Source organism: Melopsittacus undulatus, chromosome 4, assembly GCF_012275295.1.
Source record: "Melopsittacus undulatus isolate bMelUnd1 chromosome 4, bMelUnd1.mat.Z, whole genome shotgun sequence".
Classification (NCBI taxonomy): Eukaryota; Metazoa; Chordata; class Aves; order Psittaciformes; family Psittaculidae; genus Melopsittacus; species Melopsittacus undulatus.
In genome coordinates, this window is record NC_047530.1 from 21,228,938 (window position 1) to 21,300,724 (window position 71,787).

The window sequence follows — 71,787 nt, forward strand, 5'->3', positions numbered from 1 at the left end:
CTCGTTGTTTATGGTCCTGACAACCTCCTATTTCAGAGCAATCCCATCTCTCTTTAACATAAGCTGTGAGCCTACAAAAAATGACCATCACAACTCTTAAATGCACAGAATGCTCATAAAATCACAGCTGGAATTCGTAAATTGGCCGTAGGTGGCCCCCAAACTGTTGCAATGTGCTGGTCTGTCTGCCTTCATGAATGTGCTCCCTAACCCTTTCTCTCCCTTGACCAAATGCTGGCCAGGCAATCAGTTCTTTCACACACAATGCAGTCCTTACACTGAGATTTTTTTTTTTTCATTCTGGTAAGCTCACTTGCTTCTCTCTCTGGCATAGAATATGAGATTACCCTGAAGAATAAAAAAAAAAGGAATTAATTGACATTTTAATTAATTACAACTTTTAATTAATATTCACCAGGGTGACATGTGTTCTGGAATGCAAAACAGGAGTAATTCCTGAGGAGAAAAGGGAAAGGCTCTGCAGTCTGTGTTCAGGTTAAATGAAGAGCTTGTAGCTGAATGTATGATTATATCAGGTATCTGCTGATTCTATTCAATGCCTAAAACTTTTGCTCAGTTTGAAACAGCGTAGACAGTTTTTTGTTAAACATATCAGGGCCTGTGTGCAGGGCTCAGAGGCAGAGTACATGACTGAGTAAAAAGTATGGTCCGTAACCTGGACAACTCAATATCTAAAAGGATGGATATGACAAGAGCCATCTCCTTCTCCTGCTGTTTGCAGCCTGCTTTCTCCATGTGCTGAAGAAACCTATGGAGGATCTGCAGCCTGTTGATAGCTCTGCGGGAACCGAAGAACTCTCCATAGCCACCCACACCCCATTCATGCAATAAAATACTGAGCAAGGCTGTGATGAATTGTTACATTTCTGTGTCGTATTTTATCTGCATGCTGGAGGTCCCTTGCCTGAATTGTTATAAAAACTGTCCTGTAACTTCTCACAGGCGTGAACTGTGGCTCTTTGACATGCCTGTGAAAGATGGGTTGCTTTTATTCACTGATTTACAGGGAGGACAAATTCTCCCTGTATCTAATTGAGTATTAGCTTTATAATGAAGTTTACATGTTAGTAATACTTCACTGATTGCAAGGAATAGCTGGTATTTACAGCTATGTGATTCTGAAGGAAGGGGCAGGGCTGAAATACAGGTCGGATCATGTGTTTGGTAAAAGAAAGAAACCATTATTATTATTTTCTCTGAGTTTAAACACTTGTTTGTAGAAAAAGATGAACTAACAGCAGCAGAGATTTCTTTGGGCTGCAAATGACCTGTTGGAACACTAGAGTCTGGCAGAGTCTGAACCTGCTCCTTTGGAGACCATTGTTCAGCTTTGCTCTTTTATTGATGGTGGTGATAGTTTCCAAGCTGCCCATGACTTGTACTAATCCTTTGGTGACCTCTTGGTGGTACAAGTCTTTTTTGACAAGAGTTAGACCTACACTCATGTGCTTTGGAAGTGGTTTGAAAAAAGCTGGAGACCCTTCTTGAGCCTCTCTGCTGATACTGGTTGTATGATGTTACCACAGTAAAGGAAGAATAGATGAAGTTGGACTTATCTGTCGGCTAAGCATGACATGTCAGGTCATGCCCTGAGGCACAGAAGACTTGTTGGCTCCTACACCAGGTGGAAAATATGAAGCTGAAATCACTTTGGAGGTGAATGGGTCAAACAGTCACCAGACTGATCCTGTGGCCAATCTACCACTTCAGAAATCAATAAACCCAACTGACTTCAAGATGAAAATACAGACACCTCTGTCCATTAGCTATGCAAAATCTTACCCTAAATAACAAAATAATTTACTGCAATCCCATCTTTGCCAATTTAGTGTCTTCTGCTTCAAAATCAAAGAAAAAATCAATGTTAATTTAAAAATATTGCTGGCATTTATCGCAGTAATTATTTTAGCCATGTAAAACTCCAGATGCCATAAATAGTGTTGATACTATACATTAAATACTCTCAAGGTACACGTTACTGATCCTGCAAAACACACATGCAGGCAAGGCTGCTCTCTGAGCTCAGCATTTGTTGGGCTCATGTAAAAGTGTCTTAGCACACAATTGCCTTATCAGATTTCTGAAAATGACTGATGTTCCTTGTCAAAAGCAATCCATCTTTATCAGTGACTGTAGTTTGGAGGAACTAACTTGGGCAAACACGCTCACAAGTTGTAATGTGAAAACATGCCTCATTACAATTACGTTTTTTGATTAGTAACTTTTAAAGGTGGGAAAAGTTTACCTCAGGGATTTTGGATTTTGCGGGACTGAGAATTTGGAGATTGAAGACCATGGAAATTCAATCTCTTTGAGCTCTCAAAGATATTGTAGGTATATAACTCATAAACAAATCATTCTGAATTACTTATAATCTTAGAAAATGTTCATCTTAATCTATCGCTGTGGACATCTGCACCCAAAAGCAATGAAAGGTGTTCGTGTATGTAGGAAAAAAGTCTTTATCAGACACCCTTCGCTAGTATGGCCAGGCTTGTACAGACAGGTATGGAAAGGTGGATAGGGCAAGTATTTAGGGACATCAGAAATAAGCTAGAAATTGGTGAGACAGCAAACTGAGATAATGAAATCAGAAACTACATATTGTCCAAGGTTACACAAGTGAAGTGTGACCATTAATGTAATTATCTGATACCAGTATAATCTGTAATACTACTGATTATACACACACCTGAGTGGGGTGCACCTCTGTGAACATTAGTAAAGGTAATGTCTCCAAAGAAGGTAAGGAGATTTCTGTTTAGATTTGGCTCTGGTGTCTCCTTGCAGACAGCCTTTTCTGTCACCTGGACAATGCAGCTGAGGAAATATTCCCTGGCCTTGTGCTTTCTGTAGGATTGCCTGTTTATAGGAAGAGGCTGTATAGAGCCTGCATGCAGCAGGAGGTGGCTGCATCGTTGGAAGCAGCAATATACATATATAGTGATGTGTATTGCATAAAATAGACATTTATCACTCCATTGCTTTTTATTAATAGGAGGAAAGATACTGAAAAATAACTCAAAACAAAGACACAGAATGGAAATAAAGTTGTTTTATAACATCTCAAAGCATGTGGAAAGAATGTTGCATAGCTGGAACTTATTTGGCACTAGGGAAACTATTTGGTGAGCTGCCAGTAAAACCGTAGAAGAGGAGATACTTTAAAGAATACATCCAAACAAGCACTAAGCTTCCTCCCCATGAAAATCAAGGCCAAATAGAGCACTTGAAATCATTAGGAACATGTGAAAAATGAGCCCATATTGTCACTGTGAATGATTCAGACAACAGATGGAAATAAAGCATGTTTATAGGGACCTAGTAGCTTCCTACCTCCCAGAGAACTGCTCAGAATTTATTTCTTGAGAATACTGACTGGCATAGCTTGGGAAGAGTTCCCAAAATTCAGCTTGTGTAGCCTGAAGGGTGTGATCTGTCTGTAATATCATTGTTCTTCCTCATGTTTAACCCAAGAGAAGATTTCATTGTTCATTAACTTCCATTCAGGAGACATGGCTATATGCTCTGACACAACCTTGGTAAGCTTCTGCAATGCAGTGCTTTGAAAAGCCATATGGCTAACCTGACTTCTTAAAAGGGTACATATTTTGCTGCATAAAACTGCTTCAATTTGCTTTCACATGGAAGCATTAGATTAATGTTAATATTTTGCGTCCTGTTACCATAGTGTCATTGTCCTAAGTATAGGTACAAATGTTGTTGCTTAGAATCTTTATATAGAAAATACTCTGCGGCAGTAAGAATGACAGACAACCAGCACACTAAAAGGTTTATTGCTGTAGACTTTTTTTTTATTTTCACTGAAGCTACTGGCTTTTTCCAGATGATGAACTGACTTTAGAAACAGAAATTAAAAAAATGCATATTTTTACATTATTGAAAACCTTCTTTTACTTTATATTGCATTTCACACCAGAGAAAGAAGGGTATTTTTGTTTTCAAAAGTGAAAAATGTCAATATACATTCTGCTCTGTTTCCATTTGCTGTAACTAAGAGTCTTTGGTGATCATCTTTTGCAGCCAGTGTTGTTTAAGAACTTGTGGTCATTATGGAAGATAAATGACAGTCCTTGGAGCCCATGGCTGAAGCACACATTAGTCACTAGTAAATGATGTATAAAAAATATTCAGCTTGCAAAAAGATAATGGTGGTTCCTATTTGAAAATGCAGGAAAACGCACATATCTGAAGCAGAAGAATATCTCATCAATATCTCTGCGGGTAGCAAACTAGCCTGTCAAGAAGAAAATGTTGAAGAGATAGAGATATTTATGCACTCACAGTACTGATCATAATGATGTAAAGGACTATTAAAGCAAACTTAAAATATTAGACACAACAAGTATACCACTTAATTGTTTTTTCCATGCAACCTAAGGATGCTCGAAAAAAATTCAGCAAGGATTGCTCATTCCAGTTCCTTGACTCCAGTGATCCTGCCTTTCCCCATTTCACTGTTTCCATAAATTTAATAGTCATTCTTGTTCTGATCTTTTACTAATGGGAAAGTAAGTCCTTCACTTCCTCCAGTGCTGGAGTTAAGGACTGGGACTTGCAGGAGGGAAGCCCAGAGGACAGGAGTCTGTCTTGGTGATTCTGGCATTATCAGGACTGTAGCACTATCTGCAAGGTGGAATGCGGTCACTTTGTGGCTGCACAATTCTCTGTCCCTCTTCTCCCAGATGGTTGACTCCCAGATGAGACATCACCCCTGAATTACACAGAGAATCTCATTGCTGTCCCAGAAGATGGAAATTCTGCTGTTTCTTTGGTGTGGATATTAGGCGCAGTTATCCTCTTTCAGGGCTTCAGCCTCCAGGCTCTGAATAGCACCAGACTTTGCAGAGTGAGTCACATTGCAAGACCAGTCTGTTGGGGTGTGATGGTTGAAGACCTGTGGTGCAGAAGGCAGCTGACTGCCAAGACAATGGCATAAATTTCTAGACAGTAGCTTAGATCATTATGGGCCCATTTTCCTTGCTTTTCATTCCTGGCTCCTTTAGCCTAGCTAACAAAGGACCTTTTCTGTATGGATTGTCAATAGGGCTGAACTGACTTGCTGCTGCTGGCAGAGCCAGTCCTACTCCCCTTACTCCTAGGCTTAGTGTTGTGGCCTTGCCTCCTGCCTTATGCTAGATCTAGTGTTTCTCTGACTCTCTACCAAGCCAATTCAACTTGCTCATGTAGAGTGAATTATAAAGATATAAAGATTTCATATATACATAGATATGTAAATTAACTGGCTTTTTAACCTCCTTAATTTTTGCCGGTTATGTAAGATCAGCAAGAGATCCTCTGAGGATCAGAGCAAGTGAAAGGAAACAGCAGGAGAATGGAAAGGAGAATGTGGGAAAGAAGTGATAGGTTTGAGAGAGCAGGACCACCCCTTCAAAAGGCAGTGAACCATTAAAAGGGCACAGCTGTGCTTTTGAACAGTCATTTAAGTGTACAGGTACAACACAGGGAAACATAGCATGAATCTGGGAGAGCCAGCAGGAGGGCAAACAGATTTTGCTGTTGCTGTAAAGGGCAATTCACTACATACCTGGATGGTTGGAATTTAGACCTAGAGGGCAAAATCAATAAATTTGGGTAATTTTAATTTTGTTTTTCATTAGTAGCTACAAATTCTGCTGGAAAGAAGAAAAGTAGCAGTGACATCTAGTGAGTATTACGGATGTCAGAGAAAGAGTCTTGTATTTATTCCCTACCAACACAGAGACAATATAAACCTCTCCACAGGAGACATTTCTTCATGTGCAATACTCTCTGTGTCACTGCACAGCTCCTGAATGATCTCACAGGTAAAAATGTACCTTTAGTTCCTTCCTGGTACTCTTTGCTTTGGAGAGGGTGGTATGACACCACAACCTAAAGAGTTATATATTCCTTGTTTTTTTCAGGAAAAACCTGTAAGATGAAAAAGGAAGAATTGATCTATAGATATGGACACAGTAAATGATATGTGTTGGTCAGTCAGATGCTGCCCACCTACTTGAAACAGGACCTGGGGTCTCCAGCTGCTCTCAGGTACACTTGAACAGTCTGTTGAAGTTGTCGTGTTATAGCAGAGGTAACTGTCTCTGGGTGTTTTTTATTCATCCTTGAAAGAGACAGTGTTAGAGATTTGAAATTTTGTTACTTGGTCATTTCTTGAACCAATATAGTCCATGAAAATAGGGAAATACTTAGCAGAAATGGAAGCCTGGAGAATTTCCCTGCCTTCTGCCTTATCCCATGTGGTCTGCACTTGTGGAGATAGAGGGTTAGTTTAATTCCCTCAGCATAACAGAAAACTGGCACTCGTACACTGAAGCAACAAATTGAACCTGCTCACCCTCTGACCTCTTCAGCTCTTCTATAATGAAAAGCAGTCAAATTCAGCATGTTGCAACTTTATTATTAGAAAAGAGAGAGAAATCTCTTTAGCAACACTTTATTTACTTCGGAAGTAACCTTGAGTTGTCAGCTGGAGGGGAATATGTTCTCCCCCTGTGTCCACTTCACATTTCCCTTGCTTCCAAGGTTCAAATTTGAGGCAGTTTCTGCTGCTGCGGGAGAAACAATAGTGTGTTGCTGAATGCTTGGTTAAGATATTTATAGGTACACATTTAGAGCCAAAGGCTTTTGCATCCTACAAACGCTGTAGCATTATGTTTTCTAGACACAAAGAACAGTTACATGTTTTCAGTTTGAAATGTTTTTTTTTTATTTGAAAAGGAGACAGTGCCATAGAAAGTACAAAATCAAACTCACCCAGAGGCAGCTTGCTGAGCGTTCTCCATATGAACCCTGCTGCAGGAACAATGAGAACAAAACTGCTGCTTTTCTATGGGTATAAGAAGGGAATTTAGTAAGTCAGTCCCACACTGGGAAATGTAGTTACCTCACAGTGCGTATTAGAGCAGGTTGGGAAAGGGTACTCTCTCTCATTCTATTCTGAAACAGTGTGTAACCAAAGTCTCTGAAGTTTGCATTGAAAACAACGAAGATGAGGGAGATTCTGGAAATGCAAAGCTCTTGTTCGTATATCTTCCTCTGTCTCCTGGATGAGAGGATTTACTGCCACACTGATGGGGAATCTGGGTTGAAACAAGCTTTGAGGCTCTTTCTTTGAGTGAAAGCTTTTTGTATTTGTGCTCTGCATCCTATATAAATAGAAAGAGAATATAAAAAATGTCAAATAGAGCAACAATAAAATAGACTGTAACTCTTTATCATGGAAAACAGATGACTGACTGATGTATACCTACCTGGGTTACCCTATATAAAACAAAAAAAGTTATGTCAACTTGGAAATATTTTTCATTGTATATGTCATTGTGGCTTGAGTAATGTGGTCTCTTCCACAGACAGTTGACTAAAGAGATTAAAAAACTTATTCAACATAAAGCTTAGCCAAGAAAATTTAATGCTGAATTTGTTTTAAACGTTCTATATGTGGAGGTGAAGTCCAGCTGTGTACTGTTATGGGGAGAATAGAAACACACAGGCAGGATGATAAGAGAAAGGGAACACCAATAAGTTTTTAAAGTTTGCTTCTATGGCCAATATGATTTTATGAGGCGAATTATCTATTGCACATCTCCACAAGTTGGCCCTTAGCCATTCAGAGCCCTTTTAGTTTATATATTTTCCATCCTTCCCCTTTCTTCTCCTTTTATGGAAGAGAAAAACCAAAAAACTCTGAAAAGTTTGGTTAAGGAGACAGCATACAGGATGCTGGAAGACAGTCCTGTGATGGAGTAGATTTAGTGGTCAAGGAAGCACTCTGCAAAGAGATGTTTTACTGAGGTTTCTGGCCCTTTCCAGTCACAATGAATCTCTGCTGGGGTGGTTGGAAGAGAAGAAAAAACTCTTCTCTAAAGGATCCTGTCTAAGCTTCACTAAATACACTGGGGAAAAGACAAAGTTTATGAACTTAGGCAAATGGATTCGCCTATAATCATTGGATGGAAATTCAAAAGTTATAAGGGAGACAGTGGCTTTTGGAAGTGGAGGCTAATTAGAGTTACACTTCCCTTTGGAAATGGGTCATTTATACTTTTGCTCTAGAACTAAAACCAAGGCTAACTTTGGCTTTTGGTGGATGTTTGCCAACAGTGATGAATAGGTTATATATTTGTTTTAAAACATTTCCAGGATTACATCTTAGAAATAGCAGTGGAGGAAAGAGGCAGGCTTTACTGGAATAAATAAACTGCTGAAGTCCAATTTGTCATTTGAATGAATTATATCAATTAACCAATGTTTTGGAATTTTGCATGCTTTGTTTTGACAGTTTTGGCCTCCAAATTATATCCTACACTGGAGGAGTCATCACTAGATTGAAGATCCTGAGTTACATCAGCAAAGCAACACTACTCACAACACGTTTTTGTTAACAACTTCTGTTGCAAAGTCAAACAAAGCAATACAGTTGCAGCCTGACAGGGGAAAGAAAAGCAATGCAAACAGTGTCTGCAGTACACAGGCTATCCATTAAGCACAAACCCAGTCTTCTCCCAGTGGTCAGGAATTAACATCACAGCAACAAAATGCTTTCTTTTAATTCATTCAGATGGCCTCTCACTCAAAGCTCTTAGACTTCAGGAATCCCATTCCTGCCTGCTTGATTATCCCCTGGCACTGAGCATCTGGAATATTGTGTCCAGTTCTGGACCCCTTTGTTCAAGGACAGGGAATTGCTTGAAAGAGTCCAGAGCAGAGCCACAAAGATGATGAAGGGAGTGGAACACCTCCCTTATGAGAAGAGGCTGAGGGAGCTGGGTCTCTAGCTTGGAGGAGACTGAGGGGTGACCTCATCAGTGTTTACAAATATGTCAAGGGTGGGTGTCAGGATGATGGAGCTAGGCTTTTTTCAGTGATATCCAGCGGTAGGACAAGGAGCAATGGGTGTAAACTGGAGCATAGGAGGTTCCACGTTAACATCAGGAAGAACTTCTTTACTGTAAGAGTGACAGAGCACTGAAACAGGTTGTCCAGGGGGGTTGTGGAGTCTCTTACATTGGAGATATTCAAGGCCCACCTGGACAAGTTCCTGTGTGATGTACTCTAGGTTACCCTGCTCTTGCAGGGGGGTTGGACTAGATGATCTTTTGAGGTCCCTTCCAAGCCTTGGGATTCTGTGATTCAGTGATTCTGTCGAGTAGGTAATCCCACTGCTGTCTGGGCATCTAACAGCTCCCTCCCTTGCAATGCCTGGGTCACTAGGGAACTACTCCTTTATAACTAGTTCCTTCCCTTGGTTTATTTTCAAAAGTATATTGATAACCTGAAAGCCTAAATCACTTCAGTAAAACAAGAAAGAATGTGAAGCTGCTTGGGTTTGAAGTTGCTCTTCCGGTGCACTGGAAGGAGCAGGTGGCAATTCATGCGAGGGAGAGCACCCTTGCAAGGTACCCTGCAGAAAGCAAAAAAAGAGTGAATTAGGAAATCCTAATTATGAAACACCATAAAATATCTCCAGGGGTGGACCTGGTTTATGCTTTCCTATCTCTGAGACCTCTTCTGTCTCCACATTGAGTGTTTGCAGCAGTGGGATGATGATTCTGAGAGCTGGCATATGCTGAAAGACTGACATCCAGGTTTGCTAGTGGAACTGGCAGCATCCCCCCTGGTCCAGGGTGATGAGAATGGAGGTGTTGTCATGGGATAATAAACTATTCATGTGTTTGGGAAAAAATGTGTTTCCCTTCAGTTGGGCACTGTGGATCAGAGCTTGTTCTCACTGGCTGCAGTGCAAATCCGAAATAGCTGCTTTGACATTGAGGCATGTCTGTGTATGTGGCTGGGAGACTGTTTTTACACCAGTGTGAGAGGTATTAGAGAATGTGACATCTCCTATCAAAACTATTTGGAAGCTGTTGGCTCAGGAGAAGACTGGCTTTAGTGGGCTCTAAAAAGATTGTTATTAGTACATATACCTTAAACTGCAGCTGTACTCAGAAAATCAGCTTTAATAATAGCAATATGCCTTTGTATTCCTCTGGTTGCCATATGAGATGCTCTGTGTTCCCAAGGATATGTTTGAGTTTTTTCCTCCCTAGCTGCCAGTACTAGAAATTCAATCTCAGGTCTGAGAGCAAACCACACCCTTGCCTTCTCACATATCATCACTAATAATAAAACCCTGAAGATCAAAGTGTGCCCTTCCTGACACCTCTACAACCACTTTATCTTCCCTCTGTATGGTGAAGTCCTGCCAGCACTTGTGTCCTGGATGCTTGAGATAGGGTTCAACCTGGATTGCTCTGTGTTGTGTCTTTCCTGACAGAGAACAAAAGCAAAAGGGAAACAATTACTTTCAAAAAGGGTGGGATGGAGATGTGATTACATGTAGTATCACCTTACTGTTACTAGATGTAATACTGCATTGATGTTATTCATCTGTTGAGAAGGTGCTGATTTTGCCTTTGCAGGTAAGGTGTGTACTTCAATGCACCTGGACTGACAAATGTCAAAGCCTGCTGGCCCTGACAAGTCTCTTTTAGGTATGCAGAATAGTGGAAACTAACTGTGAAGCCTCTAAGCCATGGCTTTAAACCATGACTTTAAACTCCAGTGCCAATCTCTCAGGCTGCAAGTCATTCTCTGCTTCTTGACACTGCTTTCTGTGTCCAAAACATATCCACTCAGAAAACAGGCTAAAACACCCAAATTATACAGAGTGCTTCAGCAGCTGACAAGTGTTTGACAGGACCTGCTCAAATGTAAGCATTCATTGAAACAGGTCCACTGGGCAGACAGGGCTGTGCTTGCTACAGCAGGGGTTGCAGACCAGGCTCATAGAATCATAGAATAGTTAGGGTTGGAAAGGACCTTAAGATCATCTAGTTCCAACCCCCCTGCCATGGGCAAGGACACCTCCCACTAAACTATGTCACCGAAGGCTTCATCCAACCTGGCCTTGAACACTGCCAGGGATGGAGCATTCACAACCTCCCTGGTGCCCTGCAGCTCTGATACGTTGGAGAGCCATGCAGCTTGAAGGGATGCACATGCTGTGCTGGCTGTGGGTCTCAGCCATCTTGCTGGCACCAAAGCTGTGCCCGGCCTTGGATGTAAATTTAATCTTGTTGGGAGCTAATGGAGTGAGGAATTTAACACACCTTTTTCCTCTCTGTAGATGAGAGCCATATGGCTTCCAACACTCACAACGTTCCTTGGTCTGAAGATGAAAGAGCATTGACATATGTTTTCTGAAGTAATTAAAAATGTGATCATAAACATAGTCTGACTCACTGAAAGTAGAATGTGTTATCAGAGGACCCACCTCCAGCAGCAAGACAGGATCTTTCAAGAAAATTAAGGAATGGGAATTAGAAAACTCCTTAGGGATTGCCAAGCCCATTCCAAGTGAAAGTTAGATTGCAGCATTATAACTCTTTTGCATATTCATGCAAGATAAATTTTATGAGATGCAGAGAAGTCTGTTTATACATTGTCACTACGAAGAACCTGTGCAGATTGGCTTTGCTGGAAGCAGCTACTGAAAATTGAAGTCAAACCATCCCTAAAGAGGCATCTACCTCTGTGGTCCCAAATGCATGTAAAAGTGCAGCAGTTTGTGTTCAGCATCAAGGAGGAGGGGACTGAGAAGACAAAAGGAGATTTGGTTTGTGTAAACCACATTAGCCTAAAGCACTCTCAGGAGAGTTTTAATTAAAACCTTTTGAGGTGTTTAAATTAAGATATTTTATGGTATGGACAGAAGCAGCTGCTGCAACTCAGCTGGGGTGAGGTAACTCGTGGGGCCAGGGGAACGCAGTTATATATCTGAGACCTAAGAAACACCAATTGCTGAACTAGAGGTAAATATCAGGGATGTCTGAGAATTTCCCTGGAAAATATCTGAGGACTGGATAGTCCTGGAGACAGAGGAGCCATCTCTAAGGCTGAAGGAAGAGGTTGTAGATGCCTTTTACAAGAGCTGTACTTCACAGACTCCCTCTCCCACTTCTGGAGAGTAATAAAAGCTATTTCCCATCATTTGTAGTCCTGGCCAGTTAACCCAAGCATATTTGTTCCCTTTATCCAACATTATTTATTTCAAAATTGCATCCTTTCTGACTCCCCAGTGGGATGGTGGTGTGTCCCATCCATTCAATCTGAAAAAATGTAAACCCAACACCTTTCACTGAATTTTTTGCCTTATGTTTTTGGGGGCAAGTTGCCAGAAGCCTTGATATTTCGAAGTTCTGCTGCCCAAAAAAAAACACAATAAAAAGAAAAAAAAAATAGAATAAATGTTAGTAAAATAAACTGCAAAAGGCTAATTTGAACACTGATGAAGTGGGTGGGATAACTAATAATATCAAGCATAGAAGGATTGCATCTCAGAAAATACAATATTGATAAATGTACAGGGGATTTTCAAGGTTTCAAAATGGCAGTTACCAGTTGATGCTCATGAATATTGCCAAACAGACATTCTTTACATGGTTAAAGGCTCTTGTTACTTATGACTGGGAAATTCTAGACAAGGTATGCTGACTTCTCCAAATTAATGATATATTAATGGGAAAAAAAGGGAAAGAAGCAAACTTTTAAAAACAGGTTAACATCAGTAAAAAAGCCTCTGAAGTTCATATATATCGATTCAAATTCAATGTTCTGCCTGGTGCTGTCTGCTACTTTAAATTATTTTCTGTATATTTTTGAGAACAGAAGGTTGTTTAAAATTATTTTTCCAGAGAATTTCCCAACATATTGTAGGTCAACAGGAAAACAGAATAAAAGACAGATTTTATATAAATCATTTATTGTAAATACTTTACAATAGAATAACAGAACAGATTTAGATTTTCTGCCCCACTAGGTCATGATATATTACTGTCTTCAGGTCCTTTCTCATTCTTCAGCTATTCACATCTCTGTAAAATGCCTTGGAAAGAAAGTGAGTAATAACCAAAGTCCTGATGTCCAGCCACTGTCAAATGGATGGAGAAAAAAATGAGACAAATGTAAATGTAAACTCCATACCGCCATGTAATAGTAGGGCATAATTTGCATAAATATTGTTTGCAAAGAGCAATTAGCACTTCATTTACATTCAGTGAAGTAGCAATTTGCACATTTTCAGGAAACAATTTCTTCACCCATATGTGCAAATTCTGTGCACTGCAATTGACACGCTAATAAAAAGATGTTAATAGACCAATTTTTTTTTACTTTATATCACAGTGTACTGAAATATTGATTCACTCTCCTGAAATATTGATCTGGTGGGCTATTTGTAAAAGCAGAAAAATGCAGATCTGAATTTTTAAAACTTGCTTTTAAAAAAAATCAAAATTAATTTCAGATGTCTACAGCCTTTGTGCTCTATGAGTGGTATTTTAATGGGTATTTTTGTTGGAGAAATATAATAAACGTTATTAAAAAACATTAGCAAATTTAGTCTCCTATTCTGCAATAACAATGAGTACATTTGCATGTTGCAATATAAAAAGAATACAGTCCATTTTCTAGTGTTAATATAGCACTCAATTCTCCATTAAATGCTAATAAAAATACTTCACATTTACATAGCATTTTTTCTGAATGCATAAACCTCCTAATTAAGAGTCAAATTTTATACTTATTGGGGGTATAGAGTATTTTTTTAAACAAGAGAATTTACATGAGTTGGTCAGCAAAAGAATAACCCTTTGAGCTCAGCCAGCTATTGTCAATGGACATTTCTGAACTTTACAGCAAGAGAAATTAATGTTAATTGCATTTTTTTAGATCTGCTTCAGCACTAACAATTGTTCTGTTTGTTGTGTTTCCTTCACAATTTAATCATTTCTGTCATGAGATGTGCATTGGGGGAAAGCTCAGGTTCAGAGATACCACGGAACTTGGGTTGTACTGTGGTTGGTAGCTGTTGAAGGAGTGGAGAGAAATCTTTTGAGCAGATTATTGACATTTGTAGCATTGCATTTTTCCATTCTCAGTCCGAGTTCCCTAGAAAGGGTTATTCTTGGAGATGAGTTGCCCATTCTGAAGAGGGATAGGCATTAGTATTTAGCAGCAGAGGAGGATGCAGACAGACAGGAATTCCCTTGCCAAGCAAGCTGGACACAGTCCAGCTCTGCTCTGCTAGCCATGAAGCAACATGTCCTGTCTAGTAGGTCCAGCATCTCCTAGGAGCAGATTCACAGATAAAGGTATTAGCTAAATTTGTCCTTGTCCTATGGCAAGCCCAGAGTGCAGATAGAGTCAAATGGGTCTTGCTGTCTGCTTAGAGATGGTGCTAGTGTGACATCCAAACATCACAAGTTACTTCTAAAAATCTTGTCATACTGTGCATTTTAGTAAAAGCCATTATTTATCAATGTTGTTGAAAAATCAAAAGGAAAATGAACACCAAATATGACAAGGAACAGCAAACTCGCCACAAAATACCCATTTTACATGCTTATTAAAGTAATTGTTACAGTAATGAGTTCATATTTCCCGTCTTTTCATCTCTGCCACAAGATAAGGTATCACTATTGTTGCACCCAGCAGTGTGACATCCAGATCTATTTTGATGTCTCATTATTGCTGTTGTTGTCTTTTTACTTTGCAAATCACAGATCTATATTTCATCTCCTATGTCAAGTATTCAAAGCTCTGCTTTGATCAATGTAAAATGCATGTGCTCCTGACACAAGGTGGGACCTCTGATTGAACCTACAAAGCAGCTAATTTTGAGCTCACATGTGAATGTCTGATTTGCTAATCATTATATTACTCTGTTTTTATTTATCCTTTTTTCTTCTCTCTCCCCAGCATCCTGCAGAATCTTTGATGCCCTTGGCAATAATGCTGCATAACACAGCTGCATCTCAGCTATGCAGTAACTTCTGGGAACCTCAGGATTTACTCAAGCAGTTGGTGTTATCCTCCCTGTACAGTCCTTGAAACACAAAGTCCACCACATAATTTTATAACTGATTCTTGCACATTGCAAACAAATTATACTCTATAATAAGAAGGGGAATAAATAGCTGAACCTTTAATGTTTCTGAAGCCTCAGCACGACTATATTTTGCAAACACCTCATAGCATTACAAGAGATGCTAACAACAAGAAAGCAATAACAACATGAGACATTTGGGAGTCTTCTGACCTTCAGAAAGCAAAGGGTTTATTGTTTTCAAAACCAGATAAATCTATCTGATTTTCTGTTGATTACCAATAACTAATGCCAGTGACAGCACTTGATGCATACCTGACATCCATTCACAGGATAAATTGGGGGCCAGTCAGTGTGGGTTAGCTGGCAGGTGCTTTTGGCTTGGACAGAAATATGAAAATGGAGCTCTGCAAAACTACCTGTCTCATACAATTTCATCTGCTGAGTTAAAAATTGCACCAAGCCAGGAATATGATGATGATCTGGTGCTCTTCTTTTTTATTTATTTCCATTTCTTTCTCAGTAGCCTCAAGGGATGATGGTACCAGGTCAGACCTCCCACTGGTTGTGATTAGGTTAGTACCAGTACCTTCAGCTGAGGAGCTGAGCTGAAGAGCATTTGTCTCTATCTCACATATGAGCAATGTGACTAATGAGGCCACAATACACTCTGGAGCTATTTGGGGGCCATAGTAATCTCATTTCTCTCTAAGTCTTTGTATCTTGTATTTTATTTGGGCTGGTTGTCTGCTTTCACAGCTACCTACCCAATATGCATTTTGGTGGTGGGACTTTATTCAGGTTGATGGTCTTTATGATGCTAAGTACAGACTCACGTGACTATGCACTACTACAAGACTGTTGTACTTTATCCTTAATCTGTGGCTCCAGGATCAGTTTAAGTCCATTTGCCCCCATCATAGCTGCATTATCCCATTGGCAATAGAAAAGCCCCATCTTAATGTTTTGGGTTCTTTTTTTCTCATCAGAGGTAAACTGTCACCATGACATTCCTCCTGTTTCCAGGAATTAAGGATGTGCCTTTCTGTTCTGATTTATTCACTTTTGAGACATATTTTAATTTTACGAACTGTCTTTCTCCTCAGTCTTTGCACTTATTTTTGTCAGGAGCAGTTGCCTGCAGCATGACCATTGAAGACTAGCTCAGTGTTAATATGTCAGAAAAAATGAAGAGGCTATTTCTCACATCAGACTTTCACCCTGTATGACAACTGCTAGTTTGAGCAGATTAAAAATCAATGCATGGTACAATATGTCACACATAAAGCAACTCCATGTTATTAATTGGCATGCTACCCATTAGCTGCTCTTAGTATATGTCTGTGTGACTGGAGCAGAAACTGGTAAAGGCAGGTAAGTCAAAACCTCCTTTGGTGTAAAGTAGCGCAGTGTCATTGGAACTAATTGAGATATGCTGACTTGTAGCACCCAGTTACTTTGATAAGGAGCTTTTTTCCTTAAGGAGATATTTTCTTTTTTTTTTTTTAAATGCTATTCAACATACATTTAATTAGAATGAAAAGCAGAGGTACTCTGTGATATGTCTCCCTCTGCAACCTAAAAACTTCAAAATCACAGTAACTCATTTAAAAACATGCTGTGGTTTACAGAGGGATTTTTTTTCCCCTTGCTTTTTAGCTGTCTTTGTGGTGGATCCTTGATTGTTGACCTTAAGAATTTCCCAGGGAAAGGACTTGATCTTATGGTACAATTTAGTAAGTGAATACACATAAAATGGTTTTACAAAGATACCAGCAAACTTACAAAATACCAGAAAAGGCTGAAGTTCTTTCTCAAGGTCATATTAGGCCTGGGAAATGTTTGAAGGATATTCAAGAAAAAAAACAACAACAGAACATCTATTTCAAAAGGCTCAGAGTCAGAGTAGCATTGTTGTGAGTGCTGGGCACCCTGTACGCCAGGCTCTGGGAATCAGACTGAAAAGAGTCAATCACCAATAAAGGCCTGAGGATAAAACAGTGCAGAAGTCTTCTTCCAAATTTCTGCTAGATTTCTGCATGTCATAAGAATTACCCCTGCTGAACACACCTTCCTGCAGGAGGTAGAAACAGAGAAGTGGATGTGGATGACATACGACTTCACTGCTATGTGGCTGGTGGAGCTACAGCCTTGCCTGCTAGTTCTGCTGTATGCCTCTCATGCTACAGAGCAGACAGGGACATCAAAGACATGCAGGATAGCCTTATTATCAAAGGAAATAGTACCTCCCAGTAATTACCCAGACAGAAAAAAACATTTGAAATAGAGCAGAACACTGCAAAGAAGTTCGTTACATTCATGCCAGGGGCTTTTGGATGCTGAATGTCTGTAAATACAGAAAACACAAACTGTAAGGTGCATAGTTTTGAGCAGATCCAGTGCTGTTCAGATGCACAAGACCTCAGTGACTGCTTGACTTCTGGATCTGGAGATATTGCAGTTTTTGACCATCACAGGTTAAACCACAGATGTAAGAAATTGATGTAATGTGTAATGACCCCATTTAATCTCAAGTGGGGCAGAGTTACATTTATCCTCAGGCTGGAATTTGATTGCTCAGACTCTGTGGGTTCTTAATTTTCTGATCTCTCTTCTGTCATCTTTTTTCCTCCCTTTCATTCCTCTTATTCTTTTAAGCAGTCTCCAGCTCTCCCATGTTTTTCTGACATCTTTTTGGTGCCAGAAGAAAATATTCATTCACTCCTGAGCTTGTTTTTTTAATGCACTCTTCACCTGTGCAGAACCTGGGACCAGAGCCTTGATAGAGTTTGTCCTAGCCTTGTCCTTACCTCTGTCCTCCTTAAAAGAGGAGAGCCAACTGGGCAGATAATATGCCTTTTGGAACGATGTCCCTGCCAGCTGTTATAGCTCTCACAGGCTGCAAGGTGCTGTGTGGAGTCTGACATGCACTAGTCACTCAGAGCTTAGGGTTAATGATGCTCTGAAAAGCTCTAGCATCTTTTTTTTTTCCTGTTAATTTATATTTTCACCAAGGCCTGGCCTTCTTCAGTGCAGGATGGGAATAGGTCTGAATTTTTTCTTTTTCTTTGGGTATCAAAAAACAGAGGTTATTCTAGCTGGAAACATTAATGCCAGTCAGTTTCTTCCTGGTAACTGCTCCATTAATGTCTGTCAGCATGGTACCTTCTCCACTCATAACCTTCTCACAGACAAGACAGCTTTCCTCGCAGAATGGAGGTACTTAAAAACCAACCCCACAAAATGTCAGGATGTTGCTGGATGAGATGCCCTGAGACATTTGTGACACAATGGTATCTGTGATGAAATGCAGATATGACAGGTGGCTGACAGGTACTTTGTCTATAATCCCTCTGAACTACTAGCAGGCACCTTCTTAAAGACAGTGATTACCATGAGAAACCTCTCCCAAAAAGTAGCACTTGCAGTAGCTATTTTAAAATGGTACATGAGATCTCTTCTGTTATTTTCAGAGGACAAATAACATAGGTCAAGACTTGTGGAATAATAATTATCGATTAATATAATAATAAAACAGACTGAAGAGTCTAAATAAAATAGACTCAGAGCCTGGGGCAAACTGTGTTTTCTAAACCATTTGGTAAAATGGGCTGAAGCAGCTGTTTGAGCTCAAGTAAATCAGGGAGAAGTTGCCTTTGAGTGACTGAAGGGCTAGCACAAAAGCAGCCATTTGGATTGGTTTTCTCTGCCCAGATTACAAACATATTGCTCCCTGGGTGTCTTTCTGCAGAGATACTGCTGTGACTGCTCCTCTCAAGAGATAAACAGCACATCACTCATATCAAGATGGTAGCCACCTTCTAGACATGCAGCCATTATTTTTCTCAGACCACAGAAATGATATGTCCAAGGCAAAACAAATGCGTAAGTAAATGAAGTCGCTCACAAAAATGTTTTTGCCTGAATAATTAATTCATCAGCAAAATTTCCCATAACAAAACATGTCCTAATGAGCTATCAGGAGGAGAGGAAATTCATCACTTACCTCACAAATATCAACTTGAGAGCACTGTTTGTGTCAGATGGCATAATTAATGACTTGAGAGGGAGTGTGAAGCAACAAAGCCAAAACCATAGTCCCCATCAGTCATTCCACATCAGTCTAACTCATACAGTGTTACTCGATCTACAGAGGATTATCCCGGCAGCTTAGATGGAGATATGGGGCTGAAGGGAATATGGGCAAATACAGTGCATCTGATCATGATTTATCCAGGTTGGTTTTATGCTTATCACTGAGGGGAAACGGCAGTTGATCGTGTAGCTTGTTTTACTTTGCTGTTTGGTTTTTGTGGTTTGTTATTTTTTTTTTATTTCCCAGAGAAAAAGAATTTACAGGCTTGGGACTTCACCCTCTCTGATGCTGAGCAAGCCGCCTTCAATCCCATGTCAGCACATGAGTCTCCTTGGGTTTTTTTCCCTGTGGCAGATGGGAACAGAAGTTCCTGTGCAGAAAGTCTCAGCAAGCCCCTTCTAAGTTGCAGGCAGGAGTTCTGGGATGTCGTGATCAAGATGTGGTTAGTCATGGTGGGGCTGTGGTAAGAAGACATCTGAACTGTGCTCCAAGGACAGCCAGTAGCTGATGCTTGGTTTAGAAAAGAATGCAGGATTCTGGCAAGTGCACAGTGATCGTTTTGTGACTGTTCCTTCTCAGCAATCTGCTGTTTAGACACTTCTTGCAATCAAGGTTACTTCTCAGCTCTGTGTTTAGGAGTCCTTGATAGCCTTTTTCCCCATTGGTTTCTCTAATCTCTTTTTAAACTGGCACTTATTTTTGGCCTCTGCAGTGTTCTGTGATGAGTGCCACAAAGTAATTATTGTGCTGTGGGGCATCTTTTCCTGCATTTTAGAATTTCTGCCCGGCCTGTATATTGGATATCCTCCATTCCCTGTGATATGAGAAAAAATAAATAAATATTCACCTTGCCTATCTACCCCAGTTTCCCCATGTTAGGGAAACTCAGCCTATTTAAAACTTCTTTGTAAAACACCATCAAATTTACTCCACTAAAGCAGCTGTGTATTTTAGAGGCTAAGTTCCAGTCTAGGATTTACATGAGAGAAGGGTATGAGAAATCCAGGCAGCTGCCAAAAAAGTGATGCCTGACAGGTTTGAATTTTACCTCTGCTCACTCCAGTGTGTGGTCGCTCCATCTGACCAAGTACTGCACTTCAGTAGCTGTCAGCCGGCTGAATGCAGCTGTTTCATATGTCTGTTAACATCTGCAAACATCTAACTGTATTTTCTGAATCTCTTTGATAAATGCTCCCTTGAGTTTGTTCATCAGCAAAGACAACTTTACATGGTCTGCAAGTGACCCTCATGTTTCACCTCTGCAATAACCCTCCTGAAACATAGCCCTGTGGTAGTTGGTGGTAAGATCTGAGCATGGGGCTTGCCTGAGGCAAAGCACCGTTGGCATCTGCTAGTCCTTTTTGTGGGCTTCAATGTAAGCAATAACTGAGCTTTTATATGATGTTGACCTCTCAAGTTAACTTCAGAGAACATTATCTGGCAAATCTGATGTGTCAGGTTTCAAAGAAAATAGTTTTCCAGATCAATCCAGGTCTGATTTCCTTCCAGATAAAGGACAAAACCCTTGGGGAACCCAGCACTTTGTTGAGGCAAGGTTAAGAGCAGTAAACTGTCCTTCTTTCCAGACTGAAATATCAGTGAAATCTTTTATGTTAGGAGCTCATGTCTATCCACGCAAGGTCAGGTCAATGCTCTATAACTCATCTTGCAAAATTGAAATACAATTTTTGATTATCAGAGTTGGGTAAGGATCAGAAAAATGGCCTGACATATTACATACATATATACTGACATAAGACTTTATTCAAGAAGTAGGTTTTGCAAAAAACCTACTTTTCCTGTAGAGATACAGCAAGATTTAAAGATGATATTCATTACATATGGTTTAGAATGCAGCTAAATTAATGTCTTTTCTGGGAATCCCCCCAGTGCCTGCCCCAGGACTGTATCAGAAACCTCTTAGGGGAATAGAAAAATAATTGTTTTGTTGCCCAATGGAAACCCGAACCTGAAAACCCATGTGCGGTATATTCAGGGTCCCAGTCTCTCATCTGCTGCTTTAAATGCTACCTAAGAACTAGTACAGTGCCTAAAATGATCATAAACAGCTCTGGGGTTAAGAAAGGATCTGAGACATGCAGGTGATCTCAGATTGGATATGACTAGAAAATTGGATTAGGAAATGACTTTACCTGGAACTGGACATGAATTGTGGTGTCTTGCATCAAAAAGACAATTCATGTTTAGATGGAAAAATGAAACTGTGATTGAGGGGAAACTCGAAATTGGCATCAATTTCATTTGGATTTTTGTGCTGGGAGGTGGGTAACTGAGTACAAGTCACATTCCTCTTGCCTTTTCCTTTCTTATATCCTAGCCCTGCAGTTTGAGCTCTACATCTGAGAGGATGCTCTGATGTCTTTTCAAGAGAGGTGTGGGGTAGGGCTCTGGTCCCTAACAGTGCAGAGGGAAGTGGATGCTTATCTTGGGGAATCAAGTAAGTGGCAACTGTCCCTGCCATGCACATACCATTGCTGTGCTGGTCTGTTCTCAGCTTGAGGTCCAGCTGGAGCTCAGAGTTATTTTCTTTCACTCCTATTACATCTGCTAACCAGGAGACAATGCAGGGGATCCCAACCCTGGGCAGCCCCTAACTGACACCAAAGATCAACAAAAGTTATAAACTTATTCTACTTCTGCTCCTGCTGCCACTTGCAATACCTTGTTGGGAGGATGACTATGTGGGTTAGGAACAAATCCACTCAGCCTGCAGGTCCTGGGGTGGCTGTGCACCCTCTTACTGCCACCACCCGAGGTTGGTGGCCAGAGTTTTAGAAACTGGGGCCAAAACTTGCTGGGATCCAGCAGCCATGTTGAAGTGTTTCTTTTTTTTTTTTTTTGGGGGGTGTTATAATTTCCCCCCCCCCCCCTTTTTCAATCTTCCCCCCCCCTTTTTTTCCTGCCTTTTTTTTTAACCACTGCAGTGGAGGGCTGCATTTCACCAACACTGGTGACATCAGCGTCCTATGTCATTAGGAGGATACCCCACTGTGGTGCCCAGCACTGCTGGGGAGGCACAAACTGATTTAACCCCCTGAGCCCCGGGGTGTATCAGTGGCCAGATTTTCCCGAAGAAGGGGTGATTCCCCACAACATTCTTTCCTTTCTGCTCCCCGCGCAAGCCCTAAAGCCATCAGTGGGGGCAGCTCGGGCAGTGGGAGAGGCAGCAGCTCTATTCGGAGGCAGTGCATTGCACTGCGCATCCTCCCTCCCCACCCCCTACTGCTTCAGGCTTCTTCCCTTCATCCCACTATCCGTCCCCTCCCCCGCAGCCCTTCCTCCTGCATCCTTCCCTCTTGCATCCTTCCCTCCTGCATCCCTCCCTCCTGCATCCCTCCCTCCTGCATCCCTCCCTCCTTCCTTCCCTCCTTCCGTCTGCCTGCGCAGAGCCGCGGACATGGCGCTCAGCAATTTCCTCTTCGCTCAGTGCATCTGCTACTTCCTGGCTTTCCTCTTCAGCTTCATCGTGGTGGTGCCCCTCTCCGAGAATGGCAATGACTTCCACGGCCGGTGCCTGCTCTTCACCGAGGGCATGTGGCTCAACGCTAACCTGACGGTGGAGAGGCAGCGTTTCACTGTACAAGAGTGGGGGCCCGAGGCTGCCTGCCGCTTCAGCATCTTCACCGGGCTCCTCTCCCTCCTGCTGGCCACAGTGCAGGCCTGGAGGACTCTCTTCTTTCTCTGCAAAGGGCATGAGGAGTAAGTATCCCTGGGGAAGGCAGGGTGTGCCCATCCCTCCTGCAGACTGGGGCAAGTGGGAGCATCCTGGGCGTGAAGCACTGGGCTTTGCACCATCCAGATCATCCTGCTCCCTAGGGGCTTGGGGTGAGGCAGTGTATTGCCTGTGTCTGTCTGCGCACACACACACCATGTACACCCCCACCTGTGTCCAGGGCCCTCTGGACGATGTTCCCCTACATGGGTTTTGGGTAGGGGGACCGATTCATCGCTTTGCACTCACTGACCTTTAGCAGTCTGCGGGCAACATCTGGCCAGCAAAGCTGTGATGGGCATAGAGGGTGTCTGGGGTCTTGGGGTGATGCTGGAGGCTGGGGCTAGCAGGTGTCTCCTGACCGTGGTCCCACTACATGTCCCTGTAAAAGGGGGCCTTCCCAAGATGTGCATCAGGTGTGTGGAAAACCTTGAAACAGGATACTTTTACATGGTGGGGGGAGGGCAGAAGGGAGAAGTTGGCGGCTCCCCTCTATTTTTTTTTCTGCTTTTGTGGTGGACATGGCAACTATTGCAGAGAACAACCATTGCCTGGTTACAACACAAGAGCAATGTTGAGCACTCCCTGCAGGAGCCACGGGGCTGCACTGGCAGCTGGGTACTGTGCTCAGGCAAACCAAGGGGCATCAGATCCCAGCAGGAATAGTGAGAAACTTGGTGGTCCTGGAAGCAGCTTAGGAGCTCTGTGCTTGCCGCTCTGGTGGTCTATCCTGTCACCTTGGGTAGAGTCCCTGACACAGGTAACCCAGCCTGTTGGTGCTGTGGGTCCAGGGCCCTCCAAGCATCCAGCTGCATAAAAATAGGAAGGCAGGAGCATGCACTGGTGGCTGGCTAGACTAGGAAAGTTATTTCCCCATGGTTCAAGGAAAATGCCAAAGGCAAATCACTTGTGTCCAGATCTATTTGTCCTAGAGGTTTTCTGGGTCAGTAGCTGTTACTCACATCTGGGCTTGTACAACACCCTGATATTGGTAATATCAGGAACTGTGTAGCAGTGTTGTCTCTCTGGCTCTTTCTGACCACCCTCAAGCTGCCTAATGACAAAACCTGCTGTAAGTATAGACTGGAAGCTTATTTCCATATTAAAAATTATCTTACAAGTTCTAAACATAACCATGTACTTCTTAATACATTTGAATTCAGCTTCCTCAGGTGACCAGATATCTATAGAGGGTTAGTTAAATTCAGGTGCTTTTTTTTCAGTTTTGTAGTTCAGAACTAGTTCATTTTTGGAAGAAACCAGCAGTAAAAATCTTGTAACAGTGAAAATTGGATCAGATATTTGGCCTACTTCTAGACGTGGCTATTTATTTCAAAACTCTTCAGAAGGCCCCTGAAAATAGTCCCAGAGACAAAGCAAGTTGGCATGAGGTAGCCATAGGCGTCACAGAATGGAAAAACAAAATGAGAGAGAAGCTGCTTGGAAACAGCATTTTCCTAGTAAGAAAAAAGGTCTGTCTTGTACCAGATCTGCTGCTGTCTGTCAAGCAGGACACACTGTTCTGATTTTAGACAGCTATTTGTTAATGCTTCAAATGGGTACAAAACCAGGTCTGTTTGGATGTAGAGATATATGTGAGCTACTCACCACAAATGAAAATTGACATTTCTGATTAGTTGAGGTAGTTGAGGATGGATCCCAATGACATCGCTCCTGATCCTGTCGAGCAGGACCACTGCTGCTGGGCCAGCCCCAGGGTGAGCTGTCCAGAGGCAGTCAGGGTTGGCACCCTATGCATCCTAGCAAGGTGGCCAATCTTCATGTGAATGATTGCTGCTGCAAATCCTTCTTGAAAAGGTCTCAACATCCCTTGCCTCCAGGACAGACAGAGCTCAAGTTCCCTGCAGGAGTAGCAAAAGCAAGTGCTAGCTCCCAGTCATGCTCTGGGCCTGGGACTATTTAGCCCAGCTGAAAGTTAGAGGTACAACTCAGATACTTCATTACTAGAAATACAAAGCAACTTCTATTTTTGACTCTAAGTATTTATTACTACAGGGCATTCATTCAGTCTAGAATGTGTAGCTTGAAATTCTGGTCTAAGACTAAAAATAGGTAAGGAAGAGAGCCAGTTTAGCACAGTTCTCTACCAGGATGCCCTAGCCTTATGAATCTCTAGCACATGATGATGTTTACTGATTGCCAAGTACAAATCAAGCCCTGCTTTGGCAGTGGAAGGTCAGATTCTGGACCCTGGCATCTCTTCTGCTGCAGAGTAGGAAGCAGAGGGAAGACTAGAGGTCCTGGGCTTGTGATGATCCATTGAATAATCCTAGTAGCTGTTCTTTTCCCAGAGCTCTTCCTAATTCTGATGTCAGCTCTGTTTTCATTCAGTGGACATCTCAAGTCTTTTCTGACTCTCAGGCCAGCATACCATGTTGAGGTGCACACTGTGGATATGGTCTTAGCAACACTTGGGATGAAATCTGGGATAGGCTACACCTCTAAAGCCACTTCAAACCAGGAACATTACCCCACTGGTAACTGTTTCATTTTAAAGAAAACCTCCTTATATGCCTCACCATATACAACCTGTAGAAATTAGGATTGTCTAGGTCAGAACATTCCTAGGATTCAAACACTGACTCAAAAAGCCTCTCAGCTTTTCATTTAATGAGCCACCATAGAAAACAAATTGCTGTTTTGGTTTGGTTTGGTGTTTCTTTGTGGTGAGTAGACTCCTTCTATCCCCAGCATAATGAAGGTGGCACTGGTGGGAAATTTGTCATATTCATCCTTACCACCTAACCTGGATAGGATGACCTCCTGGAGATGCCAATCTTTCTCCAACCTAGAGTAGATGCCCAGTTTTTAGGTAATGGGACTTTCCAAGTGCCACATAGGGCAGTTTCAAGTAGAGAAGGGCTTGACCAGATGGATGAAAAAAAGGATTAGAAAGTTTTCACTAGCTAGAATTAAGTAGGGGGAAGTTAAACAGTGAGGTTGGAATCCCCTAGCCTTATGGGACCACTGTAACCATCCTACCACATACCACTTCAAACACAGTATGTACCTAGAACTAGCCCTGGTTGGGCAGATTTAACAGGGCTGAGGTAAACTGATATTCAGCTGCCAGAAATAACGCCAAAGCCAGAGAATTTCCAGGAGAAGCTGGCCTGCTCTGCAAATTGCCCACAAAACTGAGATTGTTCTCCTATGATGACAGTACCTTGTGTTACATTGCTTAAAATGATTATAGCTATCAGTACTGTTTTTTTTACTTTTAGTTTCCTTCTCCTAGGCAATTTTTGTCCCAGTTATCGTGGGGACATAATTAGTCATGAAATAATTTTAGTTCCACTTACTATGTTGTTTAAGTTAGGAGCTCAGGTAGTCTTTTCAACAATTCTCCAAGACACAGGGGAGGACCTTCCAAAGGCAAGGAGGATTGAACAGGTAAATAAATGGTTAAAAGGGTGGTGTCATAATCAAGGGTTTGGGTGTCTTGAACATGGGGCCCACATTTGTAGGCCAGGCCTACTGGGGTCTGGTGGAGCTGCTCTGATAAAGAAAGGGAAGAGTGGCTTTGCTGAGAGGCTTGCCAGACTTGTCAACGATGCTTTAAACTAGTTGTGTTGGGGGAGGGGAGCATCATTCCATCCCAACACACCCAGTCAGTTGCCAGCACCTATAATAAATACTCTGAGCAATGTAGTAATATTCTAGCCGCTCCAGCCACTGAGCTGGCTTCATTTGGAGTTGGATCAGATGCCTCTATACAAATGCCTGTAGCATGGGGAATAAACAAGAAGAATTAGAGGTGTGTACACATCTACGGAGCTATGATATAATAGGCATCACCGAAACATGGTGGGATGGCTCCCTTGACTGCAGTGTTGGAATGGAAGGTTATAGGCTTTTTAGAAAAGACAGGCCCAGTAGGAGGGGAGGGGGAGTTGCCCTTTATGTTAGGGATAGGCTGGAGAGTATGGAACTCTGTCTGGGGACAGGTGATCAGTTAACAGAAATTTTGTGGGTCAGGGTTAAGGGGAAATCGGTGATGGGACACATTACTGTGGGGATATGTTACAGACCGCCTGATCAAGAGGAACCTGTGGATGAAGAACTCTACAGACAGATGGGAACAGCCTCATGCTTGCAGGCCCTTGTTCTCATGGGGGACTTCAACCACCCTGGCATCTGCTGGGGCAACGGTACGGCCTGGCACAAGCAATCCAGGATGTTCCTCGACTGTGTGGAAGACAACTTCCTTCTGCAAGCAATAAAGAGCCGACAAGGAGAGGTGCCCTGCTTGACCTCATGCTCACCAAAAGGGAAGGGCTCGTTGGAAATGTGACTCTCCAGGGAAGTCTTGGATGCAGTGATCACGAGATGGTCAAATTCGAGGTCCTCAAGACAGTGAGAAGAGCGTGCAGCAAACTCAGTGCCCTGGACTTCAAGAGAGCAGACTTTGGGCTCTTCAGGAACCTGCTTAGCAAGGTTCCATGGGATATAGCCCTAGAGGGCAGGGGGGCCCAAGACTCTTGGTTAATATTCAAGGATCACCTGCTACAAGCTCAGGAGTGTTGCATCCCGACCAGAAGGAAGTGCAGCAGGAGGGGCAGGAGACCTCCTTGGATGGATAAGGAGCTGCTGAGAAAAATTCACAAGAAAAAAGAGGCTTATAAAAGGTGGAAGCAAGGACAGGCAGCCTGGGATGAATACAGGGATGTTGTCCGGGTAGTTAGGGACCAAGTTAGGAAAGCTAAGGCCCAATTGGAGCTAAACTTGGCAAGGGATGTTAAAGATAATAGGAAGGGATTTTATAGGTATGTAGCGGCTAAGATACAGACTAAGGACAATGTAGGCCCCCTACGGAAGCTATCAGGAGAACAGGCTACACAGGACTTGGAGAAGGCTGAGGTTCTGAATGGCTTCTTTGCCTCGGTCTTCACTGGCAAAGGCTCTGACCACACCACCCAAGTCTTGGAGGGCGGACGCAGGGACTGTGAAAACTTAGACCCTGGGCCCACTGTAGGAGAGGATCTGGTTCGAGACCATCTTAAGAACCTGAATGTACACAAGTACATGGGACCTGATGAAATCCATCCGCAGGTCCTGAAGGAGCTGGTGAATGAAGTTGCAAAGCCACTGGCCATCATATTTGAAAAATCATGGCAGACAGGTGAGGTTCCTGATGACTGGAAAAAGGGAAATATAACCCCCATTTTCAAGAAGGGGAAAATGGATGACCCGGGGAATTACAGACCAGTCAGTCTCACCTCTGTGCCTGGCAAAATCTTGGAGCAGATTCTCTTGGAAGGCATGCTAGAGCACATGAAAAACAACAAGGTGCTTGGTGACAGCCAGCATGGCTTTACTAGGGGAAAATCCTGCCTGACCAATTTGGTGGCCTTCTATGATGGGGCTACAAAAGTGATGGACAGGGGTGGAGCAGTTGACGTCATCTACCTGGACTTGTGCAAAGCGTTCGACACTGTCCCACATGACATCCTTGTCTCTAAATTGGAGTGTCATCAATTTGATAGGTGGACCACTCGGTGGATAAAGAACTGGCTGGATGGCTGCATGCAAAGAGTTGTGGTCAACGGTTCCATGTCCGGCTGGAGACCAGTAACGAGTGGTGTCCCTCAGGGATCGGTGTTGGGACCGGTCTTGTTTAATATCTTTGTCGCTGACATGGACAATGGAATTGAGTGCGCCCTCAGCAAGTTTGCCAATGACACCAAGCTGTGTGGTTCAGTTGATACGCTGGAGGGAAGGAATGCCATCCAGAGGGACCTTGACACACTTGTGAGGTGGGCTGATGCCAACCTCATGAAGTTTAACCATGACAAGTGCAAGGTCCTACACCTGGGTTGGAGCAATCCCAGGCACAGCTACAGGTTGGGCAAAAAGGAAATTCATGGTAGTCCTGCGGAGAAGGACTTGGGGGTGTTGGTTGATGAGAAAATGAACATGAGCCAGCTTCAGTGTGCACTCACAGCCCAGAAAGCCAACCATATCCTGGGCTGCATCAAAAGGAGCGTGACCAGCAGGTCAAAGGAGGTGATCCTGCCCCTCTACTCTGCTCTTGTGAGACCTCACTTGGAGTCTTGTGTTCAGTTCTGGTGTCCTCAACATAGAAAGGACATGGTACTGTTGGAACAAGTCCAGAGGAGGGCCACGAGGATGATCAGGGACTGGAGCACCTCCTGTATGAAGACAGGCTGAGAAAGTTGGGGCTGTTCAGCCTGGAGAAGAGAAGGCTGCATGGAGACCTCATAGCAGCCTTCCAGTATCTGAAGTGGGCCTACAGGGATGCTGGGGAGGGACTCTTCATTAAGGACTGTAGTGATAGGACAAGGGGTAACGGGTTGAAACTTAAACAGCAGAGGTTTAGACTGGATGTAAGGAAGAAATTCTTTACTGTAGGGGTGGTGAGGCACTGGAATGGGTTGCTCAGGGAGGTAATGAATGCTCCATCCCTGGCAGTGTTCAAGACCAGGTTGGATGAACCCTTGAGTGATATGGTTTAGTGTGAGGTGTCCCTGCCCATGGCAGGGGGGTTGGAACTAGATGATCTTGAGGTCCTTTCTGATCCTGACTATTCTATGATTCTGTGACATTTATTTTTAAAATGGTGATTTTCATCATTACAGCTAACAAAAGCCATGCTGTGTGTGAACAATCCCCACTTATTTTATGTATTTAAAGCACCATCCTCTTAAGATGAAAAAAAATATCAAAATCAAAAGCACTTATATATAAAGATAATGTGACTCAAAATAATAATCTGTAGTTTTTCAATGTATTAGGTGTTCTTAATTAAAGCAGATGTGTTTCAAATGGAAACTGATATCTTTGTGCTCAGGGTAGGCTGCTTAGAGAGACTGCTGATGTTGTGTTTCAGCTGTTTATGAGTTACATTTTTCTTCCCTTGTATTGCAGCTCTTTCTTTTATGCCTTCCTGAATCTGCTGATCAGCGCCTTTGTGGTGTTTATCACATTTATTGCTAGCACTATAGTGAGTGTAGGATTTAACATGTGGTGTGATGCAATTACCGAAAAAGGAAGCATGCCAAATAGGTTAGTATTGAAGAATATGTTTTCTATTTTTTCTTTTTTTTTTTCATATATGCACAAATGAACAGTGGTGTTACAAACTGTACCTATTGCACACAAGGTGAGCAAGGGTGAGAAAGAATCTGTAATGTGCAAATCTAAATTTCTTCCATCTAGAACAACCCCCCCCCCCCAAATATATTTATTTATATATTGCTTTTAGTACCCCACAAAAATAAGTATGTTTCCATGGTGTTTCATGGTCTCATTTAGATTCATTATTTTATGCAAAAGAAATCCATTAGCTCAAAATGTTTTGTTTCCAAAGGAGAGCTAGATTTGGAAATGCTCTAAGAATAGGCAGAGTGTGGTCTTGTAAGCAGGGCAGGGGACTTTGAGTCAGGGCTCCTGGCTTGCTGTCCTGGCTCTACCACCGACCCACTGTGTGAGAGCAGTCAAGTCACTCATCCTGCTTGTGCCCCAGTGCACTGTCATCCAAAATTTGATGTGAAGATGCTGGCCTTGTAAAGGTGCTGTGAATGCCTGAGGGCCACAGAATTGAAAGTACTTTGCAAGTGTCGACAAGTTGTTGATACTTCTTTACAGTGCACAAAATGTGCAGCTCCTAAAATGGTCTGCTGTATCCAATGATGCTTATGCCCCTTATAGGAAACAAGATAAGTTGAGATAGGTTTTTTCCTATCAAACAAATAACAATGGAGAGGAAAAAGTGACATTTTATGTCATATGATATTAAATAAACATATTACTTAAAGCATACATTTATGTTGCTCATTGTCATATGTTGTAAAATGCCATAGTAAATGTTCTGTTTAGGGCTGCAACGATTAATCGAATTATTCGAATATTCGGTTAAGAATTCAATTACAAAAATGTCTAATCGAATATTCGGATAAGAACCCAAGATGACCGACAGCACTGAAAAGGAGAGAGAAGAGGCTGCAGAAATCAACCAAGAGCTAGAAAGACAACCTCAAAATCCTGGGAAATTTTTCACATCAGTAAAAGTCCAAGTTATTTGTAAAATATGTAGGCAGCCTCTATCTTACCATCAGAGTATCGTCTCCTTGCTGGAGCATTCGAAACAAAAACACCCACACAGTCCCTTCTTCTGAGGCTTTTCCTGATGAAGTCAAAGGTAATGGAGGCTCATACGCTTTGTTTCATTGAGGGGTACAGCAACCAACATGGGGTGATGCCAGGTGTGAATATGTGGGAGGCTTGGGGATAGTGGGTGAAGAGGGTTTTAAAAGTACTGTTTTCATAATAATTATTACAATTCCACTTATGGAAAATTGATGTTATCACTTACATAATTGTACATTAGTTTTTTATAAAGAAAGTAATTACATACCTCTTTTAGCCTAGTTTTAGAGAAGACTGGCAAGCAAACTGGTTACTGTGATAACTTAAATATCTCTTGATAGAATATTGCTGTTGTGACAGAAACAGATTTAAGATGTTGCTTTCTTTTGCCTGTTTGGAATCTCTGAAATAATTTTCTTTTTTTCCCCCCTCCAAATGCCTTCCTTGGGTAGCTGTGAAGAATTACAGGATATAGATCTTGAACTGAACTTAGAAAACTCTGCTTTCTATGACCAGTTTGCTATTGCACAGGTAGGTCAGACTATGTCATAGTTCTTTTCCAGTTCATTTGCCACTTTCTCATGGATCTGGGATTGCTGGAGCTGACCTACCTGAAATCAATGAGAATGTTTCCACTGAGTTCAGTAAGTGCTGAATCAGGATGATAGTGGTGGGCACATTTGCATTCTAAATTCAAAATAGATATTTTTGCATGCAGATATGTCAAAACTGATTCCGCCACTGATCTTGTTACTCATGATGGAAAATTTGTTTCTTCAAAGGATGAGCTCTGCAAAACTTGCGACACTGGTATCCTGGAGCTCTTCACTGCTGTTCAGAATAATGTCTGAAGCTATTAGCTTTGCCTTCCATGAGTTTTTCTGAGATGGTCTGAGCTATATAAATATCAGACCTTTGAAAATAAATGTTACTGTTGTTTACATAGGCTGTTTTCAAATGAATCTTTGAGAATTAGACCACTAAGACCTTTCTATTGCATAGGCTAGATCTAAGTTAACAGTCAAAGTCAGTGAATACTGGGACTTGGGCATTTGTGCATGTGAGCACACGCTAGATCTGCAAGGAGGATAGCCCCATCTATGTAGGGCTGCACCCATACACATGCTTCTTACGCTGTCCCTCATGGGAAGAAGCATTATGTTGCCTGGGGCACTCCTCAAAGGTAACTATGCCTTTTGGACACAAGCTAGTTTTGTGTCTTCATTGTCAGCACTGGTATATGGGTACCCAGCTCAGATGTATCTGCATGGACCAAAATACAGTGTCAAAGTGACCTCTTTATATGATGCTAGCCCAAGGCCAAGCTGTATTTTGTAGCAGATTTTGCTATTAGATCCTAATCTACCAGCTATTGGGAATTTAGCAGAAGTCAGCCTGTTTTATGGGTCTATAGATTTGAGTTCATGAGAACTAAATGTCCGTGTCCACCTTATGATCTCTGGGTGGATGGTTGGTAATCTATATATAAGAAAAGTAATTTCTCTAACAAGAAGTCATGCCTAAAAATTAAAGGTCCATGCAGTTGAAGGAGAGTTAGCGTATCACAGTGTAGATGGATCAGCCCAAGCCATTGGGTGTGGCTCCCTACATCAATCCCCATCCCTCCAAGACACTCCTGGGTAGAGCAGGCTAGCTCCACTCAGGTGCAGCCACTAAACTCCGCAAACAACCAAATGTGAAGAATCTGGAAGCACAACAGCTCCAGAAATGCTCCATTTGGCTTTAAAAGCTGAACCTGGTAATATCAAAGTGAATCTTGATTGTGACTGAAGAAACGCCCAAGTCAAATTCTATATCAATTTTCTGATATCTAGGGTATGGTAATCACAGTTGGATGAAGAGACAAGAATGGGTTTGCTTCTTCAGGGCAAATAAGATTCTTTGAAATGGTAGAAATAAAAACTCAAGAATAGACTAGACTTATGGGCTAAAGCAAACATTTCCTTATAAGTGCAATAATTTCCCACTGCAGGCTTTACTTAAAAGCAGTGTTTGTCCCTGTATCTGCCATGTTTCCTCTATTTGGATGCTTCTAACACATCAGAATGGGTCTGGGATTTTTACTGAATTTGGTTAAATCCAAGTAAGTTCTTTCATAGCAAAGATGCTGAGAAGACCACAGCAGTAGCAGGTGTCTGAATGCCTATAAGATAATATTTCATGAATGAAGTAGTGCTTAAGATATGAATGTAAAACTTCCAATTCTCTTGATATAGTCATATAAAGCTGAATTATTATACTCTTTATTTCCAGAGTTTGTAGAATAACTTAAAAGTATTTTTTACTGGTGAACTGAGATAATTGTAAGTATGTGCAGAAATAAGAGGATTTCCAAAGTGTGTAAGATATATAGGAACATAAACTCCCTTTAAAAAAGTGTCCCTTGCTTATCTAAATTGATTATTGGAATACACAGCTGTATTCCTGTCTGGAAATGTTTAAATATTTGTGTTCTTTTAATTAAAAAGTCAGTATATCAAAACTGAAATACTGGGATTCAATTAATGCTTCTTTGCTAAAGGCATCATAGAATCAAAATGGAATTTCTGCCAGAAAGTCTTACTACAGATGAGCTTCCTCTGAGTCAGGGGTGCCAACACTTCTGTGCCTGAACGAATGAAATTGCAATTATCTCTATGAAGTTAAGCAAGAGAGACTGTTAGTGATGGGACTTATTGCAGATCTGAGATTTTTAAGCTTAAGTCTCTAATGCCAAACATAAGTGACCCACCAGGCATTTGGATTCACTGTAGTGGGTTACTCTTGCTCTCAGAGTTCATACTGAACCAATTACCCCAGAATGTTAAGGTTTTATTTGTACAACTTTCTCAACAATATTTTGAATATAAATACCTCAACATTAACACTTCTGCAGGGGTAGTGGAAGGCCTGAGGGACTTAGGAAGACAGCTTTGGAGAATATCTCAAATCATACTGCAATTCTAAAGTAACAAAAGTGAAATTATCCCAAGAATTTTGGGCTAGCCAGAATGTTGGATATGGGAAGTTCAGATGATGCATCTCATTTATACGTATTTCTTTTTTCAAGTACTTTGTACTTTTTTTGCTTCAGTTTTTCTAGTATGTAAGATTTTTTTTTTCTTTTAAGCTAGGAATAATTTGTGTGGAGGAACAGTAGGGTCAGGACCTCACTGGGTGTGACTATGGAGTTTGGTCCAGCTGTTTTAATATTCACCTGTACAGTTGACTTTGTTTTTACAATACAGTACTGACCTCTTTGTAATTTCTTTTTTATTCTAGTTTGGTCTCTGGGCTGCCTGGCTGACTTGGCTGGGAATTACCATTCTGGCTTTCCTAAAGGTTTATCACAACTACAGACAGGAGGACCTGCTAGATAGCCTGATTCATGAGAAGGAGCGGTTGCTAGGAAGATCCTCTTCACGATCCTCTTTGCAAGATGAGAAAAGTGGAATGATCTAAAGTGTAAGCAAATTTCCAGGGCAGGATCTAGATTTTAATAATTAGTAGTTTGAGCTGAAGTTGAATCAGGGTATTGAGTGTGGGAGAACTTTTTTTTCCTGAAAAGAGATGCACTTGAGAATCACCCACTTCCTCCATGAAAAACTGTTGCCAGAAATATTCATATTATAATACAGATACTGTAACCTGCTCTTGCCAGCAGAGTTCCTACGGCCTTTTGGGGTGGGGGCCATTTCTGTGAACTGAGCTGGCAATACCAGGCTACAGAGTCCAGGATATGTCTTCAAACTATTCTGCAACAACAGTTGTCACTGTGGCTGTGTCCAGTCCCTCCTCTCCCTCTCCTTCCTTTTGCCAGTAAAGCCACCCCTATTCTCACCTTATTTTGTATAATTACAGCTCTGGTCCAGGTACAGATTCTCACTGTCTCTGCTTTTGCTATATGTATTGATGCAGTGCTGACAAACTTATTGCTCCTGCTCTGATTTTGAGTTCGTTTAGAGCATAGACCTGTGTTCCAGACTTGATATTTAATATGGGACAATGATAATGAATTTCATGAAACCACTATCTTATTACAGTATCTGTCAAAAGCTGTATTAGTAGGATGGATGGTGGAGAATTTTTGTGTTTTTTTTCTTAGATTTTGGCATGACCAACATTTGTTATGACTCCTGAGTGTAATGTAGCTAGCAATTGCTGAAGCTTGCATACTAAAAAATTAGGCTGAACAGGTAGTATTAATGCTTGTGCATTTATAAATGTAACTTGGTCCCTAACATTGTATACTATTCAGTTTTGAATATTAGAATTTGCTTGTGATATTTATTTCATATGGGGTATGCAAAATCACTATAAACATTTGCATTGTAAGTATCTCTATATATCTATAAATACAGCAAGGAGCTTGAACAGCTGAGTTATTTTATATATAGCTCAGTGTTGAATGGTTCCGTTTTCCCCAGTCATGGGCAGCAGTTCCAAGGCTGATGAATTTTGTTATGAAAAAGGGCCATTACTTATACAAAGCTCACTAATGGCTTTGTTGTTGCTTTCAGTTTTGCTTGGCTAGCGCTTCATCAGATAAGCTGGATGGTTGAGATGAGAAGTAGATCTGGTAATTAAAAGTGACTCAGATAAACATGGGATTTGCGTGGCAGGGAAGTAAAGTTGCGCTGGAGCTAGACAGTTATTCCCTGGTATACATCACACTGAAGACCCCAATTCAGCAGTTAATCTGAAGAAGATTTTTTGGGAGTACACTGATACTGCCAGTGGAAAATGTGTTTGAGTTGAAACTGAACTTATTGCAACACAGGTACAAACCATGCACAACTATATTACCTCTTAAGTAAGAAGGAATTAAGTACTGGCTTAAATAATTGGTTGAAACAGAATTTGAAGTCATAGCAAATCCTTGGATTAGTAAGCATTTTAGGCCATAACATCTAACATTACATTTAACAGCCAAATATTTCTTACAGACTTAGGGAAAAAAATCTCCATAGACTCTAAACAGGAGCCAGCCCTATAAACATCACTTAAAGGCTTAACTGGGCATAGCTATCTGTAGAGAGATCTTATTTTTCAGCATGATTTCTGCCCACATGGGAATGAAATTCCTTTGAAAGCTTTATAGCAGTGGCTTTTGTGTAGTTGTGAATTGTCATCAGAGGAGGAGTTCCTGAAGAGGGAGTCAGAGATCAAGTTAGTTAACACCAATTTAAAATTCAGAGATCAGGACTGCTGTAGTGCCTTTATTTATTCATTTGGTCAAATAAGTGGTAGACTCCTGCAGGTACCTAAGCCCTTTGATAAGGCATGGCCTTCCCCTTCATACCCTGCAGAAGAGCTTGGGTCCTGAAAGTCAGCCTGTTTTCTGTGTTTCATCAAACATAACTCAAAACATTTGCATAGCTCAAAAGTTGTTTCTCCAACTGTAAAAAACACTACTTCTCCTTCCAGTCTTACTTGGAATTTAAGATTAACCAGTGATGTTTCTTCCCACAAATTGCTTCAGCACATACCTTGCTCCTCACATGGAACTATGCTGCTGCTTTGTGTAATATATTTTATGGATGTTTCAAGTCAGACTTAGGCTGAAGTAACATGTGGGTTGGGACCACCATTCCTGGTCTTGCCTGGAGGTTTGAAGAACCAAGAAGCAAAGGATAACAAGTGTCTCTTCTTCATCCTTGCTCTGAAATACCAGGGCTTCAAGCCTTGTCTCTGGTTCTGGGGAAGAAGATGCTGCTCCTTAATGAGGTTGTCTGGAGCTCATGGTTTCTTCTACCTCTCTTTTCTCCTGTCTCAGGTTCTTTTCTTCTTTTCCACTTACAGGAGAAGCAGCAAACATTGATTTTGGGGTTTCTATCTTGCTGACTTTTGTGGTTATCATTTTCACTAATGTTTGTCACCATAACTCTATCTCACTGACACCATCGTCATTGTTATGCAGCTCAAAAGACAAAAGTGGGATCTTCAAAGCACCTGGGGCAGCCAGAATCCCACCTTGAAGTAAAGGTCAATAGGAATGAAATACTTCAGCCTTTGGAAAATCCAGTCAAGCACAAGCATGTGTACAGATTCACCTGTCAACTTTGGTATCAAAGCTTAGCCTACTCATTTACATGGGTGAATTCTTCTAACCCCAGTTGCATTACAGTGCCCATGAATGCAATAATCTTGGCAGTTGAAGTTGGCATGTAAACTGAAAAGAGGCTGAAGATCTTCTTTGAATCCCACATGCAGCTTGATTTATTTTTCGCAGCTTCCCTCACTTGACAAGGTGGGGTGAGGCTAGCACCCAGCTTGCAAGGATGAGTGATGCTTAAAAGTAAGGCTGTTTTGGAGGGAAGACCCTGTGCAGGTGAGAAGGCAAAGGGCAGGTGAGAAGGCAAAGGGTGTATTGCAAAGCTCTATGGCTAACTCAAAGGGAGGAAGGGTGTTGCGCAGTGTCCAGTTATTGGATCCGCTTGGGCTTCTTCATTTGTGTTTAGTTTTCTGCAACCTCTTCTCCTAAAGCTTGGACATTCAGGCCAACATGGTGATACCAGGTTGAAAATGTGCTACAATAGCAGTATTGTTTATAAACACATGCATACAGAGATACCTACAATCGTTGCTGTTAGTCATCCACTGCCAACCAGCATAGTGTGTGGCTGCAGTAGGAGTTTCTCTGAGTCAAATGTTGCATTTCTGTGATATTTCAGGGTTGTTTTTAATTTTCCATCTCCCAAAGCAGACCTCTGGGAACACTCTAGCAAGAGGTGTATTTAAAGAACTAGAGGCCTGTGCAATATTTATACTCGTGTTTGTTTATTGTTATATGATAGAAGGGGAAAAAACGTTGTGTTTGAACATTGTTGGGCTAACAGGAATCCTGTCTGTATCCAGATCCTAAATTTGTGCCTCAGACAACTTCCTTTTCTGATGGAAATAGCCCATTTTTATCTCATTGGAATGTTTGCTTTAAAGACCACAAATGTCTTTTTTTTATGCTTAAGCAATCTGAGAGGAGAGGCAGGTTTTGCCTGGCTAGTTTTCACACCTGACATGGTGAGAAAATGCTCATGTAGCTTCATGAGCACTGAAATGTCTTTAGAAATATTTCTATTTATGGTCCTAATGCCTTAAATTGCATGTTTCTACTTTTGTCCTCTATAAGAATGAGGAAAACTAACCTGAGATATACTTTAGTATACATAGATACGTATCTAAAAGTTTTTTATTTTTTTAAATGACAAAATGAAAATAATTTATGAAGCTAACAACTACATAGAAAACAACACTTTGATGTACTCCTGACATAGAAGGGAAAAACACAACTGCACTCTCTCAGAGAACTTAACATTTGTTTCTAGAAGTTAGAGAGCTATTTAGTTCATATATAGCAAGTGCTGCTTATTTCAGTGCAGGCATGTTATTGATAGTCTCTTTCCATACTGTTGTTGGGAAGAGTATTTACCTAGCAGTGCTTTCTCTTCAGTTTCTTTTTTCCATGCCAAAGAGTACAACTGAACTGCTATTGCAAACACAGATTAACATGAATGTATTCACCTGAGTGCTTCAACTTTTCTACCTCTTGTAGCTACTCTAACTTCTTGAACTGTCAATACTGTCAAAACTGACCATAGTCAAAAGAACTGAATCCCTGTGAGAGTTTAAATCTTATTTTCTTAGATAGGTAAAGGAATTAGGATTAAACACTTATTAGTTTCCTGTCAGATCCTTGTTCCTAAAAAAATGGGCATATGCACCCAAGAAGGGTGAATAGCACTTTGATGTGTCATAGAATGATTCTTTTAAATTCTTTTTTCTCACCAAAACAAAAAGCCAGCAACTGTGATTTCTTAGATGTGGAAGGTTGTATGTTACCTGAAATGTTACATTTCACAGGGGTGACAGAAAGTGATGAACTACTTGTTAAAATGCCTGTAACTGTCCATCCCCACCCCCTGCCACCACAGTAACTGTGAGGCACAGATTTAAGCTCCCCCTCTGCTTTGGGAGACACAAGCCTCTGTCCGCATGGCAAATGCTGCTACCATGTTGTTACCCTGGATTCCCCTCAAATCCTCCTATTAAAGCTATTCTACTTGGCTTGAAATTCCTGAATAGCAGTGTTTTAACCTGGTGTAGTTGGTGATTATCAAGGAGATCAAGTACTTGGCAGTAAGAGCTGCACACTGAAATAGTTTGAATTATTTGTATATGGTGAAAACCCAGTTTGAGAAGTTTTATTCCCCCTTTCCATTTGATGGTGTTGTAAAGTGAGGGTTCAGAGAATCTATCAGGAGGTGGGACTGAAGATTCTTTGTTACTGAAGACTCTTTGTTACTGTCTCAGGTGTTTTCTCACACAGGTGGGTGAGCAGTCCTGTGACAAAATTACTCTCTATTTACTTCTTGTTTTCCCCTTGTTTCCACCAAGATTTGAACAATATGACCCCAGTTTGTATGAAGGTTCTGAGGAGTATTTATGAATGTATGAAAAATTGCAGCTCCTATGTAAAAAAAATAAGTGTTGCAGATTTTCCCTGTTCTCAGCTGGGCTCTCTGGAATATGAGGTTAAACCCTTCCCTTTACATAAGCCAGGCCTGATTCAGATGACATGTTGCTCTAGGAAGCTCCCAAGGCTGTTGCCAGCAGATCCTCAAGGAACATGCTAAAGTTAGATAAGTGCTATGTTAAGGCACGGAAATATTTGATAATCATCTCTCATGATATCCCACATAATACATTCCAGAGTTCTTCACCCTCTCACTCCTGCAGCAGAGGAAATTATTATTTTGCCTATTAACACTGTGAAGTCCAATAGCTTGTCTCTGAGATACAGCATATCTTACTGTAACACAGAGGGTCTTGATCGCACCAGTTAACCCGTTCCACTTTCTAGGCTGCTGCAACAGCTTTAACCATCATCATTAAAAGAGTGTTCTACATTTGATTTTAAAAGTTGCTATCTCCTTATTAAAACACAGTTTGCTGGATTTGAAAGCAGTCCTTTCGCTAAATGACACCTCTGTGTTGAACAGCATCCTTCCAGGGGGAGAATTATAACATTGATGTCCACAGCCAGTGCAGACTGATGGTATCAAAGCAATTCTGGTCAAATACCCTCTGAATAAAACTATTGCTGTTTTTCAGCCTGAGTTACACAATTGTGGTCTGAAGTATAGCCCTAGGAGTTTTATAAGCAAAGCAAAACAACAACAATAAACTCCAACAGTTCCACTGACACCTCCTTCCCCTGTTTCCTTCAATTGCCAAAATCATTTCTGCAGCCTGCACAGCGGGTTTTATCACCATGAAGCTGATCAAGCCTTATTTCTCCCATCTCTTTCTTCTGTGGACAAGGATTGCTGAGGGGACTGGAGAGTGCCATATATCAGAACAGAACAGGTAGTGAGGAGAACTGTCAGCACATTTCCTACGAGGGATTTTGGCTTTCAGGCTGTGATATGAGGGACCCAGCATGGAACTGCCTATTGCTTACTACCTGCTCATATGGCTTCACAAACTGCAAAGAACCTCCTTGAAGCATGTGTTTGCCTAAACTCTGCTTCTGGAGAGAGCTACCTGTGTCAGCTGTGCAGATACCTATTGCAAAGGTGCTGGCATTGCCACCAGGTTTGAAGGGACTGCTTTTTAAACCTCTTCTTTCAGTGTTGAGAGATCCATATACCCTACAGCTGGCCATTGGCCCTGTGTAGCTCGTGGCTTTTGTGGGGAAGGAAAGGCTGTTACCAAATCTAGACCTGACGCTTTTGAAAGTAGCTCATTGAAATCCATTGTTCTAAAAGGTTTGGGAGTCTTTGGGAGTTTTGGATCTGAAGCAGATCTTTTTTGCTTATGTCAGTGCAGCCTCTCTGAAATGTATATCCTGTGGTTTATGTACTCATGAGCTACTGTCTCTTCTTATATCCATGTGGGAAAAGCTTTGTATAAAGAGGTCCTTGTGTAATGGGTATTTGGGGACAAATCTAATGACTTTTCATGACTTTTTTTTTAAACTATTGAAAGCAGTAGAGGGGCAGATCATCTGCTGATTTACATAGCTTAGGTTTGTGAGCCATGCTGAAGCCACACTAGTCCACACAAGCTGAGGGAATAGCTGGTCTGTTTTGAATATTATCTCTGTTGATTTGTATAGTCTTTTGCAGTGTAATGACTGCTGATTTGGAGCTTTAATTGCATGCATTTGACAAAATCAGAACTGGAGTGAGGTTTACTATTGTTTTGATATAGTCTCAAAAGGGAAGCTTTTTACTAGCATTTTAATATAGCCTTTGTAAATGCTTGGTAAATAAAAATTCTGAGTCCAATCCTTTTGCTAATGGAGTCACTGAAAAAGTTTCCTTTGGCTTTACTAGGAGCTGGAGTGGGTTCTATATAAATGCTACACTCTTGTGTTACTGAGTCTGCGTGTTTTATATATGGATGCTTTTTGCTGGGCAGTACATTGGCTTTTTATGATTTGGTGATACACAAATAAATTATTTGAAAAGTCAATATGTCTGTTCCTTTTTTTGAAGGTGAATTTAAATTATTACAATGTGAGATAAAAAATTGTTCTCAAAATCAGAGGTAGTGTCTTAGTTCGCATATTCATTCCCCAACTTCCCTATGCTACAGCTTGTATAGTCAAGGATATGGCCAACCATCCTAAGCTGCCTGAGCCATTTTAGTATCATCTTCCAGCAGTGAACTATAATTCCATAGAAGGCAGGGAGAAGATGTTCCCATATTAACATGCAGCTGGGAAGCAGCTTGTTACCAAATATAAAGAGGGACCAGAGGCTTCATGGACAGGTTCATATTCTAAATGACAACTGGTTAATTTTCTTCATGTAGCATCAGCCTTTCTTTTCAGAGGTGGGCCTAACGGTTCCCAATAGCTATCATGGAGCAAAAAATCAGTAAGAACCAAGTTCACATTATTATATTAGTTTCCTGAGCTATCCCTTGAGGGCACCTGGTAATACCCTTTTTCTAGTCACATGCTCCCAGCCCTTCTGCTTGATTTGAAGTAGCAAAAATCAGAAATTACAATTAAAATTACTGCTATGGGATTCTTCTGCTCCATTAACTTGTTTCCAGACTAGCAGCATTGGAGAGATGAAGGGAGGGAATGGGAGTAGAAGCAGTCTTTGAGACCGTCTTTTAACAGTGCTGATGCTGAGTGCTTTGAAAGGTTAACGTAAAAAATCTAGTGTCATTTCACTGTGTCCTTTTCTATCTCCTCTAATCATATGAGTATGGATATGCCTGCTAGTGCAATCAGGTGCTGTTGATGTGGTGAGCCTGCCTAAAGTGGGTGTTGGCAGCTGCCCTCCATTTGTGCTGCAGGAATGTACTGAACACTGTAAAAACGCTTAGCCTGTACTATTGTGGTCTGCTGATTTCTGCTGTGCATTAATTTCATACTCATTGCATAAGGGATATTAGGCAGCACTTCTACCCTTAGGCCCTGCCATTAGCTGATTTTCATGAACAGATTTCTGTCTACTCTCTTCTGGCCCTGTGACTCCTGCCACCCTAAACACTGCTCCTGGAATGTCCACCTACTTGCTCTCTGCTTCAAAAATTGCTGCCCTTCACCACTCCCTCTTTCATACCTTTAAAGCTAAAACATGACAATTTCCAAGCTGGATTAAAAAATTGCTCAGAGCTGGTTGGCTGCAGGATTCTTGACTTCCAAAGCAATTCACCAGGCTGGCACCAGAGTGAATTCAGGTTGACCATGTGTAATGACTTATGCACTCCCTCTCCTTTTTTACCTTTTTATGGGCAATTCTCAGGAGCTTTACTAGAAGGAAATACTACTCAGCATGGCTGGCAAAAGAATAATTACCCAACATGGCCAATTCTGTGTAACTTCAGAGCTCCTATTAGCTCTTTCTAGCTCACAAAGGTGTCATACCTAGAAAAACATCATTGAACAAGAATAAGGAGAAATCCCATCTGGCTCACAGCAGTGAGGATAGATCTGGGTTGGATAAAGAACAGAAAGAAGGGGCAGAGTGTGAAAAGGGTGTGTTTGTGTGTGTGAGTATGTAAGTAGGATGAATTAATGGGGAAAGGGCTTCAGTGTCAGAATGAAATAAAATAGGTAAGTCCACAGTGAAGCCATGTAGAAATAAATAAGTGCAGACCCAAGTGTTGGGGTTTTTCTTCTCTTTCCAGCTTTGATATTCCAGCTTTGATATTGACCTGCTTCATGCACTTACACAAATACAGTGGCTTTCTCAGCTTCAGTTTCTTCACCTGCAAAATACCACAAGTCTCCTAGGAATGGGGTTTTTCTTTTATTTATTTCAAACATTCTGGCTTTGTAGTGAATTTATTTTGGCTTTCTGCAGCCTGACATATATCTGAATGATTGACCAGACTAAACAATCCTGACTCAGGAGGCCTTGCAAGGCCATGGTGAGACCTCGGCAGACAACTTAAGTGTTGCATTTACTCATGTTCAAAGCTGTTCCAAACAGAGCCTAAACAGAAGCCAAGAATAGCCGTTCATCTGCTTAATTTCTTTGACAGTCCAGATGCGATAGCCATTCTCACTCTCCCTGGTAAAGCTGGGCCCCAGGAAGGAGAACATGGTCTTTTTCCACTTAAAGCAGACCTGGTGGAAAGTGGTCCCATACCCATCTCTTGAGGACCTGTGCAGGGAGGTGAACACATGTACGGACTTCAGACTGCTTCTGCATTTTCCCTTACAGTCTTAACAGGAGTTCCTTTTTTATGTTATCTCTTTGGCTTGTTTTAAAGTTGCCGAAACCAGGTTCCTAACATACTGGAAGTGTTCACTCTACTGCTTTTGCTCTTGAGATTGCTTGGTTCTTGTCAGCTCAAGCTTTGCTTTCTTGTTGCATTGCGCCATGACTTGCAGCGAGGATCGTCTCTTCAGAAAAGGCACCTGTTTTGAAGGGGCTAATTGCTATGTGTGCTGGGAGGACATGTCAGTCTAGATCCAAAAAAAAGGAACATCATTGATTTGCCAGAAAGTTTCATCATGAACATTAAAAAGATCATAATGAAAAAATGCGAAAATGAAGTTGCCGTGACCCCTTTGCCCCATTCAGGTACAGATCCAAACCTTTCCATCAGAGATTCATCAGCACACAAGTTTAAAAGCTTTGTTCTTTATTACCTAAACAGCAGGGCTGAGATGGGGGAGAGGGAAGGGATGCAGCAGTGAAACTTACCCTCTGTGCTCGGGTACCTGAGTGATTTGCATAAAGAACCTCTTACTAAACACTCCTCCTGCAGCAACCTCTGCTTCCCAGACTGGCATTGTGTCGAATGCAATTGCTGTGGCCTTTGACATCTTAGGAGGAGCATAAAAATAGCCAATGAAGTTGCTTTTTTCTTTCCTGGACTGCAATTTTTTGACTCATTCTCAATCAAAATTGCTGCTCACTCTCCTCTTGAGAGAAGGCTGCATATTGTGTTTCTGTTTATCCTCTGCCTGGTTAGAGTCCTTGGGCTGCTTGAAAGAAAGTTGTTGGGGCAGAGTGGCGTGGCCCTCTTAAAAAAAAAGTCAATTAAAAATAAAGCACCTTTTTTCATTGTTGTGGATTGCAAGAGCAGGAGAATTCTAGGCAAGGTACTGCAGGCATCTCTGCCATATTATCTGCAGTGTTTTCTTTTTTTATTTTTTCTTTTTCCTTTTCCTCACTTCACACAGATTCTGATGTCAAATGTATTATGCCAAATAAACTGAAGAACACATTAAGGCTTGCTTGACAAGAATCTAAGGCCTAAGAATCTGGTTGTGCTTGTTTTGTCTAGGAAGACAGCATAGCTGAAGCTCAAAAGCTTGCCCTTGGCTTCTCCTCAGACACTCAGAGCATCATTCTACATTTATTGCATAAACTCCATTAAAAGGATTCCCTTCAGAGAGGTGCATACTATGGTAGGACAATAGGGAGATAAAGGGACTTTGTCTCCCAGGCCTTCATAAATGGTCCATATTACCATTATATAAGGCCTCGCACACCCAAACATAAAAGCATAGCCTCTGACTAAATAGAAACATTATCATAAATCTTGTAAACTCATGGGGATTATGGACTGAATTGAACCCAGAGGGTTAAACTACTGATATGATAATTAGCCTGGCATTCAATGCTGCTATTTATTATGTTAGGCAAATATTTACTGTGTAAATGAGTTTTAATGTTCTTTTTCACACCTGGAGTGAAGTGAAATATTAGGAAACAGCTTTAACCCATGGAGGAAAAAAAATACAAGAAGGGAAACAAGAAAGCCATTTGCTATGATTTTGTTAATAATCATTTCAGGTGTATAAATATAGGAGCTTGCCAAACCTTTAGCCATCAGAGCAGTGTTTAGCCCAGCTTTATTCTAATTTTTCCAGAACAGCTCTTAGGAGACCTGTGGAGAAAGTTGGTTTAGTATTTAAAGCCTTGGCCTGAGACTCAGGAGACTTTTATTTGGAGCTTCCTGCTGCCTGCACAGATCAATATAGCTCTCTCTCTACTTCTGCTCCTCATATCAGCAGTTAAAAGGTCTTTAGGACATAGAAATTCGATGCTTGTTTGCTGTTTGGGATGATGGATCACGATTTTGGTGGAACCTCAGGGGCCTAGTATGACCATCCACTAATTTAAAAAAAAAAAGAAGAAAAAGGAGCAAGTGACTGCTGAATAGGGTACAACAGATGTGGCTTTCTTGCTCTTCAAGGTGGATGCTCAGGTGTTCTCTGCATGTGGCTGGAGTACACTGGGAGCTTTGCACAGCTGAATCCTGGTTGACAGTGCTCTGAAATGTCTGTCAGGCTGGAGGACATTGCTACTGCCTCATAAACAAAGTATAGCATTTCTGAACAACATGTCTTATCTGAAGGAAGAACGTAACAAGTCGGGATTGAAATTCTTCCAGGACTTTGACATCTTGCTTCATGTTGGTGTAGTAGACACTCACAGCAAGGATCAACACTGCACAGAATGAGAGCCACAGGAGCACAGGAAATCCAGATGATGACCTGTCATCTACTGAATGGTGATGAAGAGAAAAAAGAAAGCAGCATTATTTTAGTGTCATTTTAAACACTTCCCAAATTTGACCTCCTGCTGATGCTTTTGTCCCACTTCTCTGAGAACAGCAGGGTACACAAGGCTCTAGTTGATGCCTAATTCAACAGGCATTGGTTAAGTGACAGTGAGTCACACCTCCTGATAAAGGGTGATGAGTATAAGAGATCTCATCTAATGGAGCATTTAAAGAGTTTAATTATATACAATAAGAACAGGATTACCATAGCTAATGTGTGATCTCAAGTTTCCCTCCAGCCAGCATTTTTTATATCTTGATACTGTTAAGTTAAATACTAGGAGAATATTAAGCTACCTCATCTAATTATTTAATGCTCACAAATGTTTCATAAGAGAGAAGATCTAGATTTCTTTCTTTTTCACTCAGCTTGTTTGGGGCTCCTACTAATTACAGGAAGAACTGAAATGTGGCTCCATTAACCTAGAGGCATATTTAGAACACTCTGGCAGGTTTAACCTCTCTCTAAGTGCTAGGTGTGTTAATTACAGTGACACATCCTCTGCACTTGCTCTTAAGCAGGAGGACACTGTAAACATTTTTCTTGCATTTAAAATGTAGTTCAAGTATGTTTAAAGTGCCATAGGTCAGGCAGAGTACATGTGTAGAAATCAACATTTAGCTCACGAACATCCATGCCCCAGCCCTTGCACATGTGTATCCATCCATGGGCCTTGTTTGATTTAGATCTGGCTGCTCTGTTTGACTGCATGGCCACTGCACAATCAGTATTATTTTATAAAGCACTTTGAGTATTAAACATGCAGTATAAAGCCAAATTCATGCCTGAATAAAGACTTGTAGTGTGCAGCTATTTTCCTGCCATATGCACATAATCAATAAGGAGATAAAAATGTGGTGTGTATTATTATGGGTAAAGGGCCAACATTAGTTGTAACATATTTAAATTAGCTGCTACCATTGAGCCCTGGAATACATACCCGTCAATTAAACTGTCATACAGATGTACAGAGAGGAAGGTGAAAGTCATAAAACCAAGCAAGTAACATATAATAATGTATGAAAAAGTGTATGGGGAAAATGTAAAATGTTAATAGGCAGTCATTTTATAGCTAACCAGAAACCAAATCAATGTCCCATAATAGATCTGAGTGAATTATTTGCAGCAAATAATTTATTCAATTTAATTTAGCGCTTCTTTATGTTTGCAAATTATCCATGAGCAGACTTCAATTTTTATAAATTTGTTTATTTGGCATTATTTTGTGAACAGTTTATAAGAAGGTATTTATATGAAGGTATTATACGAAGGAATTATTCACCACTTTCTGCTTTTGCAGAGATTTGGGATTTGGAAGTTATTTCCTTTGTGTGATGTCCTACACCACATAATACAGTTCTCAACTGGGTGGCCACCTGCTTTTCAAAGCATGGGCCTGGCTGATAAGTATACCTGGTAATAGGGAAGCTTTCTTGTGAAAGCTAAACATCTTTTCACATTATCATCTCTCTTCTGTGAAGAGCTTATAACCTTTTTCAATCTTGTGAAAGTTTGTTTCCATATGAAATTTCTGAGTAATCTCAGGTGCAAACTTGCCTTTTCCTTATATCATCTCAATTAGGGAGTACGTTCGGTCCAGGAACAGAAAAAAGGTAACGTGGAAGAATAATCCAACCCACAAAACAGTGATGAGCTATGTTCACAACTGCTTCAGCACATCACTATAATTATGTGCTTAAATGCAAGTTTGCTCCTTTTTAGATTACAAATATAAAATTAATGCTTTAGTTTGTTAGTTAAATTGCTTGTTGGAAGAGCACACTCAGCAATAGCCATGTGCCCAGCTTAAGAAAAAGGCAAGTAATCTGCACTGTATACAGGAGGTGCTAGACTTTGTCCGGGGCCTCTAAAATGGACACCGTCATAAGAACATCCAGATACACACATTTGCTTGAGGGTCTGTGAGGCTGGCTGGCCTCAAACACCCTTGCAAACAAAAAGAAAAAATAGATTATTTTTATTATTTCTACCCTGCTGCCAGCATATAAATTAATTGTCTCTTTCCCACATATGAAAGTCAGCAGGGAGAACTATTGTTTCGCTTGGGGTGCTTTCTCTGCATATCTTAGTGAAAAACCTGTACCTATTCTATTGCCATAAAATATATTAATTATATTTGAATTAAAAATAGCTTCAAGGATTTCATTTTTGCTCCCACTATTTGTGATATTAGATGTCTTGTTTAAAATATTGCACCCGGCCTCATCAACACCTTGTGCTTCATATGCTGAGAAGAAAAAACAACCACTGGCAGTATGAAAGGCTTTGTATACAGAAGATATATTTGCGCAGTGCATCACAGCAGCCACAAAGCAAACTTAGGTTAGTTTCATGGATGGCTCACAGTCATAATGTGAAACATCAACTTACCCACTATGTAGTCACAGCAGGAAATAACTAGAAAACAGAATGAAAACATTCTTACACGTTTATTGATGCTGGGCTGAATCCTACACCACTTTTGACTCTACAGATTTATGTCAGGTGAGGATCTACCCACTCAATGCAAACATGCAGATGTAGGTGCACTTCAGAAAAGTGAAAAGAATTAATGTATGGGGGGTGGGGGGTCAGAAACAATTCACTGCTGTTTCAGGGAGGTCAGGAGTCAGCTCTTGTAAAAGAAGACCTCCCATTTTACATCATTTCTAGAAAGGAAAGAAGGTAGACCAGCAGGCTGGGAAAAGAACGAAAGCTAAGAAAACAAAGCCCACTGTCAGGTACAACATTCATCTGACAGTATCCTGGAACTGCCTGTTCTTGGCAGCCGGGACCCAGACACAATTCAGGATGAAAAGTCCAGTGAATGGAAAAATTTCAGTCGTGCCAGCAACCTTCATCTTACTGGCCTCTATGTTAGTAATGTTGTGTGGACAATCAGCAAATCATCTAAATCACAGGCTGTTTGCAACACAGAATACTGATTATAGACTAGGATATTTCTAATGTCTTCATGGAAAAGAATCAGTGTCTTCTCTGTCCTTGCAGTTCCCTGGACATGATGCATGGCTGTGCTGAAGTCAGAGCCAGTGGAAGATGCACCTGGTCCCCCCTGGTTGGACTGGCTTTAGCAGTGCTTAAGTGGGGGCATAGGCTCTGGCAGGGAGCTGAAGGACTTACTAGCTCTCATCAAAATCCTGCTCTAGAGCAGTCAGATGAGCTTTGAAGTATTTATAGCTGACTCACTGAGTTCAGAACTGGAGTTCAGTTTTGATGGGAAAGCCCAGGTCATGTCAACAACCTTGTCAAGAAACAGCTTTTCCCTCCAGCATTAGGAGGCACCATAAATGACATATTGCAAAACCAGTGAGAGGTTTGTTTACAAACACATCAGCAGACACAAACCTTTGTTTTCAAAAGCAGGGTAGCAGTCCAAATAGGGGGCTGACATAGAAATTTTACCATTCTCTCACCTGTGTTTTTCCTGACCAGTATACCAAAACTATACAATTTTAGCCCCCTAACAGTACATACAATTTTTCTTAGTTAGGTCTGCTTGTGAAAGTCAGAATGAAACAACAGTGCTTATTTGGTTATGGATTGCATCACTTGCAGAAATATAAACTGGATCCTTGTGCTAGACCTCTGCCTGAAGTGACCCCCAGCTGACCTACCTGAAGACTGTTATTTTGGCTCATGAATGAAAGACCAGAGATTATGTTAGCTATGTCATTTGTTGGGTGCTCTCATTGGCAGAAACTGTTATATCTTGGCTGCTTTTAACCCCAGTGGGCCAGCTAGGCTCAGATCTTTACTATTGTATCCCATGGCATGCGTGCTGCTTAGAAACACGAATGAGCTGGTTCCCTCCCCACCACTACGTCTTAGTTACCCAGAATGACATTAGTGTATTCACATTTGGTCTGAGATCCTTTTGTATGAGTGGAAGCATCATTCTGGGGTAGACCTGAGGTTCAGACAAACTCATGGTCTACAATGATCCCTGGAGTGGATGACTCATGAGTTTATCCAGAGAACAGCCCTGAGGCTTCTCTAATGAGTTCTAGGAGCCTGTATGTTCCCAGAGGAGGCAAGTAAATGGACCAAATGCAATTCTGTCTGTCCTCTGCTCTGAGCTGAGCTCAAAATCACAAATAACATTATCAGAAGGGGAAGCTCATGTGGACAGACCTGTTCTAAGCTAGAAAGTTCGTGCCAAAAGGCGTAATAGCATGAGCATACCATATTCAGTGACTTCTGGCTCACGAAATCGAACTCTTCTCTCTGGTTTCCGCTTTTCCCCCACAGCTTGATCCACAGGTGGCCTTTTCCTCAATATTGGAGGAGGATAGCTACTGTCATCTGTCTAAAGAGTTGATTAAAACACAAAGAACATGGACATTTGAAATTGAGTAATGAACCTGGGTGAAGCCTTGAGATTTGTTGTCATTACCATGTCCCTCAAAGGACATGATATTAAACATCTGTTTGGAATTTATAGTCAGATGATTGTAATATTTATAGCACGATAATATGGATATTCCTTCATTGTCATTGCTCTTCAGTACTCTATTCTAAAGTTCTCTTTTAAGGTTGGTTAAAGTAACAGCAAAGTGTTCAGAAAGGATTTCTCTGATTTGGAGTGAACAGTTACTGAAGGTGGGTGCTCAACAGCCCTGAGGTAGAAGGACATAGATGTGATACAAAAAATATGAGCCATAATATTGTAGCACCTTTGAAATGTTCTAAGCTAAGCATCTTGGTTCTCAGTGCAGTGTTGCCATTTCAACAACTGAGATTGTGCAGCAGTCTCGGGTTTGGACACTACCCTGGTGGGTATGAGAATGTAATTTGTTTGTACTTCAATATCACAATTCTGTTGTTCTGTTTTTTTGCTTGGAAGTCACACTCAGTCCTTGATAAGAGAGTCAGATTGCTGGGGATTCTGCCAGATGACAAGAAACAGGACTTCAGTAATAGTAGTAAGTCCCTCTTCTGCATAGTCATACTCCCACAGTCAGTTCCCCAAAGTGAATCTTTGAAAACCAGAGATTCTCCACATTTTACTTATTTTAAGATTGAAGTAATCTTTTCTACCCCTTTTTCTCCCTTCCTTCTGTTTCTCTGCTAGGTAAAGTGTATTATTTTCAGAGGATTTGTTTGCTCCTCCTGATCACTGTCCCCGCTTCTTATTTTCCCTTTGTGCGCCATTTCCCCACTCAGAGATTGCATTCTCCTTCCTCCATGTTTTTTTTCCTACTTTAGTATTTATACTCTTCAATGCCTGCTACTTTTGCCCATTTTTGGACTCAAACACCTTCACCCTATGTCTTTTCTCTTTGGAAGTTTTCTCCACACTCACCATTTCTCAGTTGCTGAGGTGAGTAGCTTGAGAGAGGACACCTGCAACACTGGAGAACTTGGAACTAGAGGGCCAGGTAAATGGAGATGGAGAGGTACATCTATCTAGTGAGTCACCTAGGGCTTGTCACTCACCCCCATGCCTTAGAACTTCCCCAGCCAAGAAGAAAAGAAGAGTAATTGTGGTGGGTGACTCCCTTCTGAGAGGAACAGAAGGGTCCATTTGTCGACCGGATCCATCCCACAGGGAAGTCTGCTGCCTACCTGGGGCTCGGATTAGAGATGTTAAAAAGAAACTCTCTTATCTGGTGCAGCCCTCTGACTACTATCCGCTGCTGGTTTTTCAGGTTGGCAGTGATGAAATTATTACAAGGAGGGCAAAGGCAATGAAGAGAGACTTCAGGGCCCTGGGAAGGCTGGTTAAAGGGTCTGGAGCGCAAGTGGTGTTTGCCTCCATACCTGTTATAAGCAAGGCTGAAGAGATAAATAGGAAGAGTCTTCAGATTAATGTATGGCTACGTGACTGGTGCCAAAGGCAGGGTTTTGGGTTTTTCAAACATGGGCTGCTGTATGAGACACCTGGTTTGCTGGTGGCAGGTGGGATACACCAGTCCCAGAGGGGGAAAAGGGTTTTTGGGCAGGGGTTAGCAGGGCTTATTGATAGGGCTTTAAACTAGATATGAAGGGGGGAGGGGGTTTAACTGGGCCTGTTAGGGACAAGCCCAAGAGAAACATGCTAGGGCTTGAAGAATGGCGGACTAGGGAGGACTATCAATCTATTGTTTCATTTGTGGGAAAGGATAGTTTAGACCCTGTCCTGCAGGGGAAAAAGGGTACTAGGACAAGAGTTAGCAGAGCTAACTCACAGAGCTTCAGGTTAGATTCAAAGTACGAGAGGGTCGTAGCTGAACTAGTGAGGCATGGTTCTACTATTAATGAAGACCAGAAGGCCTCCTGCCTCCCAAGAGTGCCATCAGTGTGCTCTGCTCGCTCCCTGAAACAGGAGGATTTAAAAGTCTGTGTGCGGTCTAAAGGTTGTGATCTAGTGGCAATTACAGAGACATGTAATTGGGAGGGACATCTCACATGACTGGAATGTGGTCATGGATGGCTATGTCCTTTTTAGGAAAGATAGGTCAGCAAAGTGAGCTGGTGGAGTTGCTCTTTATGTGAGAGAGTGACTAGAATGTATTGAGTTCTGTCCAGGGGCAGATGAGGAGAAAGTGGAATGTCTGTGGTTACGAATTAAGGGACAGACTGGTACGGGTGATACAGTTGTGGGAGTCTATTATAGACCTCCTGATCAGGATGAAGGAGTTGATGAGGCTTTCTACAGGCAACTGGAAGTAGCCTCGTGACTACATGCCTTAGTCCTCATAGGGGATTTTAACTACCCTGATATTTGCTGGGAGACTCACACAGCCAATCATTCACAGTCTAGGAGGTTCTTCCAGTGCATTGATGATAACTTCTTAATGCAAATGGTGGACAAACCAACTAGGAGAGGAGCGCTGCTAGATTTAGTACTCACCAACAAGGAGGGTTTGGTTGAAGTGGTGATGGTCAATGGCAGCCTTGGCTGCAGTGACCATGAGATGGTGGAGTTTAGGAACCTGTGTGGGAGCCTAGCAAGGCCACAGTTCTGGATTTCCGAAGGGCCAACTTTGGCCTGTTCAATCAACTGCTAAGGGAAGTCCCATGGGAAAGGGGACTAGGCTGTAAAGAGGTTCATGATAATTGGTCAGCATTCAAGGACCACTTCTTCCAAGCTCAGGATCAGAGCATCCCAATGAGTAGGAAATCAAGTAAGGGATCTAGGAGACCAGCATGGTTAAACAAGGAGCTGCTGGGCAAACTCAAGTGGAAAAGGAGAATCTATGGATTATGGAAAGAGGGGCTGGCCACCTGGGAGGATATAGGACAGTTGTTAGAGGATGTAGGGAGGCAATTAGGACAGCTAAGGCCTCCTTGGAACTTAATCTTGCAAGTTGGATTAAGGACAATAGAAAGGGCTTCTTCAAATACATAGCAAATAAAACTAACACAAGAGGCAATATAGGCCCACTGTTGAACGAGGTGGGTGCCCTGGAGACAGAGGATATAAAGAAGGCAGAAGTGCTGAATGCTTTCTTTGCCTCTGTCTTTACTCCTGCAGACTCTCCATGGGCGCCCCAGATTCCTATAGCCCCAGAAGGAGTCAGGACAAAGGAGGAGCTTGCTTTGGTAGATGAGGATTGGGTTAGGGATCAGCTATGCAATCTGAACATCTATAAATCGATGGGTCCACATGGAATGCACCCATGGGTGCTGAGGGAGTTGGCAGAGGTCATTGCTAGGCCACTCTCCATCATCTTGGAGAGTGGTAAATCGTGGGAAACGGGAGAGGTGCCTGAGGATTGGAAGATGGCAAATGTCACACCAGTCTATAAGAAGGGCAAGAAGGAGGACCCGGGTAATTATAAACTGGTCAGCCTTACCTCCGTCCTTGGAAAGGTGATGGAGCAACTTATTCTTGACTCCATCTCTAGGCATATCAAGGATGAGGGGGTTATTAAGAACAGCCAACATGGTTTTATGAGGGGGAAGTAATGTTTGACCAACCTTATAGCCTTCTATGAGGAAGTGACTAGGTGGAGAGATGATGGTAGAGGGATAGATGTGGTTTTTCTTGATTTCAGTAAGGCATTTGATACTGTCTCCCACAGCATCCTCATAGATAAGCTAAGGAAGTGTGGGCTTGATGATCAGGTAGTGAGGTGGATCAAGAACTGGTTGAAAGGAAGAAGGCAGAGAGTTGTGGTCAATGGCACAGAATCTAGCTGGAGGTCTGTGACTAGTGGAGTCCCTCAGGGGTCGGTGCTGGGACCAGTGCTGTTTAATATTTTCATCAACAACCTGGATGAGGGAACTGAGTGTACCCTCAGCAAGTTTGCTGATGACATTAAATTGTGAGGAGTGGCTGACACACCAGAAGGCTGTGCTGCCATTCAGCGAGACCTGGACAGGCTGGAGAATTGGGCAGGGAGAAACTTGATGAAATTCAACAACGGCAAGTGTAGAGTCTTGCATGTGGGAAAGAACAACCCCATGTACCAGTACAGGTTGGGGGTTGACCCGCTGGAAAGTAGTGAAGGGGAAAGGGACCTGTGGGTCCTGGTGGATAGGAGGATGACCATGAGCCAGCAATGTGCCCTTGTGGCCAAGAAGGCAAATGGCATCCTAGGGTGCATTAGAAAGGGTGTGGTTAGTAGGGCAAGAGAGGTTCTCCTCCCCCTCTACTCTCCCTTGGTGAGGCCGCATCTGGAATATTGCGTCCAGTTCTGGGCCCCTCAGTTCAAGAAGGACAGGGAATTGCTTGAAAGAGTCCAGCGCAGAGCCACAAAGATGATTAAGGGAGTGGAACACCTCCCTTATGAGGAGAGGCTGAGGGAGCTGGGTCTCTTTAGCTTGGAGAAGAGGAGACTGAGGGGTGACCTCATCAGTGTTTACAAATATGTAAAGGGTGGGTGTCAGGATGATGGAGCTAGGCTTTTTTCAGTGATATCCAGTGGTAGGACAACGGGCACTGGGTGTAAACTGGAGCATAGGAGGTTCCACGTTAACATCAGGAAGAACTTTACTGTAAGAGTGACAGAGCACTGGAACAGGTTGTCCAGGGAGGTTGTGGAGTCTCCTACATTGGAGATATTCAAGGCCCGCCTGGACAAGTTCCTGTGTGATGTACTCTAGGTTACCCTGCTCTTGCAGGGGGGTTGGACTAGATGATCTTTTGAGGTCCCTTCCAACCCTTGGGATTCTGTGATTCTCATACCTGCAGAAGCAGAATTAAGTCCAATTAACTACAGTCTGGGTAGACCCCACAATACAGAGGATAAGTAGATTTCCCTATGCATAGAATCATACAATAGTTAGGGTTGGAAAGGACCTCAAGATCATCCAGTTCCAAACCCCCTGCCATGGGCAGGGACACCTCTCACTAAACCATGTCACCCAAGGCTCTGTCCAACCTGGTCTTGAACACTGCCAGGGAAGGAGCATTCACAACCTCCCTGGGCAACCCATTCCAGTACCTCACCACCCTTATCTCAGAAAAGGACATAACATAACCAGCAGGAGCTGCCATGGAGTAAGGAAAGTCTTCAGCTTCGATACCTTCTCCTGAGGGATTTATGAAACAGACTTTGGCTTAATTTACTACTGTTAGAGGTGTTTTTTCTGATCTTGGGGTCATATAAGCATACATGCCACCTCTGTCTCAAGACTGGGGACAGTGTTCATTGGAGCTATGTGATTTTTATTCAGGAGCTCAGAAACTGGAACACCCGTCCAGGTTATGGAAAAACTAGATTCAACTTCTTTGCAAGTCCAAAGGAATATGAACCAACATCTCTTAAATACATGCCCTCATTATCAGAGCTATGTTGCACACGTGGCAGCAGGGAATCTCAGTTGCTGCCACTGAAGCTCTCTTGTTTGGCCTTGAATAATTAAATACTCATTGAGCTAAAGAAAGAAGGAATGAAAGAATGACTTTACAGCCTGGTGTTTGGGTGCTCCCCTGAGGGTGGGAGAAGTCTGCTACTATCTTTGCTCCAATGAATACTTAACATGAAATACTTAAATATTCATTGGAGCAGTCAATGGGAATAGGGTCTCTCATCTACCAGGTGAGTACCCTAATCACTCCGCTGTAGCCACACACACACTTTCTGACATAATGCATATTTAATTATTCTGTGTAAAATGAAACCGGTTTAGAGAGACACAGCCCAGCTCAGGCTAGCAGTGGTTATAGCTTTAGCTGGGAGGGCTCCTTCTGTGGCACAACCAAGGGAACTGAACTTTATATTTGAAGAGATTTAAAACTCCAAGTGTTGTTTTTGTCCATATGAGCTTTTCCAAACACTTAGCAGCAACATCACAAGAGAGAAAAGCATTAAACAACTAGCTGGTTGGGTAGCACCTACTCAAGGAAGACCTTAAAGAGGAAGTAGTATTCACAATATTTACTAAAGTTTAATAACTTATGGAAATCAAAGCTGTCAGAAGTAGTGATGCATTCTCCCTTCAGACAGAAACCTGGTGTTAACATACTGTGACAAGAGCTCGAAACATACCAAAGTGCTAGTCAGTAAATTACATGCCCTTAAAAACAAGCCATTTCTGAAAAGCTCCGGGTGTTGGACATAAGGACTTTATTGCCCATCAAGAGGTCACTTACCAGCAGCTCCTTTGCACTAGGATCAGAAGGTGGGGCTGGACATATTTGGGACATGTACTCTGGATGCCAACATGAAGCCTCCCACACGAAGCTTCAGTTAGAAAGCCACTCGCTCAAGAAAATGAGAAGGATCAGGGAAAAGCGTCTGGAAATCCCTCTGCAGTGAAGACTGAGCAGGCAGTGCCAGTGAGCAGATGGGAACAACAGCAAATGACAAGGGAGTGGAAAGAAGAGTTTCCGCCCTTCATACCAGTGTTGGCTTGGGAAAGATGACGTTACTTGAAAGGTACTCAGCAGCCAAAAATAGCACATAGTGATAATACTGATTGTGCAGCTGGAGAGCAGGGCTTCCCTGGCAAATGCAAAGTTCTTCAATGGAGCAAATCACAGATAAACACCTACATATTTATGTGCATAATTGTGAAGTTAAAGCTCTTCCTTTTTTTTTATGATTGATGCATTTCTATGATCATGTTGATCTCCTTTACAAAAGCCATTACCAGCCTCAAAAATCTTGCAAGTGGGATTGCTTATAATCCTTCTCCCATTCAAAATATGTGAGTAAAGCCATCAGGAAATGATACAGATGCAGTGGGATTACATATATCTTTCTTCACTATAGTTACGGCCTCACTTTATATGTTTTACAAATAGGATCCTTTATTATTGCAATAAAGCAGGATTTTAACATTAAACATTTCTACAGATATTATAATAAGATTATTGATAAGAAAAGAGGTGATTTACTGCTCAAGAGGCTTTAGCAGCCCTTTGTCAAATGCTGAAGGCTGGTCATCATTAAATACGTAATTTCCAGCCAGAAATACGTGGCATGACTGCTGAAATATGGTGATTTACTGTCTCTAGAAGCACAACCATGAACTTTTTTTTGTGATTCTTTTCCTGGAGCTATTTATTTGCTGTGACATACCTAAAGTACTCAGTTTTGTGTTATTTTCCAGATGATTGAGTGGATTCTCCCATGGCATTCTCCCAGACTGGCCCTTGGTTTGCACCTAATACCCAGTAGAGTGAGGGTTGTAAGATGCTTACATTGGCACTAGGAACCACAGGGCACAACAGCTCTGTGGGCTTCACCATTTAAATCTTCCTTTCAGAGATTTGGAAAGTGGGTGAGTAGATATGAAGGGTTGGGATCCTGCCTCAGAAAACCGGGCCAGCACAGCAGTGGAGACCCCTTGCTGTGGCTGATGCAGGCTCAGCAGCTTCCTTGAGACTTGCTGCCCTCTAGCAGTTCAGCCTCTGCACAGACCCACAGGCCTTGCAGGGGCTACTGTCCTCAAGCCCTTCCCTTTCAGCTGTGAAAGTAGTGTCAGCATGGTGAAGAACAGATTTCACTAGGCTGGGGATCTTCACTGAAGGTACCATATCTAAAAGCAGCCTGAAGAGAGTCAGCTTACCTTCTCTTTCCTGTACATTGAGGTGATGGAGGGCTTTTCCTCATGCTGCAAATGGCTCACAGCTGCAGGGTGTGTGAAACATGCTCTCAAAATCCCCTCTCTGCTGCGTCCTGCAAGTGTTTCACAGCAGTTATTTTGGGATAAGCTAATGTAAGCTTTTGGTGGGAGAAGTGTTAGTAGTAGATTCTAGACAGATTGTTGACAAAGCCTTCCAAACTGTGGTCCCTCACTTCTCTGGCTCTTCCTTCCTCCTGTTGTGGAAATCACTTGCTACTAATTCATATGAGAAAATTCACCTGCCTGCTTTGGCCAGCGAAACTGATAAAAGGTGGGAAGATGGAAGTCAGACTCTGGCCTTCATCTAGCTTTGACTTCCTCCATGTGAAGTGTCTCATTTTTTTTTACCATGACATCCATCAGACTCTTATTCTTGCAGAGAGCGTCATTGAGCTCGTGAGCCTTCAGACCTGAATGAAAAACCTTGTTCTTATCTCTTTCAAAGAATCTGGTTTTATTGAAAGAAAGGTCTTACACTTTTCTAAACAATTGGTCAGAAACTTTTTGGTATTTTCTTAAAAAAAAATCAGCAGAAAAGTTAAAAGGGTTGTTTTTGAGAAATGGACATATGGAGAGAACATTTATCATTTTTAATGCAAGAAACCATTTCTTTTCAGTTCTAGATTCCACTTAAATATAATCATTTTTTCTGTTAGTTTGATTGAAAAATAATTGGACAGCTTATAAAAGTTTGAATGGAAGATTACTATCCAAGTGCTAGGAATGGTAATTTCATAATGTCAGCCTCACTTTTACCCCACAATATGTTAATCATGTTGATAGTAATGGTTGTAAATGCTTGAACAATTAGGAGTTACCTGGGCAGTCAAGTTCCAGTGAATAAGGATGTCAGGAGTTCAAACCTCATAACAGGGACAGATTCATTCCTACTAAGTGTTTTTGATTGCAGTTTAACAACCTAAAATTGAATACACATTAGGAATAAAACACAGTTTAATGCATGAAGTGAAAGATTCCAGGAAAATAATTTCACTAGCCTCTGCAATTATTGGTAATAAATAAGAGTTACAACAGTAGGATAATTTCTGCTTTGGAAGCTGGAACAATTTCCTTTAACATAAACTTCTTTTTAAAGTAATTTTTTTATATAAACTTTGCCCTTATATCATGCAACATATGCCAGAATCAAAGCTGGACAACAAATTAATAAATAAATAATTTAGCTGATGAGTGTCACTTTTATTTCTTTCAGTTAATTGTTCACAAATTGACTTTTGTGAATGTATTCATTATTCAGTTTTATTCAGTAGATAATTGCTAGGGGTAATTCTTTGCCTGTAGATTGCTTGGAAGCATTTCACTGTGAATAGTAAAAATCTATCCAGGCTTTCAATATAAGACAAACTAAAAATATCTGTAACTACTGGTGGAGTTCTTACAAACAATATACTGCAGTCTTAATGAGCAATGCCAGCATTTTCAGAAAGAAGTCCACTACTTCCCATGGTACATAGGAGGGAAAGCAGCATCTCACCTCTCTTTGTTGTGCTGACTTTAAATAGTGTACATTGTATATGCAAATAATTTTTTTGCAAGAAAAGGGTTGCTTAAATGGTTTCTCAGCAGAAAAACAAAAGAAGCCTGAACAAAACCTGATTGACTTCCCAGTGAATATATACAAACAGTCTACACAAAGGAACTAACTGCATAGCCAGTATTTTCCTGAAGTACCCCAATGGAAGATGTCTAGGAAGTAAACGTAACATGATAAAAAAAATTTACACTCAGAGAATAGCTGTGTAACCATATGAACTCTTTTTCCATTTCCTTCTGTGGGAATAAATATTTCAGACAAGCAAAGTACTTTGCAAATTATGCCTTTGTGGGGATTCATCTGGCCTGGTCCAATTATTCTGAAACCTAGCAATTTTCTCCTATCATTGAATCTGGTTTTATTGCAAATAGGGTCATAGAAATAGTCACTCATTGCAATAATGGACTTCGTTTATCTTAACTATTAACACTTCCAGTAGGTTTACACACACGTATATATTCAATATTTATGGATATGCACAGTGCATATATATTAATAATGAAGTAACTTTATCTCCAACAATCTGAAAACAAAATCACGTAATACCATACAGTGTGGGGTGCAGTGGTAACTGGAAGCAGCATATCAGGATAACAGAACAGAAAAGGAATAAATAAATTAGGAGGGAGTCTTCCATATCTGCTTCAACTTCCAGAGTGTCAATTGAGCCTTTGTTCAATATTCCACCTTTGCGGTTCTGTGTGCTCTTGATTAGTAACGTAGAGATGCACCCTTTGGCAGCAAGATAAGTTTTGTGTTTGCCAAGAGTGATTTTCCACCAGTCAGGGAATACATCAGGAAATAAAAAAGCAAATTGCCACACAGAATATAATTAGATGTGTTCCTTCTTCCTTTCTCTGTCTCTGGAGAACAGATTTACTACTGAAAAGTGTGGGATACCCATAAGGTGCCATATAGCACTGTTTCTGATCTTCAAACCTTCCATGAAGGAAAGCACTGTGTAAAATCCCAACCTCATGACAAAAATCATACCTTTGAACTGTGCTTTTCAGTGTGTATTCTGTGACCAAAAGGGTCATGATTAATCTCTTGTTTGATGGTCACCCCAAAATGAGGCATTTTTGTGGATTTGAGGAAAAAAAAATGTACAATAAAGCATAATGGAGACAGAGTAATGAATACGAAGATAGTCTGATTAACACTTGGTGTGTGTAGCCAGATAGGCTGAAAACAATCGATTTTATTTTCCATAACTTTGTTAATTCCTGTGATGCCCAGAGATCTGTGTATCCAGATACTTTTGTCCCGAAGGAAGGGCAGCATGGTCAGCATAAAGAGCAACATCAAAGGTCCCTGTGATGCTACATGAAGGACCCACAAGGTTATGCTCCCAGTGAAACCTTGTCTTTGCCCTTTAGATATTACTACTCTGTGCTGGAAGTTTTCATGATCACACAGATCTAAAAGTTCCCCTATGATGCAGGCAGGCAGACCTGGGCCATTCATCCATGAACTGCAGGCCTGGATTGCTACTCTTTGCAAAAATTAGATTAGGCATCATAATACCACATGCAGCCATTTGATCCAGCACAACAGAATTAATTTCTGAAGGCAGAGCTTTGGCAGGGCACAGAGATTTCTGCTTTGTTGGGACTGGCTAGAAATGATTTAACTTTGTTGAGAAACCTGGTTTCAATTCATCCCTGGCATGAATCCTTGACTTATAAAAGATTTCTTTAAATTGCCTCTCTTATTCATGCGTCTTTCTGGGTAGGTGTTACAAATAACCACAAAGTACTTGTGATGATATATAGTAAACACAGAGAGAATTTCTGGCTGCTGAAGTGAACTTTCTAAATAATTATAGAATGATTCCACATCCATTTCATAATTAGACTCCTGAGACTACAACCATGATATTATTTGTGATTCAACATACATTTTTAGTTTGGAAATGTTCCATGATCCATTAGGTTTATTCTACCTGAGGTTTTCTAATTCACTCTGATCATCCTGCCACTGGGATCTTAAATGTGATGCATGTGTTGATTGAATAAGAGTTACCAAGTAACCAAATGCTAATATCTGCTGTTGGCTCACTGATTCCACATCAGCCAGTGGAATGTGGGAGATGGACAGGACTGGAGTGAGTAAAGTTATTCTGAGTCAGCTTTTATCACATGCTCATCATACTGCAGAAACAAAAAAGAGTGAAACCAGTACCTCTGCTTAAAGCATCTGGGCTTCTGTTGATGGCAGGGCTGCCACCAGCCATGAGATGAATGAGAAGGATGAACTCACTGCCAGCAGGAGGATGGCTGAGCAGGCATAAAACAGAAAGGGAGGGAAAAAAGGCATGAAAAGAAAATCTTTTAGAAAGAGTGAAAGCAGAATTCTCTTCAGGAGTTCCATTTTAGCAGTAATCTCTTTGTGCTCTCTGTTGTGTTGACTGGGGCTTTCTGCAACAATTCCCCATTTTCCCAGTTGAGTTTTAGCCTGAGGAGAATTCAGGCTAGGATGACTGCAGCGTATAGTCTAAAAAGGGTATTAATGGTTTTGTCTAAATCACAGATATCAAAAGGTTCCCGTTGACTTTTGTGAGATGCTGTCTGTCCTTAGTGGATTTTAGAAACCTGGTTGGCATCAGTGCCAAGCTGGTCCTGAAAAGGGCAGCAAGTGAGACTAACAGCAATAGGAAGGGAATAAGCCGAGGGAATTGTGAAGCGCCTAGATGCAGGCATCACTACATATGATGGCACTGATGTAAATGCTCTTGAGCTCCATTTGCAGTGTCACCTTAGAGGGGTATTAGATTAGATTAATGACATGAAAGAAGAACAGAAAAATGGAGAAAATAGGAGACTGAAGCGAAAGAAAAGACCAAATGAGTAAAATATACATGAATTGGAAAATTTGGATGGTGATAGTGGATGATGAAAAATATGAAAAGCATGTGGCAGATCCGTCTGTCATTGGCAACCACTTTACATAATGTTAAGTCTATTAATGCCGATATTTGTTCTGGATTTAATTTACTATAATTAGTATTAAAGTCTCTCTCCTCCACCTCTCCAAGCCCTAGAGGCTGGTGTTTTCAGAGTAAAACAAATAGGTTTAAGAAAGAGTAGTTAGTACAATTTCCAAAACTAGCCAAGTGCTTCTGGAGCCTAGAGTTAATTGCATCTCATTTTAAGCTGAGGCAAGGAAATTAAACAAGGGAAAAGTCAGGCAGCACATCAAAGAACACTTGTGGACACCAGGATATACAAATGTCAGGTTGAAAGCCAGTTATGTTTTGCACAGACAAGCTGAAGATTTGTGGTTTTGTTCCAAAGCAGAGCATCTTTTGGCATGCCTGCAAGAGTGTCGGAAAGTCCTGCTCATGCCAAGAAAATTAGTGTCTTACAGTGGGAGTAGCTGAGAGCAGGATGGGCTTTTATTGGAGAGTGTGGAACTGGGGTCCAGCTGTGACCCCTGGCAGGTTTGGATAAGATCCTTAAAATGTAATGCCCCTAGCATGCAGCTTGCTACTATCTGCCCTGTAATAGTTACAACCTCTCATTTCCCCCAATTTCTCTCTCCCCCATTCTTATCAGAAATTTGGTCTGGGACCAGGAAACCTCTCAACTTTAATATGTTGGTCAGAGTCATCTCTGCTTCAACAAGAGTACTGTTTCTGATCTGGAGCATTTACATCAGCATATTTTTCATCATCTCAAATGTATGAGCCTTTCAATTGGTCTTCTCAATGAAACAATGGAAATTACATTGCCTTTTCTTTTAAAGCTAGACAAATGCAAAGGCAAAGAATAAGTTTCACAGAACAGTTATGAAGATGGTGAATTAATAGTGTCTAACGGAAGGAGAACTGAACTTGAGCTCTTGTACAACATTTCTAAAAGAAAGTAAAAGGACACCTATTGTTACCCACTCCATAACAAGGGATGCTACTGACTGCAATGAAGAGTTCTGCCTGTGGAACCCAGGCAGAATTTCACCTCTGCAACTCACATCTATGGACTGGTAGATTTCCAGTAAATAAGCAAAGCTTATGTTTGTGAGGGAAATTTGGGTCAAGCTGCCTTTCTACCTATATTCTTGAAAGAATACTGAAGTGAATGGAAATTTGTTAGTGCATGTTTAAGGCATTTGCTTTTTAGTTAAGTAAAATAATATGACATACAAAGACTTGGGCAGGGTACTATTGATCCCAAAACACAGATATCAGATTTCTTTTCTGACCAGAGTAGCAATTTCTATTTTCCTCTAGTTAAAGTAATGTTACTGCGAGGGACACAGTCTGACTGTAAGGCTGGCACACTGCTCTATTGAGCTATGCCTCTACTGGTTTCTGCCAAAGGCAGAACAATTTCATTTCTCACATTCCCACTACTTGGTTTGTTAACACTAACTTATTACAACTGGTGAGTTTTCAGGATTTTGTCATTCCCTATGCACTGACACAGAATGAAATCTTCTGAACAGTATACGCTGCTTGCAGCACATGAGTGAAGACAGTATTTGCCTGCTTCATTACTCCTTCTCCTTCTTTTTAAATGAATTTTTGTTACATCTACCCATCCCTCCACAACACCTGATACCCATTTCTAAGCCCAGTAGCCATGTCTGCTTCTTACCTGTTCCTCCTGCCTTGATTCCTTTGGTATGTACTGGGTGACTTTACCTGTCATGGTCACAGCAAATGCTGCTACCAGAGAGTGATGGGGGATCCACGTGTTGGGTGCATCTAGTGTTTCAGATATGTGGGTATATCGAGAAAGATATGCTTTCATAGAATCATAGAATAGTTAGGGTTGAAAAGGACCTTAAGATCATCTAGTTCCAACCCCCCTGCCATGGGCAGGGACACCTCACACTAAACCATATCACCCACGGCTTCGTCCAACCTGGCTTTGAACACTGGAAGGATGGAACATTCACAACCTCCCTAGGCAACCCATTCCAGTGCCTCACCACCCTAACAGTAAAGAACTTCTTCCTTATATCCAGTCTAAACCCCTGCTGTTTAAGTTTCAACCCGTTACCCCTTGTCCTATCACTAGAGTCCCTAATGAATAATCCCTCATCAGCATCTCTGTAGGCCCCCTTCAAATGCTGGAAGGCTGCTATGAGGTCTCCATGCAGCTTTCTTGAAGCCTGCAAACTTTCCTTGGATGCAAAGCATATCCATCAGTTCAAGCACATACAAAAAGCACATCTGAGACTGTAAGAGGAGTGTATTACCTCAAACTAACACATAGGAAGGTGGCTTCTGGAGCCACCACTCTGTCATGTCTTTCAGGAGGACTTGATATGAATCAGGATCAGTGTTTAAGGAGACAAGGAAGTGCCAAGCTAATCAAGGCTGAGTGGGTTTACATGGCCATGATACACTATCAGCTCTGTGCTTGCCATTGCTATTTCAGAAAAGACACCTTCATCTTCTTTGCTTTTACCAGATACAAATCAAACACCTGCATGGCAGTAAAATAGCACTGCTTCCCTTTTTTCTGGGAATATGCAACACAATTAAGCAATACAGAGGAGGCAAAAGAAAGAGAATTTGGAGAATCTGAATGAAGTTGCACTGATAGTTGTCAGCTTTACTTGTCAGTTCAGAGCTGGATTTTGGGGCAGTGTGTAGTGGTGGATATGACCTGGCTTCTGGACCGGAGAAGCTAGAGGTCCAGTGTACCAAGCAGCTCTCATTCCTTCCAACCATCTGCTTATGCAGGAGTCTTTTTTACAAAACTAAGGCTGAACATGTCTTGGAAATGAATTCCCCTAAATCTTGATTCTGCCCAATAGTCCATGCAGTAGTAGCTCTGACCCTAGGCACATGCAACCAAACCCTTCCTATCTGAAATCTTGGATTTGCTCCCCAAAAAGTAAAATAGCTGCTCCAGAATGTACTTATAGAACCTTGTAAATTCAGACACACATCAAAACCTTTTATTGCAAAACATTCCTGTCTGAATAATGACTTATTCACTCTAGGTGCTTTATATGAGCAAAATGGAGGTTAATTCCTGGGTTTGTGAATGGCATTGGGAAGGGAACATACTGCTTTCCTGACACACAACAACATTAGTCAGGTGAGACCTCCTTTCTGGAGGCAAAATGGGTTGTTTAAGATTGAAATGCTGCCTAACTGGCAAAACAGGCTGTAGAGGAAGAGGTTGTTGTATTACCTTTATACTGCTTTTAGACAATTCTAAAATGTCTGCTAACAGATTTTAATGCAGCTTCTAATAATGGTTATTATTGATCATAAATAACATGCTTATTTTCTTAAGTCTTGTTTAAGAAGAGTGCTGTAGAAGAGCTACAGATACTGGTAAAGAGACTGTTCCTGCCCTGAAGTCTATATAAACTGAAGGAGCAATGACAGTTTACACTAAAGACTTGGCCCACAGTTTCCGGAGAGGCTGAATATACAACATAAAGGAAAAGAAGCTAGGAAGTCAAAGTATTTTGACAGAAGCAGGTTAAGCAGTTTTATGATAGAGGTTCTCTCGACACTGGGCTATGAAGGCAAGAACACAAGCCTTTTTTTCAGACGTACCTGTTGGTCATGATGAAAAGCATTGGCAGCATCTCACACTGACATGTCTATCTTGGGAGGCCTGCTCAGAAAAATCCTTCATCAGAGCCACAGCTGTCTTCTTCCCCTGAGCAAATTCCTTTAAAGCTGTCAAAGATGCTGTAATCAGACTAGGTCATCAAAACCGGTCCTCCTGAGGACTGGAAATAAGATCCAGAGATGAGCATTCAGCTACATGTGTAAGGTCTAAAACACTAAAGTTTCCATTGAAATTAAATGAAGGGACTGTAATTGCTGTGAAAGAAAAGTGAAGCAATCATTGGAAGAGCCCGAAAGCTTTCAAACTACCTCCTGAAACAATGCCGGCTCTAAAGCAGGGATGGATCTATGTAATGCATAACAGAATCTGATAACAGAGTAAAGCTTTCACTAGGAAAACAACTTAAGAGAACTGTTAGAGCATTTACCTGCGTGGCTCCAGGAGCTAAGACAAATTTTAATAGAGATTTCACCACACAGTTGAGTAGTTTTATTACCAGATTAAGTGAAAAAGGTTAATAAAGTAATAAAAATGGATTCTTTGTCTTCTTGATTTCAAAACATGTAACTATGGTCAATATGTTTAATAATTTATAAAAAGAGTGGAACAAAGCACAATAGCCATGGTGATCACTGAGAGGGCATTGCTGTGCATTTGCACCACCTCTCGTATTTGTGCTTGCACCAGCAGTTTCACGATTTCCATAAATTGTTTGTCAGTAAGAAAGAGAAAATGGTCTGAGTTACTCTTTGATGCAATGTTTACTGCTGTTCTTGCAGTTACATCTGGTTTAAGTTTGGCCTGGATTTGACTAAATCCAATATTGGATAAAATTAAAGGGTATTAGTGTATTTGATTTTAGCTGTGTTTACAGTATACTGTTTTCAGTGTCTCTGATTGTAGATGATTGATCCCTGGTTGGGGAATAGTATTAGAATAAATAGATCAAAATGTGTCATTAATATTTCTGCAATGCTCTGGCATTACACAAGATACTGTTTCCAAAATCTTTCCTATTAGCACAGTGCATGGTGCATGTCTTATCTTTGCATAACTGCAGAAGAAATGAGGATTAAGCACCCTGCCTGGTGGGAATATCTGGGGAAAATCACTGATTGATGTGACACTTGATGCTCTGAAGCTGTAGACAGCCCTTTGGTGCCACTGGGCTTACAGCTGCCGAGGAGGAGCAGGCAGGGCCTTAACCACTGTGGTGGGCACAGGTGAGAGTAGAGCATGCCAGGATGTCTAAACTGAGGGAAGCAGAGAGTATTTAGGGGGAAGAATCTAGGGGGGGGGTGGTGGGAAGATAGAAAATGAAGGTAATATTTTCCACTGAGCTTCTGAAGATAGTTGGAAGAGAGGCTGCTGAAGCGCAGCAGAGGTGAAAGTGTGCCATTAGGGCAGGGGGATCTCTAAAGCAGTTAGGTAGACCCCAAAGCAGTAAGACATGGGGAAAGCCGGGGAAAGCAAGGAGTGGATAGCAGTTCCAGGAGGTGGATCATTAGTGATATTGAGGAATCCATTTCCCCTTTCTGATCACTGTGTTCATCAAAGTCTCTGAGAGTGTTTCCCCCAGCTAGCTCTGTGCTGCTTTTACCATCTATCACAAGGGGAAACTGAGGCACCAGATTGCAAAGTGACTCATCCAAATCCAGCAGCAGAGCTGAGTCCTAGGATCAAGTGATTCCTCATCCCACCTCCTACAAAATACCCTCTACCAGGGGCAAGTGACTGCTCTGGGATGCTACAACCAAAGGCTTCTGCAGTCTGTGAAGCCCACAACTATTGAGGGAGAACACACAAAGAACAATCAGACCATAGAAACTGGGAAACACTGTAAGTTCGCTAATGACATCTTGACAGGCTTGACAGCTGGGCCTGTGTGAATCTCATGAAGTTCAACAAGGCCAAGTGCAAGGTCCTACACCTGCGCTGGGGCAATCCCAAGCACAAGCACAGGCTGGGTGGAGACTGGATTGAGAGCAGCCCTGAGGAGAACCTGGGGATGCTGGTTGATGAGCTGTTCAACATGACTCAACGTGACCCAGCAGTGTGCACTCACAGCCTAGAAAGCCAGCCATGTCCTGAGCTGCATCAAAAGGAACATGACCAACAGGTGAAGGAGGTGATTCTGCCCCTCTGCTCTGCTCTCATGAGAACCCCCCTGCAGTACTGCATCCAGGTCTGGGGCTGCAGACAGAAGAGGGTCATGGACCTGTTGGAGCAAGTCTAGAGGAGACTACAAAGATGTTCAGAAGGCTGAAGCACCTGTCCTATGAAGACAGGCTGAAAGATTTTGGGTTGTGCAGCCAGGAGAAGAGAAGGCTCTGGGGAGACCTTATGGCAATCTTTTAGTACTTAAGGGGGCCTACCAGAAACTTGGAGAGGGGCCTTTTGCAAGAGCATGTAGTGATAGGGAATGGATTTACACTGAAAGACTGTATCAGATTAGATATTAGGAAGAAGTTCTTTGTTGCCCAAGAGAAGATGTGACTGTGGATGTGAACACTCTCATCCCTGACAGTGTTTAAGGCCAGGTTGGATGGGGCTTTGAACAACCTGATATAGTGGAAGGTGTCCCTGCCCATGGCAGGAGTGTTGGAACTAGATGATCATCAAGGTCTCTTTCAGCCAAAACCATTCTTATGATATGATTCTGTAATATGACATAAATCCTTTAACGCTGTAGAACAACCCTGTAAAAGTTGTGCAATGAGGCAGACAAGTTTATGGAGCAGAGAGGAGTATTGTGATATATATATATAAAGCCACGTACTTGTCTGAACACCCTCAAAGAGTAACACCCACCAGAGGCACTGTGCTAAGTGAGCTGTGGGGCTTCCTCAGCTGTTTATCCTGGTGAAGAATATTTAACAGCTTAGTCAACTATCTGGAGCTCAGCTGAAGAGCCACAGTGCCAAAAGCAGAGGAGATTAAGCCAGTGAAATAAACACAAGGATACCTTCATTTTTTTTCTGTGTCTAATTATGTATATATTTAGAATAGTTGGGAGTCAATTATAACCTTAAAGTTGCTTTTCCTTCCTCAGAGGATTTGTCCTTGAGTTAAGGAAACAAGAACAAAACAAGTGTCTTTATTTTGCAGGTCCCACGTCACATTATTCCTGTATCAAATCTGGCAGCTTCCAGCCTTCCCAACACTATAATTAGAACATCATGCAGTCATCAAAATAACTGACCCTCACCACAGTACTGCCCTGCCTTTGCAGCTCACATCTGTCATACATGTCAGCTCTTTGCCCACGCAAAGCAAGTGCATGGAGAGGATGGGTGGTTTGTATTTTGGCTGTGCCTGGCTTACAGCCTGGATCCACATATTGCTCTGACCCCTGTATATTTGTCCTGTGTTATAGGAGACAGGCTGTGCTCCTGTTTGCCTCTGGAATGGGTAACCCAGGTGAAATGGGGGGCTACAGAAAGGAGATACTTTAATTTGACATCCCTTCACCCAGGCTATGTCTTGAATTAGTGTAGTGTATGAAGCTTGGCTCTTCTGTCAACATTTGGATTTGGTATACATGAACATGCAGGCAGGCTGTGGCTGACTGTAACAGACTGCTGAGTTAGGGAGAGCTGAGGATCCAGGATAAATTAACACAGCCTTGTTACCTTCAATTCATGTTGTTTGCCTGGGCTTCCAGCTCCAGAATTCCCCCACTGAGCACTGTGGAGCCCTGTCAGCTCCCTGGGGCCCTGTAAGGGCTGGGATGAGAGGGAGGACCAGAGGGGTTCCCTGACAAGCAAGAACTGCCATATTGTAGGCTGATGGGCTAAATTTGCCCTCTATATGCTTTGAACAGCTAGGTACACTTCAAGTGCTCTCAGTGTTTTGCTGAATTTCATTTAGAGGAATTTATCCTCCTTAGTAAATGGAGTAAGTAAGCAGCCAGGAAAGGTGTAGGCAGTCACAGAGAGCAGTAATCCTATCCTAAGAGCTATGAAACAGATGAACTAATAGCTCCCTGACAGGCTTTCTCCAGGGATCCAGGGTGGCTACCACAGCTCAGATATCTGTGATTTTTGTGGCTGAGAAGACACTGAGGCTGGGTCCGCTTCTGAGTGGGACCAGGCTGGTGTAAGGAGCTGGTGCCTGTGGTTTCATTGCTGGGTGCACCCTAGATTCAGCTGCCTTCGGAACTGTAGACTGTGAGATTCGAGTGCTCTGCCACATAGGGAACTGGGCATGGACCAGGACTTGTGTATTGTTCCCCACTAGCCTTACCACACATGGGCTATCATGCTACAAATGCAGCATCCACTTCCTCCTTCTCCTGCTCCTTCCCATGTTCACCAGCCTAAACTGGGAAAACTGCAAAAGGTTCAGTTCATCTCCTCTTTACATCAGCCACCTGGCAATAATCAACAGCAAATCCATGCTTATCCAGATGGAGTAAAAGCATGAGCACTTTGTAAGATTTCCTCTACTCCAGAAAAGAGTTTCTCTCACTAACTGAAAAGTCAGATTCAGCATCTCTGATATTTGCTGCCTTGAAGATACCCTACCTCAGATCTCACCCCAGGCTCCCACTACAACCAAGGGAAACAAACAAGTGCTTTGAGGGACAATTCATCCACCCTAATATAAATGTCTACATCAGCAGCAGATGAGTCCTCCCCCTGTAGGTGACTGTTCCTCTCCACATAGCATGAAGAACTAGCTCTGGTGCAGATGCTTCCACTCAGCCAGCTGGATCACACTAACCCTACACTCAAGCAGAGAAATATTATTTTCCTGGAGGCCAGAATGACATTTTAATATGTATTGCTGGGAGGCATGGGAGTGAAAGATCTCTTCAGTGAGACCTTTCACTGAATGCAAGTTCATTGTGGTAAGTTTGTTAGCCTTCAAGGGGAAGGGCAAGGAGGAGTTACCAAAGTGCAAACTAACCCCTGTATTTAAGTCTTGGTGCAGAACTATCCAGGTGAGCTGCATGCGCCTTGCATTGGCACCGTGGTACAGCTCTCTTTCTCTCTGTAACTGTGTATTCAGAGACTTCATTTTAAATGCAAACCAAGGCTTTCCCCCCTCTTTTGAAATCTCTCTGTTTATCAGAACATCACTTACATTTTCTTCTACTTTTATGGGAGGTTTGCATTTCCATGTATGTCAGCAGTGTACAGAACAAACATCTGAGTGGGTGAAGTGGAATTTTGATATATAGAAGAGTGCATTATCAGTAAATTCAAGAGACTAAATCTGCCATGGAGAAGACTTCTTTTGTTTTCATCATCAAGTCAGACATTATATCCTGTCAAACATCCCAAGGGGCTCTTTTGCTGCACGCACCAGAGGTAATAACTCTGCTCAGCACAGCGTGCTCAGCATAAAGTGAATTCAGAAATTCACTGTATGCTGAAGTCTTCATCTTACAAAGTCTTCAACTGTTGTTCAAATGCAGTATGCAAGTAAAAGAGAATAAAAATAAGAATTAATCCTTAGACTTACTTGCCCTGTGATATCCCTGTTTTTTTTCCAGCGCAGGCTGTGAGGTTATTCATCTGAACTTCTCCTGCTGTGATCTCATAGCTGAGGATGGTGTTGCATGATGAAATTTTTAGATTTGATTGCAGTGTCACAGCACTGCAAACATCAGCTGTCATCATCCTGTCACTACTATGACTCCTTCGTCACCTTCGAGTCCTCTCAACAGTTACAACACTTGATACTAAAAGAGGGATGGATTCTCCTTCTTGCCTTTATCCCCT

The 71,787-nt window shown here is 41.7% G+C and overlaps 2 protein-coding genes across 3 annotated transcripts; one reads left to right on the top strand and one right to left on the bottom strand.

The window, feature by feature from the left end:
• Window positions 1-22,270: 22,270 nt before the first annotated feature.
• On the top strand, window positions 22,271-41,367 carry TMEM179 (transmembrane protein 179). Its single transcript, XM_005149586.3, has 5 exons — window positions 22,271-22,748; window positions 29,671-29,808; window positions 31,344-31,422; window positions 34,174-34,356; window positions 40,213-41,367. Exons 1-4 carry the CDS (start codon window positions 22,447-22,449, stop codon window positions 34,351-34,353), a joined length of 699 nt encoding a protein of 232 aa, XP_005149643.1. The 5' UTR covers window positions 22,271-22,446; the 3' UTR covers window positions 34,354-34,356; window positions 40,213-41,367.
• A 4,220-nt stretch (window positions 41,368-45,587) lies between these two features.
• Window positions 45,588-58,879, bottom strand: C4H14orf180 (chromosome 4 C14orf180 homolog). 2 transcript variants are annotated; one of them, XM_031049484.2, is made up of 5 exons: window positions 58,777-58,879; window positions 57,902-58,011; window positions 50,141-50,264; window positions 48,329-48,355; window positions 45,588-45,878 (listed from the first exon to the last, which is right to left on the bottom strand). In XM_031049484.2, the coding sequence occupies exons 2-5, from the start codon at window positions 57,917-57,919 to the stop codon at window positions 45,676-45,678; spliced, it is 372 nt and encodes a 123-aa protein (XP_030905344.2). In that variant the 5' UTR covers window positions 57,920-58,011; window positions 58,777-58,879; the 3' UTR covers window positions 45,588-45,675. The 2 variants fall into 2 exon arrangements, with proteins under 2 accessions (XP_030905344.2, XP_005149642.2); XM_005149585.4 differs by lacking the exons at window positions 57,902-58,011; window positions 58,777-58,879 and adding an exon at window positions 56,481-56,561.
• Window positions 58,880-71,787: the final 12,908 nt, after the last annotated feature.

Bases quoted from the DNA above. Each gene is read 5' to 3' on its own strand.
- TMEM179 (XM_005149586.3), top strand. From the start codon at position 22,447: ATGGCGCTCAGCAATTTCCTCTTCGCTCAGTGCATCTGCTACTTCCTG. The intron at 22,749-29,670 runs GTAAGTATCCCT...CTTGTATTGCAG, and splicing joins CTCTGCAAAGGGCATGAGGA to CTCTTTCTTTTATGCCTTCC. The intron at 31,423-34,173 runs GTAGGTCAGACT...TTTTTATTCTAG, and splicing joins ACCAGTTTGCTATTGCACAG to TTTGGTCTCTGGGCTGCCTG.
- C4H14orf180 (XM_005149585.4), bottom strand. From the start codon at position 56,534: ATGTCCCAAATATGTCCAGCCCCACCTTCTGATCCTAGTGCAAAGGAG. The intron at 48,356-50,140 runs GTATGCTCATGC...TCTGTTTTCTAG, and splicing joins GCCAGAAGTCACTGAATATG to TTATTTCCTGCTGTGACTAC. The intron at 45,879-48,328 runs GTAAGTTGATGT...ATCACCATTCAG, and splicing joins CTGCTGTGACTACATAGTGG to TAGATGACAGGTCATCATCT.